This window comes from Trichosurus vulpecula, chromosome 4, assembly GCF_011100635.1.
Source record: "Trichosurus vulpecula isolate mTriVul1 chromosome 4, mTriVul1.pri, whole genome shotgun sequence".
Classification (NCBI taxonomy): Eukaryota; Metazoa; Chordata; class Mammalia; order Diprotodontia; family Phalangeridae; genus Trichosurus; species Trichosurus vulpecula.
Window position 1 is genome coordinate 58,085,650 of NC_050576.1, and position 72,089 is coordinate 58,157,738.

Consider the following 72,089-nt stretch of genomic DNA (forward strand, 5'->3'; position numbering starts at 1 on the left):
GTGAGACCTGAAATTATTTTTAGTCTTCTGTGGAATTTTTCAAGACTGGGGAATTTTGTGTGGTGCTGTTTAGATGTGACTGGGTTGGTGGAAAGAATACTGACACACGGCTTCGTACCTTTATAAGAGGTAGAGTTGGTGGGAGAGTTTTGAAAAGGAGAGATTTTTTTGTATTGCCAAACTCTTGCGTGCTGAAGAGAGAGACAAAGAAGGAGCAACAAGCAGACAGACAGACAGACGAAGGGGCAGGGAGACAGAAACAGAGACAGAGACAGAGAGGGAGGGAGGAAGACAGAGAGAGAGAGAGAGAGAGAGAGAGAGAGAGAGAGAGAGAGACTTTGGAAGGTAGAAATCAGGTATGTGTAGGTACAGGTATCATTTCCATCCACTGAAGCTCTCACAAGTATATGGATAGGGCCTGAGTGATAGTAGAAAAAAGGCAGGAAGGAGACAACAGGTTCACATATACTGCAGTTTTGCTGCTTTACAACTCTCCTGGAAGGCTTAGCTATATTCAGCAATCACAGAACAAGGGCCTGCGGGTATGTGGGTTCCATTAGATACAACTATTCTGCTTATCAATCAATTCAATATTACAAGAAGATCAGATTAGATAGCAAAATTCAGCACGGGATAGAAAGGAGGCACTTTTCCCCTTTGCGCAGAAAAGTGGACTATCCAGGGTAAAAAGAAAGAAACAATATCCTTACAGAGTTTCACCCACCCTTAATTGTTCATTTTAATACCAAATTGTTCTTCCTTATTTACAGATCTTGTGATGTCAATCTTCTACAAAAACAAAACCCTTCAATTACCTCTCTACTGACTATTAAATAAGTTCCCAGTTTTTAATTCTGCTATTTAAGACACTCCACAGTCCTGTGCTAACCTCCCTTTTCCATTTGGATCAAACAATATTTAATCAAGGAGATTTGTTCTTTACCATCAAATTTTTAATGTTTTCCTTTCTCTGTGTTTTTGCTCTTACTGATCCCAATTCCCCAGCCCATAATATTACCCCTGGGCTCCTAAGGCTCTCCAAGTAGGGAAAAGAATTAGAAATCCCTACCCCACCCTATCTCCAGACATGCACAGTCCACTTAAAGTACTGGGCTTTCTCCTCCTCCACATCATAGTCCAGGCTTTTTTGGTTCAGGCTTTCAATTCATCCAACAACTCATTATTTTCTAGACATTACTCATTTTGCATACTGCTACTTGTGTTTGCTGCCCTCTTTGGGGCCATATATTTTGTTCTCTCCTGGGGTTATGTGATGGACGTATGTTTTTTTCCTGGAGAAGCCAGGAAGACACAGGGACATACATTCTACCTTCCAGGGAACTAGAATGTATATGTCCCTGTCAGTCTTCTTTCTGATCATCACACATCTAGGTTTCTATGTCTTACTCTAGCTTTTAAGCTTTACTTTTAAAGATTTAGTTCAAGAAAATGGCTTAAGTATATGATTCAATCATGCTCCAATGTGGTGTCAAAGAGCCAAGGAAAATTTTTGCCTTAGCGGGGAGATATCAATTCTAGAACAATGTTCTTACTTGATTAATTTTGCTAACAAGGAGTTAAAATTGACAAAGGAGTAAAACTTGTTGAGGGACTCTTACAGGAGGGCCTTACTAACCTCTACCCTGCCAAGGAGTTAATCTTGCCAAGGAAATCTCAGAGAGCCACATTCCTTTTTACTCCATTATACTCTTTAGAATCTCTTCCTGCAAAATCACAACAATCCAGTACCTCAAACCTTGCCAGAATCTTGCCAGGGCCCCTTGGGGGCCCTGGATCACCCACTGTTTGGAAACGATAGCATAAAGAAGTGGAAAGCTCCTTCCAGATTCTTCATTTAGAGAAATCTCTGGGGCATCAATCTCACCATTTCCCACCTGCCTGCACTCTTCTGACTTCATCACCTCCCTCCCATTAGGGACCCTCCTCCTCTCCTTGATAGCATAAAGAAGTGGAGAGCTCCTTCCAGATTCTTCATTTAGAGAAATCTCTGGGGCATCAATCTCACCATTTCCCACCTGCCTGCACTCTTCTGACTTCATCACCTCCCTCCCATTAGGGACCCTCCTCCTCTCCTTTTCAGCTTCTTTTAATGTGTTGTCTTTCCCCCATTAGATGTGAGCTCATTGCCATCAAGGACTGTATTTTGTGTTTCTTTGTGTTGCCAGTGACTAGCACAATCCTGGCACATAATGGGCAGTGAAGATATGTTTATTGGCTGATTAATTGGGGAAGCTCCTCAGGAACATTGGTGGGCAGCAGCCAGCAACCAGCCTAATGCCATAGTTCTCATACCAATAAACTCCAGGCCCAATGGCTCTGGAGTCCCTAATACTCCACTTTGAGATGCCCAATGAGGCACTGACTATACAACTTTCTGAACCTCAAAGAATCTGATCCTCCATCTAGGGGATGGAGGTGGTAGCGTATACTATACTAATCATTGGAGGTGGATGTCAGCATGAGAACTCCAGGGCCCCAGGGAAGCAGAGGAGGAAGATGAAGAGAAGGAGGAGAAGGAAGAGAAGGAGGAAAAGGAAGAGAAAGATGAGGAGGAGGGGGAGGAAGAGGAAGAGGAGGAGGACTACAGGAGAATAAGCGAGGTGACAAAGGAAGAAATCCAAATAAAAGAAAAGAAATAAAAAGATCTCAACTCACCGGTGGAAGAAAGTATTAATAAAGAACATGCCCATGAGAAGAGGTATTTTCTATCAGGGGAATTGGGGTCTTAGAAAGAGTATAATCTGCAGCAATTCAGTGCTCAGAAACACCACTTGCTTTAAGTGAGTTCTGTGCCTCCATGACAAAATCCTGTCTCAGGAGAAGAAAAATCACATCTCCTGGGGGCAAATGGTGTGCAGAAGGATGAGAAGGCATGGAGGCAGAGAAGATATTTCATGGCAAAAGGGAAAGAAAAAAGTTACGGGGAAGGCAGGGGTTGGAATTGAGTTATACCATCAAGGGCAGCTAAGTGATACAGTGGTCTGGAGTTAGGAAGACTCTGATCCCTGAGTTCAAATTGGGTCTCAGACAATTACTAGTTTTATGACTCTGGGCAAGTCACTTAATCCTATTTGGCTCAGTTTCCTCAACTGTAAAATGAACTGATGAAGAAAATGGCAAACCACTCTAGTATTTTTGCCAAGAAAACCCCAAATGTGGTGACAAAGAGTGGACACAAATGGAAACAACTGAACAACAATAATAAAATCAAGGACACAGGGAAATTTCTACCATGGGACAAAACTGCTAACCTCAATATGCCCTTCAGATATTGATAGATCCAAGAGTGAGGCCCCATAGGAAAAAAATGAGGAAGAGGAAAAGGGAAAATATACAAGCAATAATAGAGATTGTTTTTTATAAATATGGCACTTAAAATAGATACTTCAGAAGCTTTTATTCTATGAGGAATACAGAGATTGAAGAAGGAATAAATAGCTAAAAGGAACATAAATCAAAGAATGAAAATTGAGGATAGGCAGAAAGGGAATATAATCAATAGAGTGAGGCAAAGAAATCTTTTTTGAGAAAAAGGAATAGATGATTAAACTACCAGAGAATCTGAAGAGGAGGAGAGGAAAAGAGATTGTAATTACTTAACAGAGAGGAAAAGCAGGTAAGGAAAAAAGAAGGGAAGAATGAGATGATTAAACAAAAGGAAGTAAATAAGAATTAGGAAGTTAGGCAAAGCTACCAAGCTAGGGAAAGGAGTGACAAATGGAAATGGAGGGTTTTGAGTGGCGAGGGGGAGCCTATGAGAATAGTGTTTTTAAGTAAGATGAATTCTATTGCTTACAATTGTAAGAAGAACATCGAAAATCAAAGACATACACAGAACAAAAATTGAACAAAATTCACTATACTTCAGTTAAATCCAAAAAACAACAGTTGGAACCATACTATTAGATAAGTAAAACCAAAATATCACAGTATGCTAGAGATAAACAAGGAAATTATATTATACTAAAGGGAATCATCTACAATAAACTAATATCACTATTAAATACAATGTTCCAAAGGCCTTAGTATCTAAAAACATAAAGGAAAAATTAACTGAATCCCAAGAAGAGATAAATAGCAACACAATAATAGTAGGATACTTTAATATTTTCCTGTCAGATCTGAATAAATCCAAAAGGAAGATAAAGAAATGGGAACATATGTAATTGAACAAATTTCTGGAGAAACTACCTTTTAAAAACATAACATTTTCCAAATGAAACTAAAGAATATTCATATTTTTCAGCATTGCCTGGAACTTTTACATGAATTGACCATGAATTAGGGTAGAGGTATTGAAAACAAATGTTAAAGGTGGGGATAAAAGTCAATACATCCTTTATAGACCATATTGCAATAAAATTAGTAGTTCAGGGAGCTGAAAGAACCCAGACAAAAATAAAGACTTAACAATGAAATCTTAAAAAAAAAGTGAGTCAAATACCAAATAATAGAAACAATAACTATGTAAAATATATTTATAATCATGAAACGTTTGGAAAATTGGTATTATAATAATAATAATAGTATCTATCTCCAAGGGTTGTTGTAAGTATGAAATGAGATCAGGTTTGTGAAGTAATTTGAAAACTTTAAAACACTGTGTAAATACTAGCTATCCTTATACAAAAATTTATTGAATATAGCTAAAGCAGTTCTCAGGGGAAAATTTCTATCCCTCCAAATGTACATGAAAAGGAGGTTATTAATGACTTGAATGTCTATTTTTTAACAAATACAGGGCCAAGAAATAACTCAAAATAAGTATGAAATATTTAAGATATGAGAAATACATTGAAAATAAAAATACTAAGGAAATAATAAACAAAAGTAAAAACTGTTTTTTGATGATTAAGCAAATCTAAAAACTACATAACCCACTCTCAAAAAAGGAAATAAAATGCTATATAAAAGGAAAAAAAAAGTGGGGAAGGATCCTCATGGTCCTGGAATCACAAGTGATTTCTAACAAGGTTTAAAGAAAAATTCATACTAATACTATCCAAATTATTCCTAAAAAATCAAGAAAGAAAGCACTCTGCCAGACTCTTTTTATGAGACAAATATTGTACTAATACAAAAACCAAGGAATGATATGGCAAAAAACAGAAACTCTAGACTAATAATATTAAGTCACCATCAATTCAAAAATATTAAATAAAATAATTTCAAATTATAGCAATTCATCCAAGAAATAATTCATTATGACTATGTTGGATTTATACCAGGTGTGCAAGGATGGTTCAACATTAGGAAAACAAAATAATTAATTTTATTAAAAACAAAAATACCCCAAGCCACACAATTATCCCAATAGATGCAGAAAAAAGCCTTTGATAAGGTCCAATAGCCATTTATTTATGCAGGGGAGACAGAGACAGAGAGACAGAGACAGGGAAAGAGAGACAGAGAGACTTCTACCAGACACAGAGGTATCATTTTTACTATCATTAAAAAGAATCTAAAACCAGAAGAAAGGAAGCACTAGACATTTTGCCATTATAAACAATGGGAAAGCAAAAATGACTACTCGCCCTAATACTATCTGATACTATCAACAGCATTAAGACAAGGGAAGAAATTAAAGGTGTAAAAATGGTCAAAAAATAGAAAAAACCATCTATATTTATTGATGATTATTTTAAGTTATTTTTTATATCCTAGGTAATCAGCAAAAATATTAGTTGATATGGTCAATGGCTTTAGCAAAGTTGTGATCTACAAAATGACACGTCTAGCATTTCTGTATGACAATAACACAATCTAAGGCAACAATAGAAGTAGAAATCCTATTCAAAATAACTTTTAAAATGAATAAAATTATCTACCAATATACATGTTATATTTGTAAAGAGTGAAAAGATCTCCTGACTGTGCCACGCCAATACGATAAAAATGACAATGCTGATACTACATAAAAAGAAACTTGGTTGGGAGGGAGGGGAGCAGGGGGAAAAGGCTTCCTACAGATGACACAGGAGCTGAGTTTTGCTAAAACAAACAAACAAACAAAAAGCAAGAGTTCTGACAGACTCAGAGAAAGAGGGAGTACATTCTAAGCATGCTGGATAGCAATATAAAAGTTCATAGATGAAAGGTGGAGTGTTGTGTGTGAAAATCAGCCAGAAGCCTGGTTTGGCTAAACCAAAGAGAAAGCATAGAGGAGTAATTTTAACAGAGTTGGAAGTATGGGTTGATTCTAGGTTGTGAATGACTTTAAAAGCCAGAAGAGCCATTTGAGTTTATCGAACAAGGTAGTGACATGGTCAGACCTACATCTTGTAAAGGCACTTGAGCATTCATGTAGAAGACAGGTTAGAGTGGGGATAGACGAGGTATGGAGATCAATTCAGAACTTGTCTCAACAGTTCAGAAGAGAGGTGTTGAAGGCCTAAATTAGAGGGGTGGCTATGTAAGTAGAGACAAGGAGATAGATCTGAGAGATGCTATGGGGGAGAAATGACTTCAAGATCAAATATAAAATCCTCCATTTGGCTTTTAAAGCCCTTCATGCTCTGGCTTCTTCTCACCTTCCCAGTCTTCTTATACATCGATCTCCTTTACATGCTCTGCTCCTTGATGTTCCTCACATATCACATCTCATCTCTTGACTCTGTGCCTTTTTGTGGGCTTCCTCTCATGCCTAGGAATATGGAGGTGGCCTCCCTGAATTTGAAAGTTTGAAAGGGTTTCAAAGAAAGCCTAATGGGTTCTATTTTGGACATATTGGATTTGAGATGACTATGGGTATTTAAAATTTCTAATAGGGAGTTGAAGGAACTGAGTTGGAACACAGGAGAGTGATTAGGGCTAGATGTGAGAGCCATCTGCATAGAGATGAAAATTACATTCATGGAAACTGATGAGATGAATTAATGAGACGATTTAAAGAGAGAGACAAAGTGGACAAATAGAGCTTTGGAGTATGTTCCCAATCAGACAGCATGGCATGGATGATAAACCAGCAAAAAAGACCAAGAAGGAAATTAAGGGAACAAGTGTTTATTTAACTACCACAATGTGTCAGACCCTGCCCTAAGCACTTTGTACATATGGTCTCATTTGATTTTATTCTCTCAATAGCCAGGTAAATTAGGTGCTATTAACTGCTCTTATTATCCCAGTTTTGCGGTTGAATAAACTAAGGTAGATATAGGCTCGGCCAGGGTCACACAGCTAGATTTGAACTCAGATCTTCGTGTTTCCAAGACCACAGTGCCATCACCTATGAGGAGAGGATAGTCAACATTGTCAAACACTGCAGAGAAGTAGAGGAGAGCCAAGGTAAGGTCATCAGATTTGTCAATTAAGAGACCATTGGAAATGTTGGCGAGAGCAGTTTCAGTTGAGTAGAGTTTAGAAGCCAGATTGCAAAGAGTTGACAAATGACCGAGAAAAGGGGAAGTGAAAGCAAGAGAGTTTGGCTTTGACAGAGAAGAGAGATATTGAATGAGAACTTCAGGGGATGGTAGGATCTAGTGATATTCTTCTGGTTTGTTTTTGTTTTAGGATGGAATATGCTTGAAGGGAGTAGGGAAGGAACTGATAGATAAGGTGAGTTTTGAGATTAGAAAGAAAGAATGGATGATTTTGGAGACAATATAAATAATAAATTAACATTTTCTATGGCATATTGTATTTTTATTTGTTGTGTTAAGCATCTCCCAATTAAATTTTAATCTGTTTTGGCTCTCATTAGAGAATTTTGCAGGCCTTGAGTCCGATAGCTTTGTTCTAGGCATTCAGGTATATCTGCATTGTGTAAAGGGTTATACCGTTTGTTGTATAGTATGTAGCATCACCAACTGAGGAAACATTCTTCAGGAATGGTAGTCCCAAACACCAGGATTTGTTCTATGTTAAAATACATGCAATGGATAGAAGGCAGAAACAAGTAGGTAGTAGTGTCAAAAAGAATTAAAGCTCAGAATGAAACAAAATTTATAATGAATTCCTAGGAAAATAAAAGGGGGCTTTTTAAAGTGATTTTTGGGGAAAGGCTGTTTGCTGCTCTAGGTTGAAGAAAGAATGAAAAAGGACAGTAGTGAGAAGGCAAATTCTTTATTTTTGGTTTATATACTGAGAGTAGTTAAACTGGAAAGTCTAGAATAAAAATATCAAACGTAGCCTTGGAACTCAAGATAAGTGATTTTTCTTTGTAAAAGTGCACCTATCTTTTTATCAGACTTATAAAGAATTAGTGGATACAACATTTGAGCCACTGTCCATGGTTTTTGGGAAATAGCGGAACACAGGCAAATTTTTATGGGACTGGAGAAAGGCAAATTTCATCCTCCAAAAAAGGGAAGCTTGTAGAGGTTTTAATATGTAATTAATTTTAGATATGATTCCTAAGGGGGAAATTTAAAAATGTTTATTAATAGGGTAATATGTAAATATCTAGGAATGGAAATGATGATCACCAGAAGCCATCATGGGTTCATCAGATCAGATCATAGCAGAATAGCCTTATTTGCCTGTCTGGCAAGTTAATTAGATTGGCATTTACTCAGAATGCCAAAGACAGAGTGTTCTTAGATAAGAGAAAATCATTGAACAGATTTAGCCTATCTTTGTGGACAAGATGGAGAAATGGGTATAGGCGAGGGCACAATGATGCACTTTTGGAATTTGTTGAATGGATAGAACCAAAGTGGCCAACTTTTTTTGGTCTCAGAACCCTGTTACATTCTATAAAAATTTGAAAACTCCAAAGAGCTCTTTTTAAAGGTGTGGATTATACCTATAGACATTTATAATGTTAGAAATTAAAATATTAATAGTATTATAAAAATGGTTTTGGCCTTGTAGATAACTTGAAATGGTTTCAGGGAGTACTTGAGGACCCCAGACTACACTTTGAGAACTGCTGATTCTATCCAACCCCCTAACCTAACTTATGAAGGAACTGAAAGTGAAACAAGAGAAGTGATGAGACAATAACCACAAAGCAAGTAAGTGGCCAGGTTGGGAGTTAAATTTAGGTTTTATGTCTTTAATTTCTATCCTTAGATTTTCTCACTAAATATTAAGGTTTGTCCCATGTTAAAGTAACTTCAACATCAATGAAAAGGCAAATGAATGTGTGTGTGTGTGTGTGTGTGTGTGTGTGTGTGTGTGTGTAGGAGAGTGTTTGGACTTTCTTGAACACTAAAAATAACTGTACCAGGTAGCTGACTACTTAGTAAGTTAAGTGCCTACTAGGCACTGTGTTAAATGCTAAGAATGTAAGGAAAGACAAAAAAAGTTCCTGCCCTCAAGTTGCTCACAGTCTACTGGGGGGAGACAACATGTAAGCACCTGGGAACAAGACATATGCAAGATAAATTGGAGATGACCAACAGATGGAAGGCACTAGAATTAAGAAAGACTAGGAAAGGCTTTCCTAGCAGAGACTTGAAGGAAGTCAGAGATGCATGGAAGTAGAGAAGAGGAAGAAAAGCATCCCAGTGTGGGTACAGCCAGTGAAAATGCTTGGAGTCAGGAGATGAGTGTTTTGTGTGAGGAACAGCAAAGAAACCAGTGAAACCAGGGTGACTGGACCCAAGAGTATTGAAGAGGAAATACTGGAAAGAAGCCTGGAAGCGTAGAAGGGCTGAAAGTTAGGAAAGGCTTTCAAAGGCAAAGGATTTTATATTTGATCCTCAAGGTGTTGGGGGAGCCAGCTCAGACTTGGAGCTTATAAAGTTGATTTTAAAACCTGAGCACAGCAGGTGGCGCTCTCTGACCTTATTTGCCCCTGAAACTGCCCATAAATTAAGGGAGGCTATGTCAATAAGAGTCTTAACCCAATGAGTTGTGTGCATCAGTGGACAGGCTTGTGCATGAGTGTGTGTATGTGTGTGTGTGTGTGTGTATATGTGTGTGTGTGTGTATGTGTGTGTGTGTGTGTGTGTGTGTGTGTGTGTGTGTGTGGTGAGTGGGGAGAGGGTGTGTGGGAGATGATTATTCTGACCACTAAAGCTGGATTTCTACATATTGGCAGAGTCAGACACCCATGACCAACAGTAATAAAGAGGGACCAGCTGGTGCCCCATTAATAACCACTGACTCCTGAGACTTCTCCCAACAGATGAGGGCAAACAGTGTAGACAATCATTACACTATCCCTGGAACACCCTCCCATAACCCTGAAGCCCCAAATTCACGTCACTCACCTTTCAACCTGATTCTCTTTAACACCAAGGTCCTGGGATATTTATTTTCTGACCCCAAATGTTCTGGACATCAGCCATCTCATAAAGCCAATGTCATCCCGTCACCTCAGAGTAGCCCTTAATACACTATGGGGGCTTAATGGATGCTAATTTTCATTATAGATGATCATTGACACAATGAAAGAAGGCTTTGCAAAAGGTTCTGTCTGACAGATGTGATCTGAGAAGCCTCGTCTCACCATTGCAGTGGATTCTTTAGAATGGAAATATATTTGTGTCACATAAAACCCTTTGTGTGAATGGCCAAACTATTTTATGTGAGCAATGGCAACGGAGTTTTAAAAAATAATGCCCTTTACACTATTCTAAGGATTCAGGCTAGGATAACTGCTGTAAATCAGAGTGCAGTATGAACCGAGGGAAGCGTATATTGAGAAAATTTGATAAATTGACTAGGATACTGCTCTAGTACTTTAAAATCACCATTAAAAAAAACAACAACGAAATATGGCCTAAGCTTAAAGGAGTTACCATAAAGATTCTTCATCCCAGGGAATCAGGGGAGTTTTCAAAAGGATTCTTTTAGCAGCTCCCTCCTAATAAAACTAAGATGATGGTAGAAGCTATTTTTTCCCTTAAGAGAAGAAATTAGTCTGAACTGGTGATATCCTTGGTATAGGGTATGTCCATTGAGGAAACCACTTTTTACTAATACTGATAGACAATTGCTGTGCAAATTTTATTATTCGATTTGTTTGGGGGTGGGGGCAGAAGGAAGTGAGAAGTTAAAGTAACTTGGCCAGATTCACATAGATAGTGTCAGAGTTTGACCTTGAAACTTGCTCGTTTTGGCTTTATGGCCTCTGCCTATGCACCATGCCACAGTGCCTTGAAAATGCAATCACTTGGTGAACATAGGTCCCCTATGGTGTCTTTCTCACAAGAGGACATCCATCATCTACGGGATGAGCATTGGTGCTAACCTGCCAGAGGTGACATGGGTAGTAAGTGGCAGAACTTCGGTTTCAATTCAGCTCTTCCTACATATCTTTCACAACTAATCATCCAAAATTTGCCTAAACACTCCTCCTTGCTCCAACCCTCCTCCCACTCATCTAAGGAAGCTTGATCTTCTTTTTAGCCACATCTACTTCTTACCCATCTCATACCTTACTCAAAGCTGAGATCTGCTTCCCTATGACTTATACCCATTGGTCTTAATTGCTAACATTTGCACAGAGATGGCAGGCTATGGGATCATTATTCCAGGCTGTGGTCCTCAAAATACTTCAAAATACTTCCAAGAAAAAGGCGAGGGACATATTAGCAAGAAATCTAGAAATTCAGACACTTAGTAGCTGTGTGACCCTGGACAAGTCACTTAATCCTTGTTCGCCTCATTTTCTCATCTGTAAAATGTATTAAAATTCTAAACATCTTTGAAGGACTATAACAAAATAAACATACTAGTTAATACATAATTTCTACAGAGAACGCAAGCAAAATACATAAACCTAAATAAAAGCTTAATAATGGCTTCCTGAAAATGAATGAATAACATCCTGAATAATACAAAATAAACCATAGAAACCAAAGAGAATTATAACAATGAGATAAAATGTCAATATGGGAAGGGGGGAAGAGAGCCAAAGGAAAATGTATACCTTTGAAAATATACATTTCCAAAGTAGAATAATAAGAGCTTTTTGCATACTCAATCAATCAACAAACATTTATTAAGACTTACTATATACCAGGTTCTGTGCTAATTTCTGGGATACAAAAAAGTATCAAAAGACAGTCCTAGACCTTAAGGAGTCCACAAGCTAATATGCTGATTTCTTCAGCCTCTCATCTGAATTTTTCCAGGGAATTTCCTTGTGAGAATTTCATGCAGCTTGCTCTCTCTCTCTCTCTCTCTCTCTCTCTCTCTCTCTCTCTCTCTCTCTCTTTCTCTCTCTCTCTCTCCCTCCCCCCTTTCTCTGTCTTTCTGTCTGTGTATGTGTGGGTGTCTCTCTCATTGTTATTTCACTATGTTTGCTGCATTCCTTGGTTTATGGGGTTATGAGAGACAATGAAGTATAGTGAAAATAGCATGTTACTTGAAGACAAGATGAACCCGAGATTTGAATCTTCCCTTCAATGCTTACTAGCTGTATAACCACAGGCATCAGTTTTTCATCTAAAAACAGGTGTAATAATAGTGCCTTACTCGTGGGGCTGTTGCAATGATCAAATGAAATAATATATGGAAAGCACTCAGCAATGTAAACCACTATGTAAATGTCTAAGATGACCATCACAGAGAGCTGTGCTTAGATTTAAACTCTCAGCCATCTTGTTTGGAGTCCCTGACTCACTTTGAAGGATGCATTATAAAGAGTATCATAAAATTCTTAGTGCACTAAGAATTTTGTGGCACGTTGTATACAAATATGTATGCGTGATGTGTGAGAAATCCAATGTATCTTTGTATTTGCATATATATTTGTGTGTGAATGTGTGTATACAGATGAATATATTTGTGCATGTGCATGCATATGTCTATACATATGCATATGTGGAAGTAGATGTGGTCATGTGTATGTATATTGTGTGGTTTGTATGTTTTTTATGGGATTTTTGTATTGTCTACAAGACTTTCCTGTTTTATTCTTTGATCCTGACCAATGTATTCCAACATTTATTCTCCATCCTCTTCTATGCCCAATATTGTGCTGAAATCACTTAATATTATGAGAAGAATCATCTTCAAAAGCACAGAGGAACAGTAGAAGAGGGAAGCAGTTTAAAGAAAACTTGTCAAAATAAATGAAAACAAAGTCATCTGTAAGGTATTCAAGAATGAAAATAGGACTACAAATGGAAGAAAAATGGAAAAGATTTGCAAAAAAAAAGCATTTTGACAAACCGTTGTTTCCATCAAGTATAGTAGAACTATTGAGTTGGACCCTACTAAAATCAGAAGTCCAAATGTGCTAATAGAGAAGGTAAAGCTCACTAAAGACAAAAATAATAAATAATAAGAAAAGCCACTGAGTTGGACCAAGAATATATAGAGATCTGTGTTAGGGGTGATAAAAGACATTAAAGGACTAATATACAAGGTATTTAAAGGAGAGAAATAAATAAAAGTGTGAAGAAAATCTAGGACCTTATTAATCTTGAAAAAAGTGACCAAGAAAACATTAATGTACCTCATCTCCCATTTATTCAAAATCCTCATGAAAGCCAGTCAAGGTCATCTTCAATGACAATAATCTTAAGGAAGAAGCATACTTCTGCAAGCCATATTCAACAATGAATCACGTCTCCACCATTTCAAAAGTTCCCGAATGAACCAGAAGTAGAGGGGGCCATGACATTGAAGTCCAAAGAAGGTGAGGAACAAAGCCAGGCGGGCAATGCCAGGAGTTGTGTTTCACTGGTATAGGCTTTAAGTCAGCTTCATGCTAGCAAGAAGGATTAAAGTAAGAGTTCAGTGAAAGAGCCATTCAAAATGTCTGAATATGTGATAGGGATAGTGGCTGTGAGGCTAGGGACAGCACCTGGAATGTCTTTGGTATTGAGAACTTCCAAACCTGCTCTACTGATGCAGATTGGCACCTTTTCTGCATCTTATAGTTTCAGAGAGTTGCTTAGCTTAAGCCCTCAACCCCCTTTTGACTGACAGATTAAGCAATTTGACCTGGATCACACAGTCATTGTGTATTCCAGATAGTACTTGAACCTAGGTTTTCCCAGCTTGGAGGACAATCCTCTATCCACTACAATGTGGGTGGGTCCACTCTCTGTCCACTACCATCAGGTGTTACTGACTCCTATGGTAGTCAGGTGAAACTTACGGATTCCTTTTCAGAATAATGTCTTTAAATGTGCAATGGAAAATATATAGGATAACAAAGGAAGCCAATTATATTGCCATATAATTAATAAAACATTGGCCAAACAAGTTCATGGACTAGAGGTTAAGAAGCCTTGCTGGACCATTCTGCTTTTATATCATAACAATCGATCAATAAAAATTTATTAAGTGGCTATTTGCCTGCCACTGTGCTAAGTTCTAGGGATACAAAAAGAGGCAAAAGACAGTCCCTGCCCTCAAGGAGCTTACAGTGACATACTACATAATATATAATCCACCAAAGTCCCACTTTTGTATCTCTGCATCCCATGATATGGAGATGATCCTGAGTCACAAAAGGCTATCCTAGTGGATTTCATGTTCTAACAGTTTCAGGTATGGACCAAGGGATGAATAAATAGCATGCCTATCATCTGAGGACCAAGGTGTTGTTGTTCATTCTTTCACTCGTGTCCTACTCTTTGACACCATTAGGGGCTTTACTGGCGAAGGTACTAGAATGGTTTGCCATTTCCTTCTCCAGGTCATTTGACAGATGAGGAAACTGAGACAAAGAGTTGAATGACCTACCTAGAGTCACACAGGTTAGTCTATGAGGTTGGATTTGAACTCAGCTCTTCCTGACTCCAGGCCGGATGCTCTATCCACTGTGCCACCTAAAGGACCAGCCTAGTAAATGCAAAAAGGGCCAATACCAGGTAGGCTATAGGAGGAGGAATTTTGGAGACAGAACAACTCTAGAAGACCATCCACTGAGTTGTGGATAGATTGCAGTATGTATTGGAGGAGGCAGAAGTTGCACACTGACTAAATCAAAACCCCTGCAGTGTATGTATGTTTGTGGATATATACGCATGTGTGTGTATGTTTGTGTGTTATGGGGAGATGGCATCTAGGATGTATGTTTTCAGTCTGAAGTTTGTCCAAGGAGGTGTGAGCTGCTGGGGCATCCCCACACACGCCATTCACTTTCCACATTGCCCCCGGTTTTCACTTAGCTGCCCCGTCCCCAGTGGCTGGGAGATAATAGAAGTAAGAAGCCTGAGCTCCATGAGAGTCAGCCCTCCCCCGGCCCCCTGTGCTATGCATGGCATTCTCCTATCTTCGCCAATCCATCCAAGCTGCTGCTGAGCCGAGATTCACCTGTGCAAAGCAGACAGTGAGGGATTGTTCGGAGCCAAACACTGTGCAATCACATGGAGATAACTGAGTCACAGGGGTCAGGTGGGCTGCCCGGGGCATCTTTCATCTTTGACTTATATTGGTGGGGTGTAAAGTGTGGCATCGGCTGGCCGGCCTGATGTTCAATGACTGCCTTGTTCTCCCCCCTTTCTTATCTGCCATCTCTCTGATGTCACAGGTTTCATTTGGGTAGCTGACTTCAAAAGGGCTTTTCAGATTTTTTTTTAAATTTTTCTATTTCAGGGATAATAGCCCAGCTTTTCAAAAGCATTTTGCTTTGCAATAAAATCAAATATTCTTAAATGGGTGAGGCCAACTTAACCCGGGCCAAGTGCAGCGGCTCCCAAAGGGGAGCCAAGCGCTTGGTGCCAGGGCTTACAGACAGACAAAGGGCTACAGTGCTGTCCCTCGCCGAAACCTGTGCTTTTGTTGAGGCTTTGAAACATTTGACCTCATCATCCCCTATTCCCCATGAAAATGAACTCAAGTGAATGACATTTCACCTTTGTCTAAAACAGACCGACAGGCTCTTGTGAAGTGACTGAGGAAGACAAGCTGAGTTGACTGGTTGTTCTGGCTTCGTGTAGACACAGACTTCATTTCATAGGGTTGTAAGCATGATGGGCTCTTAAAAATCATCCCTTCTATTTAATTGACCACCAAAACTACCATTTTGTAGTTAATTGTTTTCATTTGCACATATTAATAGTTAATCATTGCAGAGTAGGTAACTTTCTCATGTGATCATCTACTTTAGATTCTACTAAATAGAGCAGTCATGTGAGGACTTGCCTTCAGAAAGACTTGAATTTGAACCCTTACTGTGAAACCAGAAGGCAAGATAGTGTTCTGAGAAATGTGCTGAGGTACTTAGAGTCAGGAATCACCAGGTCTGGTCCCTCCCCATGTGACCCTGGGCAAATGACTTAACCTCTCTATGTCTCAGTCTCTTCACCTGTAAAAAGGGGGTTGTATGGCTGTGCATGGCTTCCAAGTCATTTTCTAGCTGTAAATCAATTATTTGAACATTACTTATTAGATAATTGGCAATATACAGATCACTCAATCTCTCTTGGCCTCCAGCCTCTAAGATCATTGGTTCAAAAGATCTGCCTCGGTGAAGGGAGCTCAAACATTGAAAGTTCCCACGTCAGTGAAATCATAGGACATTGGTGTATGAGCAATTCACATTTACATTCCTCTTTTAAGTTGACAAAAAGCCTTTATTATAACAGTTCTGGGAGGTGGGTATTACTGACCTCATTGTAGAGACAGAGAAATTGAGACCGGGAGATGTTAAGACATTTGCCCATGGTCACATAGCTATTAATACATCAGAGTTCTGACTTGAAAGTCTTTAGATTCCAAGTCTGGGTCTCTTTCTATTATACCACTTGTCAAATCATGAACATGTTTTCAGTGAACAACAACCCACTTCTCCTAAGGACTCAATAAGCAATCATTAACCCTTTAATGTACAAAATCATTCACAGCTGTGGACAGTAGCTTTTCTACAAAGATACTATCCAAGTTGTTTAGAAGACTGATTTGGGAGACGGTTACTTGGTGAGGACTCCTCTTCCCATATTTTGGATATTTGTTGTTCAGGCATTTCAGTCTTATCCGACTCTTTGTGATCCCATTTGGGATTTTCTTTGGAAAAGATACTGGAGTGGTTTGCCATTTCCTTCTCCAGCTCATTTTACAGATGAGGAAACTGAGGCAAACAAGGTTAAGTGACTTGCCCAGGGTCACACAGTTAGGAAGTATCTAAACTGGGGTTTAAATTCAGGTCATCCTCATGCCAGGTCCAGTGTCTTTTCACCTACCTGCCTATCATGGGCCAGGGAATATGGTAAGGGCTGGGAATGTGAAGACAAAATCAAAACGATACCTGCCCTCAAGAAGTTTACATTCTAGAGGAGGAGAAAACTTGCACACATGTAAGTATTGGGGGAGGAAGGAGAGAGAGAGAGAAAGAGAGAGAGAATATGTTAGTGAGTTAGTTTGGAAAAGGAGGGCATTAGCAGTTGGGTAGTAGAGAGTGGGGATTAAGTAATATTGGCCTTGAGCTGATTTTTAAAGGAAACCAGTGATTCCGAGAAGCAGAGTTGAAGAAGAAGTACTTTTCAGGGATGGGAGACAGCCAGTTCAAAGGCCTGAAGACCAGTCATAGAGTACTGTGTGAGGAATGATCTGGCCAGTATGACCAGACTATAGAGGAAGTGATCTGGAAATGGGATCTGGAAAGGTAGGAAGGGGCTGGGTTGAAAAGAAGTTTAAAAAGGGGCCAAATAGAGGAGTTTGTATCTGATCCTACAGGTAAAAGGGAATAATGTGGTCAGAACTGAGCTTTAGGAAAATCCCTTTGGCAGCTATGTCTCCAAATAATTAAAGTGGGGAGACATTTTAGGTGAGGAGATTGGCTAATTAGGGGGGCATTACAATAGTTCAGATGTGATAAGGGCCTGAACACTACAGTGTCTGTGTGAGTGGAGATAAAGAGATCCTATGAAGAGAGAAACTATAAGAATTGGCTACGGCATGACATGGGGGATGAGGGAAAGGGAGAAGTGAGGGCGACACTGAGGTTAAGAACCTGGGTGACTAGAAGGATGGTGGTCCCCTCAAGTGTAGTGAGGGAAAGAGAAAAGTAGAGTGCTCAGGAATGAACCTGGGGGACACTCATGGTTAGTGAGAGTGACATGGATAATGATCCACCAAAGGAGGCTTAGAAGAGAAGTCACACAAAAAGTAAGGGAAAAAAGGGCAGCGTTGAAAAAAAATGAACTTAGAAAATCTCAGAGTGAAAGGAAAGAAAGAAGCCATGTAGTCCAATCCATACTTGACAAAGAGTCCCATATACATCATACACAAAAAGGCAAGCTGTCCAGGCTTACTTGAAAATCTCCAGTGAGGGGGGACCCAGGAGGCCCTGAGGATAATTACTAGGAAATTTTTCTTTACATAAAGTTTAAATATGTCTCTTTCCTATTTCTACCTGATATTTCTCTATCTGCTCTTTGTTTTTAAGGAGAACAAGTCTAATGCCTCTTCTGGGGGACACTTCAAATTATCTTCAGACAGTTATCATGCCTTTACCCCAAAAAACTCTCCTCCTAAGAAATTAACCCCAGTTCTGGTGGGGGCAAGAAGGCATCAGGCTCAAGTGTGGAGAGTATAAGGTTTTCTTCCACATTGTGATAGTTGATATAAGCAGAAGGAAGGAGGGCTTTCCATGTAGGTGTCTGGAAACTAGCCTTCACCCCTGTCACTCTGCAGAGTATCCTAGTACCTTGGACTAGGGACAGTGGAGACCAAATGGCTCTGCGCTGTCTGTGGAGTAAGGGAAGCCTTCTATCCTCCCCTTTGTGTCTGTGAGGCTATTCTCCCTGTATTGTCAGTGTTACTTCTGGGGTGGGAAGAAAATCTTCCATATATCCTGGGTTGTGTTTTTAAGGAATATCCAGGAGATTTGGTGGTAATGAATCCATAATAAGGTGAATTTAATCTGATTGCTTGGTAATATCTTCCATCTTATTTGGAGCTTTGCTATGTCAGAGGTCATAAGACCCTGGTACTGTAGGCTTTCAGTTGTTTACTGCTTCTCACACCTCAAGCAGAGATGGACGTAAGATCATATTGTTCAGGAGTTCAACAACTTCCTCCAGACAGGCAAGGTTCTCCTAACCCTGGGACCTCTAGTATCAAAGCCAGCCCTGGCAAAATTTTGAAGTAGATTATCTCCAGTGTTCTCACAGACTTCCCTTTATGAATTCTTCATTTCTTTCTTCCCCGTATTCTGAGGAGGCACTTTACACCTCCCCTCAGTTGCTCAGTGCCTTCCTTTTCTCTAGCAATACCAGATTCAAGGAAGTCTCTCATCTCAGTCATTAGCACCTAATGGGGAATTTTCTAAGACCATAAGATCATAGAGATACAGCTAGAAAATCCCTTAGAGGTCATTAAGTGGGTCCCACCACAGCCCCTACTTATAGATGGGAAACCTGAGACATAGAAAGGTTAAGTGTCTTGGTCAAAGTCACCCAGGTAGTTAATGACAAAAGCAGGATTCAAACCCAGTTCTTCTGGCTCCAAATCCAGTTCTACGGTATCATCTGTTGCTCTGTCACCTCCCCCAGAGAAGTTTGAACACTTATCACTTTGGCATAAAAGGACTTTCAGGCATCAATAAGCAGTCAGGGAAGGTATCTGGGGGGCAAGAAAGCCTATCACTCCACATGAGCAGATGACTAATCTGATTCAGGTAAGGCTGACCCTGGGTATCATCTCTCATTTGTGGACAAAGGAGTAAAGGAAAACTAACATCTCAAATAGTACAGCATATACATATACAGACACACATATATGCACAGGCTACAAGTGCACACGTGATGATATACGAACATATTGCCCAACTACTTTTACATGAATATGTACATACCAGTGGGTGTTCTGCATACAACATTATTCACAGACATACATATAGATCAAAGAAAAAAAATAAGGGATGAATTGACAAAGCCAGTAAAAAGAAGCGAAAGGGTGAGACCTTAAAAGGGTGTTGGTCAAACCTGCCACCCACCTCCCCCCAAATTTGGTGCCTTGACCAGGTGCAAATACTTTTTTTGATTGAATCAAACAGTCAGAAATTAGTGTGAAAAGGGCCTGCAAAGCTCCTTGAGCAGTCAAAACCATTGTGTGAGGGACTGGGCAACCCCTAAGCACTTTGTATAAAAGGGAGAAACTTTTATTTTAAAAAATCAGGTTAGAAACCAAACAAAGTATTTTTTATCCCAGTAGTTGAATGGGGTTTAAGTCCACTTGCGCTAGCTTTGCCTTCATTACTTTGTTATAGGAATGCAGTGACTTGTACAAACTAGGAGACAAAGCATTTTGAAATTTGATTTGAGAAGAGACTAGTATACGATTAAGAATTTCCAGTAAGACCACATCTAAGGTTCATTAACTGTCTCCTTGTTTATGGGAATTTTGTATTTTCATGTGACATAGTGATCTGCAAAGAAACTTAGGCATCCTATTGAGGTTATTGTTTACCACTGGGGTGTGAATAAAACCTAGTATTTTCAGGGAAAAAAATCGGGCTAGAAATATCTGGATTCAAAGAGTTTGGAATAAGTATGTAGCAAAGAGAGGAAGAAGCTGCATCAGAGAAAGGACATGTTAGGGAGATTCCTTGGTTTTATAGGTGTGAGAAGGAGGATCAAGGCTGATAGAAGTCCCAAGGAAAGGTCAGTTCTTTTCTCTTTTTCTTTTCCTGAAGGCTGCCTAGCCAAACACTATAATGGAATCAGCTGTTGTATTACCCTAATATTTCCAGTAGACAGAATTTCCTCTTAGCCACAAAGGGGCTAGGAGTTAACTCCATGTCTACGTCTATGTCTACGTCTATGTCTATGTCCATGTTTGTGTCTGTGTCTATATCCACATTTGCCTTTCTCTCTCTCTCTCTCTCTCTCTCTCTCTCTCTCTCTCTCTCTCTCTCTGTGTGTGAATCTCTCTGTCTCTCTCTCTGTCTCTGTCTCTCTCTCTCTCTCTCCCCCATAGTTATAGCACATTAGGCCTAGAGTCAGGAAGACATTACTTCAAATCCAGTCTTAGACATTTGCCAATTCTGTGACCCTAAGCAAGTCACTTCTGTCTGCCTCAGTTTTTTAATCTATAAAATTGGACTAATATTATCACCTCTTTCACAGAATTTTGGTGAGGATAAAATGAGATAATATTTACAAAGAGCTTTGCAAACTTTGAAGCACTATAAAATGCTAGTTATTATATACATGTACACTGTAATATACATATAATATATTATATATCATATATACTCTACATATATGTAATATGTTACACATATTCTTTAAACATATTGATACCTGTTTATTTATAATAAGTTTAGGTAGAAAATTCAAACTCTGCCCAGGTGTTAAGAAATCTTCCTAGGGGTTCAGAGCAATTATAACTAGAACTTTTCATCTAAAATAAACTACCTAAAGCTTAGAGAGTAGAAAGGGATCTCAGGAGCCACTACATTACCTCTATACTTAAAATGAGATACTTGTTCTAACAGAGAAAACAAAAGAAGAATCTGCAACAATATTGTGGAAAAGCATGCTATTTAAGGCTTCAAATCCCATGCTTTCACTCACTTTGTGGCTTTGAGCAAATTGATTAACTTTTCTAGGCCTTAAGTTACATATCTGTAAAAGATGATTCCTAGGGCCCCTTCTCTTCTGAAATTAATGATCCTAAGTGAGGAGGTGGTTGAGGGACAAGCTCTTACAAGTTTAGAGCTAGTAGGGATCTCAGAGATCATCTAGTACAACCTCCCCATTTTACAGATTAGGAAAATGAAGAGAAGAGAGAGCAAGTGACTCGAAAGCACCTACCTCCCAGAACTGTTAAGATAATAAAATTAAGTAATGTTTGTAAAGCTCTTTGCAATCCTTAATGTGCTGTATAAATGCTATCATCATCATCATCATCACTATCTTTTCCTCCTCCTCTTCATTCTCCTTCTCCTTCTCCTTCTCCTCCTTCTCCTTCTCCTTCTCCTTCTCCTTCTCCTTCTCCTTCTTCTTCTTCTTCTTCCTCTTCTTCTTCTTCTTCTTCTTCTTCTTCTTCTTCTTCTTCTTCTTCTTCTTCTTCTTCGTCTTCCTCTTCCTCTTCTTCTTCTTCTTCTTCTTCTTCTTCTTCTTCTTCTTCTTCTTCTTCTTCTTCTTCTTCTTCTTCTTCTTCTTCTTCTTCGTCTCCTTCTTCTTCCTTGGTAGCATATATAGTAGACAACGGACATGAGTCCCAGGCTCTCACTCCAAAGCTAGTGCTCTTTCCTTTACATCAGGCCATTTCTTTGCCTTCAGGAGTAGTAACAGGCAAGGAAAAGCACCCCCTTAATTCTAGTGCCTTTGCTCTGTTTATTATTTTCAGTTTATCCTGTATATCTCTTGTTTGCACATAGTCCTTTGCATGTTGTCTCCCGCATTCAACTGTGAACTCCATGACAGCAATGGCTGTGTTTTTCTTTATATCTTTCTTCTCTTTTGCCTTTGAAGACGCTGGGTACTGAAGTGGGTAAAGGGCTGGGCCTGGACTTAGGAAGACCTAAGACAGAATCCAGCCTCAGATTCTTACTGTGTGACATTGGGCAAGTCACATATCCCTGTTTGCCTCAGTCTCCCCGACTGTAAAATGAGAGTAACAATAACACTTACCTGCCAGGGTTGTTGGGAGGTTCAAATGAAATAGTATTTGTAAAACACTATCACGATGATTGACACATAGTAGGAACAATAAGTATTTATCTAATGACTTATTGGGGTGACGTAAATAGAAGATGTTTCTTCTAAAAGATCTTAAAAACCCTTCTTGACCTAAGGACCTCATTCTGAAGCTGAAATCTGGTGATACAAAATTTTTGAAGGAGATAAAGATTGTCCCTTTTCTAAGGGAACAGATTCCCCAGACAGAAGAGATTATAGAAGAACATCTCCATGGTTACAAAATCAGAGTATCAGAGGTGTAAGGGACCTCAAAGGCCCTCTAGTCTAACCCCTAGAAGAACAAAATCTCTTCTCCTTTATCTCTGCCATGTGGCCATCCAGCCTTCATATGAAAATCTTGGAAGATGCGGAGAGCCCATGACCTTCAAACTCAGCCCATTTGACTTCTTGGATAGGTCTGATGGTGGGAAGCTTTTCCTTACGATTATTTGAAATCTAACTTGTAATCTGCCCACTGCTCCTAGTTCTGCCCTGTAGTATCAAGCAAAATAATCTCTTTTTAATAGTACAGCCCTACAGTTATTTGAATACAGCTGCAATGCCTGCTTCCCCCTAAAACTTCCTATCTCATAGCTAACCATGCCCAATTACCTCCAATGGTCTTCAAATGCCCTGATCTTCAATCTCTCACCATCCTAATTACCTGCTTCTGGACATTCTCCAACTTGTCAATGTCCTTCCTATAATGTGATGCCTAGAATAGAAAGCACTAATTTCACATGATACTCTCAGTTGTGAACTAAAAAGGACAGAGTATACTATGATTCTCATCCATAGGTTGGCTGTCAATCCATCAAATATTTATTATGTACCAGGCATAAATACTAAAAGAGGCAAAAGACAGCCCCCATGGAGCTCACAATCTAATGGAAGTGCCTCATAATGCAACTTAAGGTCACGATAGCATCGTTGGCCTCCAAGTTATATTAAGATTTATTTTGAGTTTGCATTTCATTAAAATTCCCAAATCCTTTTTTCACACACAATAGTTTTTAACCATGCCTCCCTATTTTGTACTTATGAAGGTGATTTTTTTAAATCCAGGTGTCAAATTTTACATTTATTCCTTCTATATTTCATCTTCTTTGACTCAGTTTACCATTCTAGCCTATTGAGATCTTTTAAAATTCTGATTGCCATCAGATGACTATCTGAGTCAAGTTATTTACACATTTAATAAGCATGATTTCTATAAGTTCACCTAAGTCATTTATTGAAAAAACAAAAGGACAGATGACCAGGGCACTCTAAAATAGATCTCCCTTCAAGCATATGACTATTAATTCTTTGACTATAGGAATTTGCCATCAAATAGTCCATATTTCTCCATGTTTTCTATAAAAATAGCATTAGAAACTTCATTGGGGGCATAATATTTACAGTGCAGCTAGGTAGCACAGTGAATAGAGTTCTGGGCCTGCAGTTAGAAAGACTTATCTTCTTGAGTTTAAATCTGGTCTCAGACACTATCTGTGTGACCCTGGGCAAATCATTTAACTCTGTTTGCCTCAGTCCATCATCTGTAAAATGAGATGGAAAAGGAAATGGCAAACCACTCCAGTATCTTTGCCAAGAAAACTCCAAATGGGGTCATGAAGAGTCAGATACAACTGAAATGACTAAACAACATATGTATATGTATGTGTGTGCATATATATACACACACCTGTATTTATATATATAATATATATGATAAATTGGTGATAATTAATAGAAGAATGGATATGATAATCCTTTGAATTTTTTAATGTGACTGTCTTGTCCATCTTAAACCTTCTCTTCTTCAGGCTAAATATTCCGATTTATTGATTCAGTTCTCATAAGAGATGATCTCAAAGTCATTTTCCAACCTAGCTGCCCTCCTCAGGATGTTCTCCTACATATCAATGCCCTTCCTAAGATATGCTGGCCAGAATGGAACTCAAGATTCCTGATGTGGTTTTATAGGGGCAGGGAACAGTGAAGTTGACACCTCCTCAGTACTGGATACCATGTAACTTAAGTTCACATTCAATTTTTTTGGTTGCTTTTCATTTGTTTGTTTGTTTGTGGTGAGGGGCTACTATGTTAAATTGATATATATGATACATTTAAAATGTAGGCTTTTTCCCAGATGATTTCCTATATAGCTCTGCTGTATAGACATTGATTATACCTTGCCTTTGTTATGATGATGAATTTGCTATTTCTTCTCATCAAACTTTGTTTCCTGGATTGCTTACCCCATTCTCTTAAATTTCCCAGGTTTTATTGATTGACCTTTTAGCTCAGATAGTCTGCTTTCTACAGATGGTGGAAACTGAGGCCCAGATAATTGAAATAGCTCACCCAAGAGCATATAATTAGAAAGTGGCAGATTCAGGTTTTGAACCCATGGTTCCTAACTCTCGATCTAGTACCACTTGTTTTCTTACAAAGAATACTGTGGAATGGAACTAGTCTATGACCCCACTACCACCCCCTCCCCAATTCTACCCTGCATGCTGCACTGAATTAAAATAACTTTCAGTCACTTGTACTAATCTTCCCTTCAATTTTCATGATGTCAATCAGTTTCTACTTATTAGCACGAAGGGTCTCCAGCATCTCTCTTCTGCTGGTTGGATTCCGGATCACCAATTTTGCCTGTGTAATTTGGGAGTCTCTTTGATTATGTATATGAATAGGTGCACTTGTTTCCTCAGCAGATGTCTGGTTAAAGTTCCCTCCCCACGATTATGGTATTCTGTGGTCTAAAAGGGAGTAATGTGAGAACACCGGGACCGGAATGGAGAACAGGAGAGCAGCTACGAGATGCATTTTTGACCTCTCCAGCCTGCATTTTTGATTATTGAAGCTCTTAGCCAACCTCGTCATTAAACATAATTACGAACCCCAGGAATGAGTCATTGGCCTCTAGCACAGAACTGAGGTCACTACTGTAGGTCCCATGAGTAGAAACATTATTTTTTCAAGGTGAAGTTAGCTATCTCAATAAACAGAGGGGTGATGAGAGAGAGGGAGGTCAGTGGCCAGAGGTCGGAAAGCCGTCTGAGGACCCTGAGGAATTCAAAATATTCATTACAAGGACCAAAAACAAGATGCTCAGGTCCAGATTTCAAATGCAAGGTGTGATTCATACAATAAAGGCAGCTTATATGATAAGATCATAGATTTAAAGCTGGAAGGAATCCTCACCCCAACCCTCTCATTGAGGAAAATGAGGCCCAAGAGTTTAGCTGATATTCTTAGGAGCACCCAAGTAGTAAGTAGAAGAGTCAGGATTTGAATCCAGGGTCTTTGACTCTACTTCCAATACTGTTTCCATTGTATCATATTTGCATAATGCCTCTTGAAATGTTCAAAAGGCAAATGACGGAAACAGAGTTATAGATTGTTTGAGGTACAAGGGAATTTGCAGGTAATCTAACCCAACTACTTTATTTTATATCAATCACTTAAAAAAACCTCTTCCCTTCATAGACCCCTCCCTTGTAACAGTTAATTAAAACAAATTAACATAGAAATCACAAGCCAACACATGTACCATTTATTCTCACTAAAGCAGGATGCTTCTCTTGAAGACCTCCACTTAGGAGGAAGCCACAATTTCCACAGGAAGTTCTTCTCACTTTTGCTCAGTGCTAATTGTTAGGAAAGTCTTTTTTAGTAGAAGCCTAAATATTTCTCTCTACAGCTTCTACACCTTATTTTAAGCTCTCCTCTGTGAGGTAGAACAGGAGAAATCTAATCCTTTTTTGAAGTTATATCCCAACATTTTTTTAAAGACAGCCATCGCATCTCCCTTAATTCTTCTCTTCTCTAGGCTAAACATTCACCACTTCTTCGACTAATCTTCATGTGGCATGATCTGTATTTCTCTGACCATTCTCATTGTCCTTTCCTGGGTAGCCCACAACTCCTCTACAACCCGCCTAAGACATATCACCAAGATCTCAGCACAAGACTCTGGATGTGGAATGACCACAGGATAGTACAATAGCCCTACTGCCTCCTTGGTGTTTTGGACACTATGTGCCTACCATGTCATCAACATTTTTTGGCAACAAATACCACACTGTTGCCTTGTTTTGTGAGGTTTCAGTCCACCAAGTCCCCTTCTTCCAGATCTTTTATTCAATATTTATAACATTTCCATATTATCGAGCAATACCTTCCTCATCCTGAACTTGTTGAGATTGATTTTTTAACTCAGATGAAGGATATTATGTTTGTTCTCACTCCCATTAAATTTCAATCTATTTATTGAAGATACTTATCATGTTATTCAACATGTTGGATATTTTTCCCACCTTTAATCCCTTGAAATTTTGACAAGCTTACTTACTATGACTTCATCAGAGTCATTGATAAAAATATCAAACAAGCAGGTCAATCATAGATCTCTGGAGCACTTCATTGGAGGCCTCTTTTTAAGTGGACATAGACCTATTAATGACCTTCACTTTGTGTCCAACCATTCCACAAGTTCCGAATTTAGAAAACTATACCATATCTTCTAGCCCATAGCTCTGCCTTATCCACAATGATAGCATGAGAGAGTTTAGCAAATCGACCTTGGTTGTTGGGCTCTGCATTTATTCTTCTCTATTTGGCATGACAATAATAGAGGCTCCATGATCTTTTGAGTTACTGAAGTCTAGGTCTTCTATATTTACAAGATTCTTCAATCTATTAATTTAGTTATCCTTTCAAAGAAGGAAATAAGATCAAGGCTGCCATGACTTTTAAAAATTATTTATTCATGTATTTATCAATTTATTCATTCTTGCATTCATTTATTTATTCATTTGTTCACTCATTCTGCATTTTATTTATTGATTTTTTACTTGTTTGTTTGTTGGTAGGCTGGTTTCTCTAACTTGCTCAGGCTGGAAGTATTGCTGCCATTTGTGGACCCAATCCCACTACTGATAGGTATGGTTGATTTGACTTGTGTGGTTTCAAACCCAAGCCAATTTACTCTTTCTTGGGCAGTGGGGAGGTATTCTTTCATGTACAGATTGGAATAAGATCTTTATCATGTCCCATCCTCTTCTGAAATTCTGTGTTATAATAAGATCTAATGGCTCAGAGTCAGGAATCAGACACTTACTAGCTATATGACCCTGGCCAAGTCACTTAACCCTGTTTGCTTCAGTTGCCTTATCTGTAAAATGAGCTGGAGAATACCATTCCAGTATTTCTGCCAAAAAACCCAAATAGGATCAGGAAGGATTGGACATGACCTAAAGAAATATTATTTCATTTGATCTTCAGAAAAATCTTGAGAGGTAGGTGCTATTATGATTCTCATTGTAGAATGGAGGAATTTGAGGCAGACATGGATTAAGTGACTTGGCCAGGGTCACACAGCTAGGTAGTGTCTGAAGCTAGATTTGAACTTAGATATTCCTGACCCCAGGCCTAAAAATCTATCCATTGTGGCATCTGAATGTGAATTCTAAATATAATTGGTGTGCATACTGCTTAATTCTAGACAGGTGTTCAGAGAACAAAAGTCTATATGAGCATTAGGGGGCATCCTCTTTTTCCCTCTTTTTTCTGAGAATGTGTTCCTTCCTGGCCCGCTCTTCCAAACACCCCTTCCCACCCTCAGACAGACATGTATAGGCCATTTTTAGTGACTTCCCAGCTGGGAGGCTTCTGATCATAGTCCATTAGCAATTAAGATGAATAAAGAATAGGGATACGAGCTTGACAGATTAATTAACTTACTTCATATAACAAAAGCTAAATCAATGTATCATTCCACCAAAATAATCAAAGACAACAATAAAAAGTATACCATTAATCTTGGATATCTCTATGTCTCCTCTCATCATCTAAATCATAGACTGGATCAAGATATCCTGGATCACAGAAGCTTAGAATTTTAATGCTTGGAGGGACCTTTAAGGTCATCTAATGTAATTCATGTAATACTGCTTTGTAGCTCCATGGTACTTTCAGTATTATACATAAAACCTACCCCAAAAACTTACTGAAGATTATCTGTAGAGAAAGCATGTTTTGGCTCACTCAGAGCCATATTGCTACATCTGGGGATCTAGTGTTCTCTGAGGGGTTTATAGGGTTTTTCTTCACTACTGCCATCAGTTGGAGCCTCTATCAGCTATATTTTTTTCCCAAATTCCCATTGTTAAATTTCTGTGAATAATGTCCCAGTTCCATTTATCTATTGACATTGGGTAGCTTTCACAAAGGGATCTCTAACTTTAAAGATACTGTAAGAATGAAGTGTAAATATTTAGCCCATTATCTCGGGGACATGCTCTCCTCTATACCATCTCCAACTTTAGGGAGAGTAGATTCAACTTGGCTCACATCTAACACAGCATTGGTCCCACCAAGTTCATGTCCAAAGGTGCCTTTGCTTCCAGATGAGTCCTTATCTCAGCTACTGCTGGACTGTGGTCCCAGAATTCATTCCTGAAGGTCATTCATTGCTTCTTGAAGCTCTGATGGTCCATCAGCTCTCCCAAACTCTGAAATGTCTGGGTACTAAAGTACCTTCTGTCCTCTGGAATGCCAGGGTGCTAAGGCATCCTCTGGACCTTTTGAAACTCATTGAATCATGGAGGTCTCAACAGCTTCAGCTACAATAGAAAACAACACATCCAAAAGCCAAAGACTGAGACTCATTTCTCATGGAACATGACATTATAGAGGAAAAGGTCCCAAGGCCTATCTCTCTACTATCCTCACTACAAGTTGGTCACTCACTCAACACTGTGGACAAAGGAACCACACTAAGAAAACAGCAGAAAGGAAAGATCTGAGACAAGAGAGTGATGGTTCAAGCCAGCTAAGCATCTTAAATGCCTCTACAGCCAATCCAGGAGCCTCTCTTTCATTATGTGGCTAGACAACTTAAACTAGTTACAGAACATCACTACTCATGGCCCAGCCTCTCCAAGGCACTTGCCTAGACTCTATCACTACTATCCCGAAGGTAGCCTCTCCACTTGCAGAGACTTCATTCAGGCTCCAGATTCCCATTGCCAATGAATTCATGAATGAAATGGAAGAAATAATAATAACAGAATGATTCACCCATTTATTTCATCTAAAAAACAGTAAGTCAATATCTCATTCAATCCAAATGGCCAAAGACAGCAAGGTAGAATTGTCATTATTATTACTAGATATTATAATCAGTACAATTCTTATCATTTTATTGTTTTGCCCCATCTAGGCCCTTCTTAGTTTGAGGTAAGCTCACAATCCGCAGACCCATATACCACCTGTATTTTGGTCTATCTTTAATCAATACATCATTTTAATAAGCTTTTATGAATGCTTCCTGTGTGTTGGCACTGGGGGCAGGAGGTAGACAGAAAGGTAAGAAATGGGTCTTGCTTTCCAGTGTTCCATAGTCTTTTTGAAGATAAAGGATCCCCTCCAATAATTACAACATTGGTCACTGTTTGCTAAGAGACAAATGAGAATCAGACAAAATAAATGCTTTAGGAGGTTCAAAGAAGATATAGCTGTGGATGAGAAAGAGCAGCATTCAAATCCCCCCTTAGACATTTACTGAGTCTAAGTAACCCCAAGCAAGTCATGTAATATATGTGAGCTTCAGTTTCTTCAATCTATAAAATGGGAGAATTGGACTCAATGGTCTCTGAGGTAGCCTGTAGTTCTAAATCAGCCATATCATTATGACCTAAAAGTTTGATGAGTTGGTAAGCCACAAGGATATTCATTCCCCATGGATACTAATGCTTGGAGTCCTAGCCATATGTTTAGCATGGATCTAGTTGATAGAAATCATAGAAGAGACCACGGGTGTCTGTTTCTAAGTGGACTTCGGACAAGATTAGGAAGTAGGCTCCCCAAACTTTAGGAACCAATGACTTGAATCACATACTGTGCAATCATTATTGGAATCTATTTCATCTTTTCTTACTCCTTGTTTTCAAGGTTGCTGTGCCCTTTTCCACCTCCCCCTGTTCCTCTCAGTGCTAGATATAAAATTAAACTTCCGAGCTTAAGCTTCAGCTTTTTCAACTCTTTGAAGGAAAGAAGCTATGTAAATATTAAAAAGGAATACGTAAATAAGCTACAGGCGCTATCTATATTGACTTAGAAACCACAGCTAAAAATTAAGGTTGAAATTCAGAGGAATGGGACCTGGATTTGCCTGTTGTACACAGCACTGAGGACATTATTATTATTAATATTATTATCATTATTTGTATTAGTCATGGGCTGTAACTTCATTGGTGTGGGAACTCATGGTCAGTGTGCCAGGCACTGTGCAAAGCAGTGGTGATACAAAGAAGGCAAAAAAACAGTCCCTGCTCTGAAGGAATTCACAGTCTAATGGGATATGAAAATGACTATGTACAAATAAGGTAAATATAGGATAAATTGGGAATAGTCACAGAAGGAATGCATTAAGAGTAAGGCAGACTGGGGAAGGCTTCTTACAGAAGGTGGGACTTTGAGACTTGAAGAAAGCTGGAGAAGCCAGGAGGTGGAAGGAGATGAGGAGGGAGAGAGCTCTAAGCATAGGAGACAGCCAGTGAAAGTGCCCTAAATCAGAAGATTGGAGGAAGAGCAAGGAGGCCAGTGCCACTGCATCACAGAGTATGTGGAATGGAGTGAGCTATCAAAGATTGAAAAGCTAAGAAGGGGCCAGGTTTCAAAGGGCTTTGAATGCCAGACAGAAGATTTCGTATCTGCTATTGGAAAGTGGTAGTGAGCCACTTGGATTTATTGAGTAGGTGGATACATAGTCAGATCTTCATTTTAGAGAAATTAATTTGCCAGTTGAGTTGAGAATAGATTAGAGTGGGGAGAGACTTGAGGCAGGGAAGCCAACCAATAGGCTGTTGGAATGGTCTAGGCTTGATGACAAGGAAGGGGATTGCAGGATCAGTGTCAGTACCTCCAATGATGCAGATGTCTAACTTAGCTGCCATTTATGCAGAGGTGTCAATCTTGGAGCCAGTGGGACACAAGTAAATTAAGGCATAAAACTTCTGAGTGGGGGCTGAACCAAATTAAAATTTCACTGGAAAATGTCTAACAAAATAGATAAAAAAACATAATACAACATGTTGTTGTTTAGTCGTGTCTGACTGTCTGTGACCCCATTTGAGGTTTTCTTGGCAAAGATACTGGGGTGGTTTGCCATTTCCTTTTCAAGCTCATTTTACAGATGAGGAAACAGAGGCAAACAGGATTAAGTGACTTTCCCAGGTCCACACAGCTAGTAAGTGTCTGAGGCTGGATTTGAACTCAGGAAAACGAGTCTTCCTGAATTCAGGCCCAGCATCAAGCCACTACTACCTTTAATACAATATAGATAACACTCGTTTGTGGTTTTCAAAGTCAATTTGTGGTGACAAGGATCAGTTTCTATTTGAGTTTGACCCTATTGAAGCAATAGAATTACTTGAAGCCCTAAGAGCTAAAGGGCTTGCCCAGGATCTCTTAGCCATTATATATCCAGTCCGGGCTTGAATCCAGGTCTTCCTGCCCCTGGCCCTCCATCCATTAGAGTAGTGGTGTCAAACCCAGTGGAGGAAATGGGGGCCACTAAACAATATAAAAGAATCCCAGCTTGGGTGGCATAGACTTAGAAAACCACTTATTGGGGCAGCTAGGTGGCGCAGTGAGTAGAGTACCGGCCCTGGAGTCAGGAGGACCTGAATTCAAACCTGGCCTCAGACGCTTGACACACTTACTAGCTGTGTGACCTTGGTCAAGTCGCTTAACCCCAACTGCCCTGCCTTCCCTTCCAAGAAAAAAAAGAAAACCACGTATTCACATTATCTATGTTCCATTGTATTTTTACTTATTTTGTTAGCTACTCCTCAGTTACCTTTTAATCTGGTTTTGGCCCAAGGAATGTTTGACATCTCATCAGCATCTCCTCCAGTATCATCATTAGCATCATGTAGGAACACATCTTAAAAGCCTCTTTTCTCATAACACAGAATCACCAAGTTGGAAGAGACCTTGGAGACCATTGAATCAAAACCTCACCTGAACAAGGATCTCCTTCCACAACATCACTCCCTTTCCCCCCATAAGGGCCATCAAGCCTTTTCTTGAAGATGTCAAGTGAGGAAAAACTCACTTCCTCCTGAGTCATTCTAGCTGATTTTTGTATGTATAGTTCCAATTGTTACCAAGGTTTTTCCTTATACTGTGGGACTGAGGCTCAAATCCTTCCCGAGCGCTACTTAGGTGACCCTGAGCAAACTCCCTTTCCTTTTCTGGGACTAAATTTCCTCTTCTATAAGGAACTGGGCTAGATGATCCCTTAGTTTCCTTCCAACTCAAAATCCTATGCTTTTCAAACATTCTTACTTTTCTATTTTAATATTCAAAGATGAAATAGGCACACATATATGAAATGAGCTTAGGGCACGATGAAGTTGTAACTCGGAATATAATGGGCATTTTATTTTGGCAACCACACAGGGAGGAAGGGCAGATGGTGGGCAGATGTTGCTGTTGTGCTTGGTCCAGGCTCATAGAGTGGGCACACCTGGCAAATGGGAAAGCTGCTTACCTGTGCCCCAAACTGGTCTGATTAGGTTGCCTTGCCACTGATTCGAGGGATCCTGCAGGGGTCAGCAAGAGACCCAGAGCCAGATTTCTGGTCAGCAGGGTTAGATATTATGAGTTCACTTAAGCCTGAGCACAGATCCATCAACTGACTGCTAATCCTTCTTGACAGACACCCCAGAAGAAGCTCGATGTGTTAAATAGTTCTAGAGTTTGAGCAGTGTGGAAGCCAAGATTTATTATTTTTTCTTTTTAAACTGGAATTACAGTGGTCTTCCCTCAGCATTAGGCTGCTTCAGAAAAATTACCCAAAAGAAAACTACTAGGCTTAGTTATCCCAGTATTTTTTTTTTCTTTTTAAAAAAAAACTCAGAGCTTCTTAAGGTTCCTCATTTTCCTCACCATCACTCTGGGCTTAGGAGGCCAAGGAACCCCATGCCCCAAGTCCTTCTTAAGATGCATTTGATATGTCACTGCATACAGGATTACAATAGCAGGTCTGTCTGAGGCCCTGTCCGTGGGGCTCCTTGGTACTGCAGGTGAAGGGAAAGGATGGAGCCTCTACCTGAGTGCACCTGTGCTCACCTGGGTCGAGTCAGGAATGCGAACAATCCATGTATTCAGCAGTGAGAAAAATCAGCTGTGATGACTGAGAGATGCTGGATGCACTTTCCTCTCAGGGGTTTTTCTTCTTTATCTTCATTGCTTTTCTTGGCACTGCTACTGAGTCATCATTGGATGTCAAGCAGGGTGCATCAAATGACTGGGTTTTCCTTAAGCTGCTTGTCAGATCTACAGGGATGGAGGGTTTATCTGTAATTCTGTACAGCCAGGAGTAACTATAAGCCTGCTTCTCGCCAAGCACCACAGAACACGTGTCTGTCCTCTAATGCAGAGATATGGGGGTGGGGTGCTGAAAGGAGGTTTGCTTCTCCTCACTCCCCTCTATCCCCAGTCTCCAGGTCCTCTCCTTGAGTTCATCAGAAAGCCTATGTGTCTGAGTTCTATCACCCCTCTGTACAGCCCTGATAGATACACAGAGGCATAGCCTGGTAGGTCAACCTAATCCCCTTGGACAATTTCTGGAGGGCCACACAGAGTCTATGAAACTTAGGAATCACGGGAATAGAATGGCCACAAAAGGAAAGCAAATAAATTATTTTGTCTATCATAAATACTCAAGTTAACTATAAGGGGCATGTGAAGAAAGATGGTATCTGCATCCAGAGAAAGAACTGATAAGTAGAAATATGTATAGAATAATTTTATATGTGTGTGTGTGTGTGTGTGTGTGTGTGTGTATTCTAATGGTAGCCATGGGGGGGGGAGTAGGAAAAAAAGGAAAAAAAGAAATTTACATGATAAATTTGTTGTATATTTGAAAGGAATAGCAAGTTGTGCATAGTAGATTTGCAGTTTCATATACAATCACCTTTTTATTGTACTATGTTATGGAAATGCTTGTTTTATTACATACATTTCAAAAAATTAAAAGCAAAATTCTTTCCTATATTCTCCCAACATAACCTGCTTCTCTCCACCTCCTACTCCTGACCATTTCCCCAGGCTTCGCTCTCCATCCTAACAAGAGTCTACTGTCTATCTCCATAGGACTGATCATGCACGATGAATTTGGATTTCTTTAGTCCTATCGACTTCTTCGGCACCTTCCTATTCTACTCTGCTCTGCTCTGTGTGCACGACTTATTCAGCATTTGAAATTGAAAGCGAGTTAAGGACTGTGACCAGATTTTACTTTCTAATCTTCTCAGCACATTGCACATCATCATCATCATAATACTAATTCACAATTACTGAGGATAAGCAAATTGTTTCTCAAAACAACCTTCAGAGATAGGTTGGTAATACAAGTCTCATTTTCCTAAGACCGCAGTTAGAAGAGACCTTGGAGATTTCTTGTCCAATCCATACCAGAATGAGCATAATCCTCTGACAATGTCTCTGTATTACCACCTCTCTAAAGAGAACCTTGTACCCAGTAGACATTTAATAATTACTTTTTACTTGAATGATATATGTACGGGTTAAAAGAGACAGAGAAATGAGGTGGAAAGAACACTAGACTGGGAGTAAGGAGACCTGTGATCTAGTCCCTCAAGTAATTTTCTGCTCTGGACCTCAGGTGACTCAGTTCAAATTCTAGTGCTTCCAGCTGCTAGTACCTTTTCTGCTTTCATGTACTCTGTGGATATCTGGTATATAACTAATTACTTACATTTTATGTCTGCGATTATGATATGAGGTCCTCAAGTGTAGGAACTACTTTTTTCTTTCTTTGTATTCCCAGTACTTATTAAGGTACCTAGTATACAGTAAGTATTTAATACATGTTTTCTGACTCACTGGCTAAAATGATGGGGGTGAAGAAAATAATCTGGACCATCTCTTCCAGTATTAAAAACCACATGATTCCACTGAACACAATTGGCATCTCATCACCAGAGAACCTCAATAGGCCAGGAAGCATGAAGGTGACCCAGAAAGGGTTTTAACCAGTCCTCACCTTCCATAGCATAATGACTAGCATTCATTTACCCACCCACAAGCAGGCAGAGGCAAACTCTAGTGAGAATACTGAAGAGGGACAGCAGCCACAATTAGCACAGGCTAAGGCAGAATCTCACTAAAGAAGTAGGGAAGAAGAGAAAAATCAATCCATCTGTAAGCTTTTAGTGGGAACCTGAAATTGGGAGGAAGGGAGAACCGACTCATAGAAATTATACCCCTTCCCCATACACATACCACACATTGGAAAAGAAAGAAGAGGATATCATCGGAGCATTTTTAAAATTCAGGGGGAAAGAAAACAGAAGGAAGTTCAGAGGAAGTTACAGATAAGGAGGACAGCATTTAAACAAACACGTCGAATGTATTATATACTTTAAAAAAAAACTAGAATCACATAATAGAGATGTGGTTTCACATGCAATTTTAGTTTCCTACTCTTTGGAAATGGAAATTTATGTTTGTTGGTGTTTGTCAAGTTCAGAATAAGAAAAAACCTTAAAATTTTAAGAAAAGAAAAGAAAATTGACATGTTTAATGTATCTTACAGGGGACAGAATAGGTGGCTTCAAATGTCAGAGGCAATATGGCACAGAAAATATAGTATTGGACACAGAATCAGGAGGATCTGAATTCAAATCCAATATATTTCATAGATAAGGAAACTGGCATCCTGAGAAACTAGGTTATTTACCTTGCGTCAAAAGCCTTATAAATGAATGATAATTTTACCTAAATTACTTTACTTATGCAGTGTCATACCGATCAAACTGTGTACAAAAATTATTTTATGGAGCTAGAAAAAATAATAACAAATTCATCTGGAAGAACAAAAGCTCAAGAGTATTATGGGAATCAATGAAAAAAAATGTGAGGGAATGTGGCCTAGCCACACCAGAATTCAAGTTGTATTATAAAGTGGTAATCAACAAAACAGTCTGGTACTGATTAAGAAATAGAGTGATGGACCAGAGGAATAGATTAGGTAGGCAAGACACTGATAAGACTATGGTAATTCATTGTTGGATAAACTCAAAGATTCAAGCCTTTGAGACAAAAACTTAATATCTGACAAAAACTGCTGGGATAACGAGAAAGCAGTTTGGCAGAAATTAGGTATAGATAGACCAACATTTCACATCGTATACCAAGAAAAGTTCAAAATGGTACATGATTTAGACATAAAGGTTGATACTATAAACAAATTAGGAGAGCGTGGAATATTTTACCTGTCAAATCTATGAATAAGGGAAGAATTTAGTCCAAAAAAGAGGCAGAAAGCATTGTGGGATGTAAAATGGATCATTTAAAAGTTTTTGCACAGGCAAGCCAAGGTAGACAAGATTAGATGGCTGAACAAGTTGTACCCTATGATTGTGATAGAATACTATTATGCTATAAGAAACCATGAGCAGGATGCTTTCAGAAAAAGCTGGAAAGACTTACATGAAGTTACGTGAAGTTAGGAGAATATCGTACACAGTAACAGCAGTATTGCATGATGGTCAACTGTGAATGACTTAGCTATTCAATGAATGCAAGACAATTCCAAAGGACTTATAATCAAAGATGCTACCCACCTCCAGAGAAAGAACTGATAGAATCTGAATTCAGATCAAAGCATACTTTTTTTCAACAGAGATTTTCCAGAATACATTTATGTCTAGATTTCTCTACATTGGTCACAGGGTTCCCAACTCCTGTAAAACACTCAAGGTAACAAATGCTTATCAGATAGAGGGTAATCTTTATTTCATAGAAGTATTCAGGAACCAATAAACAGAAATAGCAGGCATAAATGACTCAGAGTAACCTGTAAGTTCCCCTAGGAATGGAACTAAAGTCAAGATTACCAACATTACTCTAACATTGCAATGAAATCCCATTCTGCTCCCACAGTTCTACAGAATCCTTCCAAAAGAGGAATGACTGCTTTATGGTTGGGGTTGCCCCTGAAAGGCAAAAAAAATGTCTTCGCTTGGATCTTCACTGTCTGTAATAACATTGGAAGTCAAGGTCCTGATCTCTTGATTTTCCCTTTCCCCTCCCCACTACCCCGTGTCATAGTTTTAGTGTCCCACCCCCAACTCCAGTTTTAGATAATACTCTTCTTTCTCTAATACTCATATTTCTCAAAAAACTACTCTTGTCTCTACAAGATCAGATCTATGGACTCTTCAATTAGAAGTTTCTCTTATGTCATTCACCAAGGGGTCACTTCCCAAGAGATTTCCCTCTTCTACTAAGAGGTTAGATTCCAGGATCACAATTCCTAAGAAATTCCCTTCTCTTTTTGACTCTGAAGTGAGACTAAGAGGCTGTGAGGTAAGGTCTGGAGTTGGAAATATCTGAGTCTCAATCTCATCTCCAACACTTGTGTAAAATTGATGATAATAAAAGCACCAATCTCATAGGTTTATTAAAAAACCTTAATTCTCAATATTCAAATGGATCTGTAACCTTATTACTTTGGAAATTTAGGTCATACTCTACCAATGCAGATTGCAGCCCATTTTGGGTGACTTTTATCCCCTATGTTCTCATAAGTTGACCAGAGGCAATGCATCCAATATAGGCCTGATAGTGCTGGTGGAGCAATCTGGCTCTCCACCTGTCATCACTCATCCTCATTATATGACCTACCCCTCTTCTCTTCCTATTGCACATTTCTCATGACATCCTTCACTCTTGTTCTTCTTCATAGTTACTCCTTGGTTATGTTCCACAACCCTTCTGTTCTTTGTTTCCTAAGTTGCCATGGCTAAAGAATCCATCACCAAATGGTCAGTGTTCTGGTCTTCAGAAAACAGACCTAGTCTCTTCCTGGAGTGATACTTAAAGCAAACCTTAAAATGTCATAAAAATCTGAGATATTATTATACCACTCTGTCTCTGAATGCATTATTCTTTACATACCTACCTATTGCCACATTCCACTTTACTCATGTAACCCAGGTTTACAGCTTAACCTGGAGAATTTTTCATGAGGCTCTCCAAATTGGTGGCAAGTGCTATGTGAGTGATGGTGATTGTGTGAAAGTTTTTGAGAGAAGAGACATTCTTCCTAACTTCTATTAGAGAGACACATAGTTCCAGACTCTATTTGGGACCAACTCCATGGAGAAAAAAAAACTTTCTTTCGAACACATATGGGAAGCTGGAGTCACAGCATGTTCCTGGTTTCTAACCTACCCGCTTAGAGACTCAGAGGAATTTCTTCTCGGGTCAAAGTGAGGCCCAAGAGTTTTGGGACACCCTGTACATAACAAGTTTTAATAAATGATTATCAAATTGAATTATTAAATAACTGATATCTATGTAGCCCCTCACATATGTTATCTCAATTGAGCCTCACAAGAGCCCTGTGATACCACATGTAGTATCACCCCCATTTTTCAAATGAGGAAACTAAGGCTGAGAGGTGAAGCAACCTGTCTTTGATCAAACAGCTGAACCCAGGTCTCCTAATTCTAAGTCCTGAAGCCTCTGATACACTGGGCTCCCTTTGGTTGAAATGGAATTTACCCAAGCAGGCTTACTCATACCCAGATGTGTGAGTAATCAAGACTAGCATCTTGGTCTACATGGCTCAATTATGTTAGCCTAAACATGAACAATATGTTTTTTGCCCATCATTCTGTCTGCAAAAGAAATGGACTAGCACCATAGAGTGTCAGAACTGGGATCCCTCCTCATCTGAGGAGTCTGGATCTATAGAGAGCTAGTAGGCTGAGGCCCAAAGGTTAGTGACAGATCTAGGTCAAGGGATCATCATTTTACAGATGAGAAACATAAGGCTAGAGAAGCTTCTTCTTGGCAAAGCTTGGACTAGGAATTAATGTCTCCTAATTGGTAATCCAGTGCTATTTCTATTAAACCTCAATGATATCCATTAACAGCTCATGAGCATAAGGATCAGTAACTCCTTCAATTTTCCCTTCCAGAAGTTAAAACATTCCAACACTTTGGGCCTTTTGTCAAAGAACAATTTCCAATCAGTTAATAACTGGGCCTTATCTGTTGTGATTCTTTTATCTTCAACTTCTGAAGCCCAAGTAAGAAGTAGTTTCATATCAGGAGTAATCCTTGGATGAGAAAAAGAAAAAAAAAGCAAAACAAAGACACATCTGCCTGTGGGCAGCTGGGATGAGGTAAAAGGCAAGGGATGATAGATCCAACTGCCAGTGGGAAGCAGTTCTTTGTGGCGCCCATTTCCTCCCAGCTCATCTGTCCTACTAAGGATCAATAGATACACAGAGTGGGTGAGGAGGAGTATGAGAAAAATGAAATCTGCCTTTGTAAAGAACTTTGAGGAAGGATGCAGCTTTGAAAAGTGTGATCCTTGCAAAGATAAAGGGGACATGAGTGAGGAATTTAATAAATTAAGTAATCTAGCAACTACCATGAACACGTGATTATTCTGTATCAACCGCCCCCAACATAGCCCCTTTAATTCTTACAAATGCACACATATGCCCTTAAAATGCATACATTTTCTCATACACACATTCATCCATATTCATGTCTATTCACACATTTATACAGACATACCTACTTGTACAGAAAGGCACTCATGCACACATTTATATACAAAAATACACAAACTCATATAGACGCACTCATACTTCGCATCAGAAAATTAGAATTTCAGTAGGAAAGGTACCCAGAAACAGTCTAACCCAAACTAAACATGAAAAACAATTCTCACTGCAATAAACTTTCCTAACAAAGTGATTAGGGTTGATCCAAAGTGAAATAGGTTGGTTATGGAGGTAATAAGTTCCATACCCTTGTCCATGGGTCTTCAAGCAAAGGAGGCATGACCATCTGTCAAATATGTTACATTGGGTATTTCTTTGGGGTATAGATTGAATTAGATGCCCACTGAGGTTCACTGCCACCTCTCAGATTTTGTAATTCTGTCACATTCATTCAACCCCTGTTCAAAGATCTCTAATTTGGTGGGAGGAGAGGGAAGGAGAGCTCACTACCTCCCAAAGCATCTCATTTTACTTTTGGACAGTTCTAATAAGAAACTAGCATTTATATAGTAGTTTAATATTTGTAAAATGCTTTACAAATATTATCTCATGTTATCTTTATAGCAATCCTGGGAAGTAGGTGCCCCCTCTGCGCCAGAGGCAGACAGTGGTTAAGTGATTTGGTTAGGGTCACACAGCCAGTAATTATCTGAAGGGGCATTTGAACTCAGTACTTCCTGATTCCACATCCGGTATACTATCCATTGTGCCACATAGCTGCCTCAGTTCTAAGGAGGAAATTTTATTCTGTTTTGTTTTGTTTTTCTACATCAAACCTAAATTTTACCCTTTTCAATTTCTACCCAGAGTTCCTGGCTCTGCAGTCTGGGGCCATGCAGAATAAATCTAATTCTTCTTTCAAATTAGAGTTCTTCAACTTCTTGAAGACAAACTCATCCCCTGAGGCTTCTCTTCTCCAGGTGAAGCATTGTCAACGCCCTCAACGGATCCCCATACAACACCACTTCGAGATCTTTAAACAACCTGGCCATCCTCTTTTGGATGCTCTCCAGGTTATCAACGTCCTTGTTATGACGGGCTTCCCATGGCTGAATGCAATGGTTCAGCTGTGGTGTAATTTAGTTAATGCAAAGTAGGCTGAAAAGCCTTAAATTGTGTAGGACCAAAGATAAGTGGGTCTTTGCCTTATTCTATGCCACAACTAGTTTACTCAGGAAAACTTTGAATACAAATGGCTTGTCTGCAATATATGTCTAAGAAGAACTCTAAAAATGGCTCATAGAGATGTCCGGCTCTGCCATTCCATCCTAGCTCCATAAGGCATGCCAACACATCCTCTAAGAGGATGTGGAAGAGGAAGAGGAAACTCTCCATTTGCCACTTGCATTATGGGGGAGGGAGGGCAGCAGGGATAGGGACTTCATTAATGTAAAGAGTGTCCTAACTCCCCAGTGAGTAAGCTCCCTCTACCAATATAGGTTGCTAGTTTCTCCACAACTGATAGCCTTAAAGGGTTGCCAAGAGCACTGAAAGGTCATGTAAGCTGCCCAGGTTCACACAGCCAATATGGGTCAAAGTTGGGACTTGAACCCAGATCTTCTTGGTTTAGAGGCCACTTCTTTATCCACTAGACCACACTGCCAAAGTTTCCCACCTCTGTGCAGCCTTACTTTGTGGCCTCACAGGGGCTACTCTGTCATAGGCAGAGTGGGGCAGCTAGCCCTTGATGTTTCATGAGAGACAAGGAAAGAAAGTCCTTCTTATCTGTTCCAATGCCTAAAACTACTACTATCATAAATCATCTTTTGGGCAAAGTCCCTTTTAAAAACAGTATGTTGGGGGGAGGAGGGGGAGGAATGTGTGCGGGTGGGGAGAGTAGTTGGTGGCAATAACTTTATAAGCCATCAGCACCTTGGCAAAAACCAGTTTGTAAAGTTAGCTCCTATCACTTATCAGCTCTCTGAGAGAATGTGGCACAGATAGGCAAGTTTCCATAGTGGGAAGGAGAAAGGGAAAGGTCTGAGGCATTGAGCTGAAGGGGATATACCTAAATGGAGCACCTTGGCAAGGTGTAAGATGGATGGGAGTCTTGTAGAGTCAGGGAGGAAGAGAAGGGGCGCTCATCAGGAAGAAGTGTGGTGGAAATAAACTCTGTGAAGTTCTGAGTTTTGTCGTGGATCAGTTCAGGTGTCCCTGGGAGGCTTTGTGTGACTTGAGCTTCAAATCCGTCTGTGGCTCAGAGAACTGGACATATTCCCAGGAAAGATTCAGTCTATCCGTCCTCATAGAAGGAGCTGATGAGACCCGGTTTCCTCAAAAGAGACTAGCGCTTAGGGGCAGAGAGGAAAGAGGCTTATTAAAAGTGCACTCCCGCTGAAACCCTCCGAAGGGAGAGCTGAGGGAACTGTCTTATGTGCACACTAAGGCTATTTCTGTGCCATAGGGTTCTAGAGAGGAAATACCAAGTGACAGCAACTGTTTGGGAAGAACGGGAGGCTAGACTCTGCCACAGAGCAAATGCTTGGGGGAATAGGAAGAAGTGTCTGGGCTAGCAATCTGGCCCACCTCCAACTGTTCATAGTACACACACACACACACACACACACACACACACGCATACACACATGCATGTGGATGTATAAGCACATTGTTCCAAATTCCTTTTGTTTACCAAACTGGATTCCAGAAATCAGGGAGTCTGATTGGGAAATGCCTTCAGGAAGAAGGGCAGAAAGTCTGCTACAGGATTTCCAAAATGCTCCCCATGAATGCTGGTTTTTACTTAGTCATTCCCTTATTCTTGGCCTTCTGCACTCAAGCCTGTCCTAGGTAATTGGATCCCTAAATGTACACAATGTTCCCACTATGCCTGAAGTGATGTTATCAGGCTAGGCCTGGCGTACTGCACGAGGTGAGACAGTAGCTAAGCCAGGGTGGCCAGGACTGATAGACTGAAATAAGACTCTTGTGCTCCAGGGGAAGGACAGAGTGGTCTCTTTGTAAGGGACAAATCAGACTTAGGTTCATTCCTTATTAGCATGGCATTCAACGTTGAAGTTTCCTTCTTGGCTTCCAGAACCCAAAGCTGGATCAGCCTCTATATGTTATAAAGGAATGTGGATGGTAGCAAAGAAGAGCTTCTATCCTGAGTGCTTCCCTGGAACAAAGCAGCAAGTGTTTTAGAAGAAATGCTGTAGATCAAACCCAGAACATGATGGGTGAAAGTTTAAAAGAGGAAGATGGAGGTTTGACAGGAGCAAAAACTCCTGAAAATCAGAACTGTTCACAAGAGGAATAGGTGGTTCCCTTGGAAGGGAGCGGGTCAACCCCTAAATAGAGTTAAGTCTTTGGGTGTCTTTACTGTAGGGACTGTTATCTGAGAACAAATCGGACTAGACAACACCTGATGTCCTTTCCAGCACTGAAATTCCGTGGCTCTGTGATACATGAAGCCTGGTTATGCAACACTCGCTCTTCACTTCTTCCTCGGAGAGGAATCCTTTTTAGGGGAAGCTAGCTGGTGCAGCAGATCACTTACCAGCCCTGGAGTCAGGAGGACCTAAATTCAAATCCGGACTCATATACTGTCATGATCCTGGGCAAGTCACTTAACCCCAACTGTCTTGCGAGAAAAAAGAGGCATCAAGATGTGATTTAGATAGCATCATCTATAGGAAATGGTTCTTCATCTTCTCCCCTCAACTGTTAGCACCCTCCTTCTCTTTAGCCATCTTTTAAGCAAAACTCATATCCATTCTTTGAGCCACCTCTTTTTGCTTTCAATGAAAATAAAGAAGCAAAAACCAAACTTTTTGTTGTCTTTGACTTTTCCTTAGAAAAATGAAACAATCTTCTCTTTTCTACTGGAATGTGCATTCCCTTGGTAGACTCCCCTCAGAAAATTATTATCTTGTGACTGGATTATACAGTAAATAGAATGTTACACTTGTAATCCAGAAGACCTGAGCTCAAACCCTGCCTTAGACATTTACTAGCTATGTGACCCTGAATGAGTCAATTAGCCTCAATTCGCCTCAGTTTCCTCATCTGCAAAATGGAGATAGCAATAACACATACCTCCCAGGACTGTTATGAGGATAAAATGAGATGATATTTGCCAAATGCTTTACAAACCTTAAAATGCTGTACAAGTTCTAGCTATTACTGTTGCTGTCACTGTTTGGTGTTGTTACTATTGCTAGATATCTTGCCCTGGTAATACCTGCTCCAAGAAAAGCATCTAATAAATTAATTCACATTACGATATACATAATTACAGATTTTTTGTTGTGTGTAAGGAGGAGCATGGAAGGATGAGAATCTAGGCTAAAGTGATAAATCCTTAATTGAGGGATTTCAGGTATAGATAAGTAGATGGAAGAGGAACTGGGGATAGGGGTGGGAGAGGAGGTTAGGAGGGGGATTTCTGTTGCTCTGTTGTCAGGATTATGTAGGCCTTCTCTGCCTATGAGTCAGGTTGGCCCTGTTTGACAGTACACATGCATACTATAATTCTAAGGCTGGGTCTGCCTCCCCACAGGACAAAGTGTTGTTAAGAACTGACAATTTTCTACTGAATGTGGTTAGTATAGACACAAGTCTAGAGGCAACAGTTTTAAAAATACATGAGGGATCTGGATTGGTCATCTGTACCAATTCTGCAGGCCTCCACTTTGCTCTGTACTAGCTAGGTCTGGCCATTGCAGTGAAGTGTGACTGGTGGTTGCTGGTGAATGGTCTTCTCCCATGGAACCATGTTTCTTTCATCCCCTTTGCACTCTTTCCTTCTAGAGGTGGCAGAGGGTTAAATGTCCTTCTGGGTCAGAGAAACATCAGTGCTGGTCACTGAAATAATACTACTGCTGCCTACAGCCACTCTGTGTCCTTTAATGTCTCGGCATCTGTTTCTGAAGCAATCAATAAGGGTTATTTTATCAGGGGGATAGTTTTCCTCAGCTTCTACAAGGTTTCTTTATTTAGCCCTGAAACTCCTACAAATCTCAGAGTGCTAGGGTCACTGACTCAAACAAATGCTTTGGGGATTTCGGGTTCCTTAAAGAATTACACCCCAGAAGCCACTAAATGACCATGTCACCTGATAGGAGAAAGTTTGCTTTGCTATTGAGTGGGGGCCATCAGCTATGATAAATCAGGGATGAGTTTTTACCTTATCCATTATTCTGACTGATAATTCTGCAAATGTAAAGGCTAGTTCACAGTGTCCTTTAGCCTAATTCTCCCCTTCTATAATTGGCATAACCATAGTTCTGTGGGATTCCATGAGGCATGACTATACACTGGTGTCTTTCAATTCCATGCATATAAATATTTGCTGTTCAGTCGTTTTGGTCATGTCTGAGTCTCCATGACCCCATTTGGGGTTTTCTTGGCAAAGATACTGGAGGATTTTGCCATTTCCTTCTCCAGCTCATTTTATGGGTAAGGAAACTGAGACAAACAAGGTTAAGTGATTTGTCTAGAGTCACATAGTTAGTGAGTATCAGACCAGATTTGAGTTCACAAAGATGGGTCTTTCTAACTCCAATCTCAGCACTCTATCCACTGTGCCACCTAGCTGCCCCAGGCCTTCAAATAAAAGGAGAATCTCTACTACAGTAATTTTTGTTATAACTTTAGGTAAGCCACTTAACCCTGTTTGTCTCAGTTTCCTCATCTGTAAAATAAGCCGGAGAAGGAAATGGCAAACCATTCCAGTATCTTTTGCCAAGAAAACCCCAAATGTAGTCATGAAGAGTTGGACATAATTGAAACAACTGAACAATGACAACAAATGTATGGGCCTTCAAAAGATGGGAGAATCTATAATATAGTAGAAGTTTTAAATAAGGGCTGATAGGAACCAGGAATTGTTCATATATACTAAAGTCAAAATGTTCAGAGAAATGTCTCTAGATCCTTGTTTTGTGTGGGTGAGGCATTGTAAGGCCCCATGCAATGGGAGACTGCCTCTGCAACTTTTTTTTCTTCTAATCCATTAAGGACTTCAAGGCTAGAAATTTCTGGAAATAAAGAAAGTAAATATTATTGAAAGTGGGTGATCTTGAGAGCAGCTATGGTTTTGTGGAGCTCCTCTGATCCCAACGTGTGGGCAACTACCTTTGACTACATACAACCACTCTGGGAAGTAAAAAGTCAAATGTCTTCCCCAACTCCTTGTTGCTGGTCTTTGAGGCAGATATGAGGAAAATAAGACTAAATAAGATTACTAGAAATGTTAGCAAGAGTAATAATACAAAACAAAAAAACTGAATGTATAAAGTTAGGCAATTAGGAAATAAAACTATCCCTATTTGCTAATGACATGACATTTAAAAATTCTAGGGCATCAGCAAAGACAATAACTAAAATAATTAATAGCTTCAGTGAAGTTGCAGGGTACAAAATAAACCCACAAATTTCAATAGCATTTCATATAATAATAAAATCCAAGAATCAATAATAGAAAGGGAAATCTCATCTAAAATAACTACAAAATGAATCAAATTTATAGAGGGCTATCTACCTAAGTACACAAAAACTTGCATAGTTTCAATTACAAAGTGTTCCTTAAAAATAAAGAACAACTTAAATTACTGGAGGAATAATCAGTGAACATGGTGGGGAGGGGCTTACTAATATAATAAATAACAAAATTAACAAAGTTAATATACATTTTAATGTTATTTCAATCAAACTATCAAAGAAATATTTTACAGAAATTATAACAAAATTCATTGGAAAAAATATTTAGAATGTCCAAGGAGATGATTTAAAAGGAGGAACAAAAGGGAGCCTCAAACTATATTATGCAAGAGAGTCACCAAAATCATTTGGCTTTGGTTAAAAAAAAAATGGAAAAGCAGATCAACAGAAGAGAACAGACAAGGGCAAATAAGAAATGATGGAGCTTAATATCAGTTTTTGAGAAATATAAATTACTTGGGAAAGAACTTCTTATTTGATAAGAACTGTTAATAAAACTGGAAAGCAGTCTGGCAGAAATTAGGCTTAGAACAACATCTTACACCATAAACCACAACAAATTCAAAATGGATACAAGAGTTGAATATTACAGCTTATGCCATCTGAAATTAGAAGAGGAGCAGATAATAGACCTCTCACAGCTAGGAGGAGTAAATATGTTCTTAACTAAACAAAAGATAGAGCCAGTTACCAAAGTTAAAATAATTATTTTAATATATAAAATTGAAAAATTTGTGCAAATTAAATTAAAACCTCTAAATAAGAAGAGAAACAGTTGAATGACAAAAAAAAAATCTTCATATCAAATTTCTCAGATAAGGGTTTGAAATCCAAGATATACAGACAAATAACCTATATATATGTTATTGTATATATGCATATTAACACGTGTATATAAATGCATATGTGTTTATATGTATATGTGTGTATGTATGTATAAATATGCATGTATGTATAGACATAACAATAATAATAGCTCCTTCTCCATTAAGTCATCACCAGCAACACTAGCATAGAATGGACTAAGCCTTCTGATCTGTACTACCAATTTTACGTCTAGTCTTATGCTAAGGTAATTCAACCAGTTTGTAGATCTATAAGGTCCTTGGACCACATCTTTTACTTCTTTGTATCATCTTCTGTTCCTATAATAGTATTTTTACATACAGTAGGTACTTGATAAATGTTTGCTAAATAGGTGAGGGAGTAAATGAATGAAACACCCAGTGATTGGTGATGGGTCAAAGGATGGGATTGGGAGGGCCCAGTGGAAAATGATGAAGGTCAAAGAAAATCAGGACTATGAAAAAAGGTCTTGTGTCTGTTAATTCTAGGAGATAAATGTATTAACATCAGATCATGGGATAATGGATTTTGAACTAGAAGGAACTTCAGAGGCCATCTAATCTACCCCTTCATTTTACAAGTAAGGAAATACAGGCTAAAAGAGGTTAGATAACTTTCCCATTATCACAGATAAAAAGCAGAGCCAGGATTTGAATCCAGGTCTTTGAATTCCAAATCTAGTGCTCTTTCCAGTACATTAGTGTGCTTCATTGGGACATCTCAACTTGTGAATTAGTTGATATAAGGAAATCTTAGATGAGCAAATCCCTTCTACCAATCAGGTTGGCATCTTCTCTGCAACTTACAATCTTAAAGAGTCTTGCCTAGGGGAACAAGAATTTAAATAACTTACCTAGGATCACACACCCAGTATGTGTCAGAAACAACACTTGAACCCAGATCTTCTGAGGTTGAAGGCCAGCTCTTTCTCCATTGTACTTGTCTCCCACAATACACCTCATTTACTTTTCCCTAGTCCATCCAAATCTCCAGTTTATCTGAATCATTCTGCTGTATAATTTGTACAAGAGAAATTCTCCCCAGGAGAAAGGGAAAGATAGAATGGGGTAAATTATCTCACATAAAAGAGGCAAGATAAAGCTATTACAATGGACAGGAAGAGGGAGGAGGTGAAAGAGAATAAGAGAACTTTACTCTCATCGGATTTGGCTTAAGGAGGGAATAACAGACACACTCAATTGGGTATCTTACCCTACAGGAAAGTAGGGGGAAAGGGATTAGGGGGCAGAAATATAGAAGGGAGGGCAGATTGGGTGAGAGGGTAGTCAGAAGCAAACACTCTTGAAAAGGGGCAGGGTCAAAAGAAAAAACAGAATAAATGGGAGGCGTGGGATAGGATGGAGGGAAATATAGTTAGTCTTTCACAATATGACTATTATGGAAGTGTTTTACATAACTACACATGTATGATCTATATTGAATTGCTTGTCTTCTCAATGAGGGTGGATAGGGAGGGAAGAAGGGAGAGAATTTGGAACTCAAAGTTTTAAAAACGGATGTTAAAAATTGTTTGTACATACAACTGGGGAATAATATATACAGGTAATGGGGTATAGAAATCTATCTTGCCCTACAAAAAGTAAAGGGTAAGGGGATAAGGGGTGTGTGTGATAGAATGGAAGGCAGACTGGGGAAAGGGGTAATCAGAATGCATGCCATCTTAGTGTGAGGGGGAGGGGGAAAGTGGGGAGAAAATTTGGGACTCAAAATCCTGTGGAAATGAATGTTGAAAACTAAAAATAAATAAATTTTTAAAAAGAGAGAAATTCTCCTCATCTCTACTAGAGATAAGTACCTATCTCCTTAGAAAGTCAGGTTAGAAAAATCTGTGTACCAAATTAAATACTAATATATCTCTCCTTCCTCTGGAAATTTTCTAGTTCCTTACCAAAATGTTAGAAATGTCCAGTGCCATATCTTTGAAAGCTCTTTCATATGAATGAGTTATGCCTGGTTCTGATTAATACAGGTTTATTGGATTGCGTGGTATTAGGGATTTTCTTCTTTCCTTGGAGGCTCACATATCAAAACATAGGGCACAGGATTTTGGAACTGGAAAGCCTCTTACAGATGACCAAATCCAACATGAGTTGTGCAAGGTACATTTTTAGTAAGCTAGATTGTACCAGTGCTTTCCACTAGCTTTGCCTCATGAAATCCCACAGGGCTGTGGTTGTGCTGGCTACAGACAGGGACAATGAGGCTAAATAGGGCATTGGGAACTGGCTTTTAATTTAGCCAAGGAGTTATGAGACTAAACAATGAATAGGACAAAAACTCAACCCAGATTTATCATCAAGTTGTTGGCCTTCACTCAAGAGCAAAGCAAACTTTCTCCTGTCAGGTGACAGTGGCTCCCCAGGGCCAGGTGATTCCTCCAGGGACCTGAAATCTGCAAGCCATTTGCTTGAGTCACTGACCCTAGGACCCTGAGGTTTGTAGGATATCTAGGGCTGAATAAAGAAACCTTGTAGAGGCCGAGGAAAACTGTTTCACCAGATAACATAGCCCTCATTGATTGCTTCAGAAGCGAGTGCTGAGATATGAAAGGGCATAGAAGTGGCTGTAAGCAGAGCTACATTGTTTCAGTGGCCAGCCCTGAGGCTCCTCACAACTGGAAGATCCCTCTAGCTGTCAGCTGTATTTTAAAAGGAAAGAGTGAAATGGAGGATAAAAGAACACGGTTCAGTGATCAGGCAAAGATAATTTGCCACCAGCCACCCATGCTCTAGCCACAGAACCTCAGTAACCCAATCTGTGTATAAAGTAGAATAGACTACTGGTAGGTGTAGTTGATCAGTTTGGGTATCCTACATCTCCTGGAAACCTGCAAAATCTGGCTCTTCTTGGCTCAAATTGGTCATTTGAAAAAGGAGTAGTCTTAGGAATGGATAGCAACATATGATGGAAAGAATGCTACTCTGCAGAGCTAGACTGACTCCTCACAAGTAGAGTAGGCAGCTCCCTATGTGCTGTAATTTCAGGGGCAATGGGAATTTTCCCTCTTCTTCTCCCCTCTCCATCAATACTATGCCTCTTACTCGTACCTGAACTTCCCCAGAGAAAAATGCTCAAAATCCTGGGAGAGCCATGCATTAAACCTTGCCATTTGTGTATACCTTAGGATGAGTTAACTAAATGCTCTAGAGACATCAGGTTTTACCAGGGGCATTGGTCATTTGAGAGGAGAAGAGAAGGGGTACCAGTCTCTAGATAAAAGGAAGACTGGGGACCCCACACTAAACCTGACTAACTTTCTGGTGAAGATTTATTTCCTTGTTTTCGTCTCTATTTTTCTGCCTTTTCTGCTTTAATTTTCCTTTCCTTCCTATTTCCCTATCTTCCTGTTTCTCTGCTTCTTCTTCAACTCTCTGAACCTCACCTTCCTCATCTGTAATGTGAAGTTAGGCTATATCTCTTGATGGTTCTTTCTATCTCAAACATCTGATTATTGAGCATAAGTTAAATTAATACAGTGTGAGGTACCTGTTGGGAACCTCATGAATTTAATGAAAAATATAAAACATTTATTAAGCCCTTGCTAAGAACTGCATAAAACAAAGACAGCCTCTGACCTCAAGGAGCTTACATTTGAATGAAACTGGGGAAGGGGACAACAATTTGATGAGTAGTGACCAGACGGGAATTTCTATTTGGAAACTTATAGGGATTGTGAGAGGCCTTTTTGGGGAACAGGTCAGTGTACCCTTTCCAGGAGTAATGACACAGTAGATTGGGTATGGTAAGGGGAAGGGGAAAAGGAAGGGATGTTTGCATAGTGGTGTCATGGCAGTTAGTGAGGACATTTGGATCAAGGAGAAGAAAAGACAGGGTTAGTCTAGTGAAACATCATGAAAAAGTAAATGTGGAGCTGGCCCATAAAATCACTGTTGGATTTGGACCAATAGATAGGCCGAGGGAAGGGCTTTCCAAGTGAGATAGCCAGAGGCATGGAATTGGGGAAACAAAGGTGCAGAGGTTGGGAATGAACACAGTCTGTGGATAGCTGAAGCAGAGAGCAGATCTGAATTGGAGATCATCTTTGATCATGAGATCCTGACAAGTAACATGACACAAAAGCAGAATTGACTCTGTGAAGCAACAAAGATCGGTGAAATGCAATGTGGGGCTGGGGGTTGTGCCTCATGGACACAGTAGAGTGAAACTGTCCATCATAAGGGTGGTGCATAGTCTACTTAGATAAAAAGGATTCAGGACCCTAATAGAAAAGGAGAGAACTGATATGAACCAAGCCTGACATCAAATTCCTATCAGCTGATACTTGACTTGGTGTAGCTGCCAAGTGTAACATAAAGTTTGTTCATGATAATAAACTAGCCATTTTTTAGTCTCTTGGTTTGATTGATGCCCTCTGGTGGAGGGAAAATTGAAATCCATCAACATTCAGTTGCCCAGGACTCTCCACAATCCTTTTAGCTCAGAAATAAGGCAACTCATTAAAAAGAGGGTGGAAAGTAGGCAATTGATTAAAATTTTTATGTACACAGTCACAAATCATTTTGACTCAATTTATAATCAAATTGTTGGATTTTGTTGTGGTTGGTACGTATATAGACGCTTAAGCAGATAATAGCAGTGGAAACCATCTACCTAAGAAAGTTAAGCCTGAAACGGATGCTGGGTTAAGTCCCACTGTCTTAGTGACTTTTGTCAAGCCATTTAAAAATGTTTTATTGTTGCTTTAAAAAAACTCACGCAACCTTCACTTCCTAGTAGGTTCTATCCCATACACAATAGAACCCACTTGTATAACGAACAGAAACGTGAGCAAAACAATTTGATGCCTTGACTGTGTAATATACATATACATTGTCCATCACCTATCAACTGAGAGAAAGGAAGTGGGCTTCACTAACAGTTCTCTGGAGCCAAGATTAGACAGTGTACAGAATAGGTATTCTAAGATCATTGGATGTCATCTTAATTTATGTTATTAATGTCACTATCTGCCTTGTTCTTCTAATTCTGTGACTTAAATTAGCAGCATTTCATCAGCTGATAGCCGTCTTCTCATGTTTTTTTTTCCTTCTGAATTCCTCATGAGTGTTCTTTTATTCAACGATAAGATTCTATTATTTTCATACACAACAGTTTTTCAGCCATTCTCCATTTGAACCTTATCTACTCTGCACCCAACTTTTTGCTGTTAGAAAAAGTACTGCTATGATTTATTAGTACCTCCATGAAATATGTAGAAGATCAGGGATCTCATTGGCTCAAAAGTGTTTTCCAATGGTACAGATCACAAAGCCCAGCAACACAAATGAATAACTGTCCATCTGTCAAAACACAGTCCCCAAGAGGTACAGTGGTATCATAGATAGGGTATCATAAGGTCTGGGTTCAAATCCCACCTAAAGAAAATTTTTAAAAATCTCTATAACCCTGGGTAAGTCATTTAACTGATCTTTGCCTTAGTTTTTCTCATCCATAAAATGACTAATCTGGATCCAATGCCCCATTCCAGCAACAATAATAATTATGATGATGATAGCTAACATTTTTATAGTTTCTGCTGTGTGCCAAGCACTTTACAAGTATTATATCATTTGATCCTAAAAGCAACCCTGGGGTAGATGCCATTTTTAATACCCATTTAGAGCCAAGATGGCGGCTGGTAAGCATGGACTAGAGTGAGCTCCGTACCCGAGTCCCTCCAAAAACCTATAAAAATGGCTCTGAACCAATTCTAGAACGGCAGAACCCACAGAACAGCAGAGGGAAGCAGGGCTCCAGCCCAGGACAGCCCGGATAGTCTCTGGGTGAGCTCTATTCCACACGGAGCTGGGAGCTGGGAGCTGGGAGCTGGGAGCTGGGAGCTGGGAGCTGGGAACGGAGTGGAGCAGAGCCCAGCCTGAGCGGCGTGGACGATCCAGTCCAGAAGCCGGGCGGAGGGGGCCCTAGCGCCCTGAATACGTGAGCAGATACCAGACCCCTCGACCCACAAACACCAAAGACTGCGGAGAAGGTTAGTGGGAAAAGCTGCGGGAGTGGAAGGAGTTCGCGGTTCGGCTTCCAGCCCCGGGGGCAGCGGAGGTGGGGCAGCTACAGCTGTTGTTACTTCCGGCTCCAGGCCCACCTGGTGGGGGGAATTAAGTGGCGGATCACAGCAGGGGTGCACAGCCTGCCGAAGATCTGAGCCCAGTCTGGACTGGGGGTCCTTGGGGAAGGAGGAGTGCGGCTCTGACAGAGCTGGCACCTCCCCCCCAAACGTAGAACATAGAACTCTGTAATCTACAAGCAGTCATACCCCACTGAAAAACTCAAGGGTCAAGTTAGTTGGCTGGGAATATGGCCAGGACGCGAAAACGCGCCCAGATTCAGTCTCAGACTTTGGATTCTTTCTTTGGTGACAAAGAAGACCAAAACATACAGCCTAAAGAAGACAGCAAAGTCATAGAGCCTACAACCAAAGCCTCCAAGAAAAACATGAACTGGCCCCAGACCATAGAAGAACTCAAAAAGGATTTGGAAAAGCAAGTTAGAGAAGTAGAGGAAAAATTGGGAAGAGAAATAAGAAGGATGCGAGAAAACCATGAAAAACAAGTCAATGACTTGCTAAAGGAGACCCAAAAAAATACTGAAAAATACACTGAAGAAAACAACACCTTACAAAATAGACTAACTCAAATGGCAAAAGAGCTCCAAAAAGCCAATGAGGAGAAGAATTCCTTGAAAGGCAGAATTAGCCAAATGGAAAAGGAGGTCCAAAAGACCACTGAAGAAAGTACTACTTTAAAAATTAGATTGGAGCAAGTGGAAGCTAGTGACTTTATGAGAAATCAGGATATTATAAAACAGAACCAGAGGAATGAAAAAATGGAAGACAATGTGAAATATCTCCTTGGAAAAACCACTGACCTGGAAAATAGATCCAGGAGAGATAATTTAAAAATTATTGGACTACCTGAAAGCCATGATCAAAAAAAGAGCCTAGATACCATCTTTCAGGAAATTATCAAGGAGAACTGCCCTGATATTCTAGAGCCACAGGGCAAAATAGAAATTGAAAGAATCCATCGATCACCTCCGCAAATAGATCCCAAAAAGAAATCTCCTAGGAATATTGTTGCCAAATTCCAGAGCTCCCAAATCAAGGAGAAAATACTGCAAGCAGCCAGAAAGAAACAATTTGAATATTGTGGAAACCCAATCAGAATAACCCAAGACCTGGCAGCTTCTACATTAAGAGATCGAAGGGCTTGGAATGCGATATTCCGGAGGTCAATGGAGCTAGGATTAAAACCTAGAATCACCTACCCAGCAAAACTAAGTATCATGTTCCAAGGCAAAATATGGACTTTCAATAAAATGGAGGACTTTCAAGCTTTCTCAGTGAAAAGACCAGAACTGAATAGAAAATTTGACTTCCAAACACAAGAATCAAGAGAAGCATGAAAAGGTAATCAAGAAACGGAAATTGCAAGGGACTTACTAAAGTTGAACTGTTTTGTTTACATTCCTACATGGAAAGATGATGAGTATGATTCATGAGACCTCAGTATTAGGGTAGTTGAAGGGAATATGCATATATATATATGCATATATATGTTTATGTATATATATAAGTGAATGTGTATGTATGCATGTATCTATGTGTATATGTATGTATGTGTATGTATGTGTATATATATATATATATGTAAAAGAGAGAGAGCAGACACAGGGTGAGTTGAGGATGAAGGGAAGATAGCTAAAAGAAATAAAATGAAATTAAGGGATGAGAGAGTAACTTACTGAGAGAGGGAGATAGGGAGAGATAGAATGGGGTGGATTATCTCCCATAAAGGTGGCAAGAGGAAGCAGTTCTAGGAGAGGAGGGGAGTGGGCAGGTGAGGGGGGAATGAGTGAACCTTGCTCTCATCAGATTTGGCCTGAGGGGGAATACCATACATACTCAGTTGGGTATCTTACCCCACAGGAAAGAAGAGGGAGGAAGATAAAAAAAAAAAATAAAAGGCAGGGGGATGATGGAGTGGAGGGCAGATGGGGGTGGAGGTAATCAAAACAAACACTTTGGAAAGGGGACAGGGTCAAGGAAGAAAATTCAATAAAGCGGGATGGGTTGGGAAGGAGCAAAATGTAGTTAGCCTTTCACAACATGAATATTGTGGAAGGGTCATACATAACAATACATATGTGGCCTAGGTTGAATTGCTCAACTTCTTAGGGAGGGTGGGTGGGAAGGGAAGAGGGAAGGGAATTTGGAACTCAAAGTTTTAAAATCAGATGTTCAAAAACAAAAAAACTTTTTGTATGCAACTAAAAAATAAGATACACAGGCAATGGGGCATAGAAATTTATCTTGCCCTACAAGAAAGGAAGGGAAAAGGGGATGAGAGGGGAGGGGGGTGATAGAGGGGAGGGCTGACTGGGGAACAGGGCAACCAGAATATACGCCATCTTGGAGTGGGGGGGGAGGGCAGAAATGGGGAGAAAATTTGTAATCCAAACTGTTGTGAAAATCAATGCTGAAAACCAAGTATGTTAAATAAATAAATTGCATTAAAAAAAAATAAAAAAAATTAAAAAAAAATAATACCCATTTACACATGATGAAACTGTGGAAAATAGAGATGAAGCGACTTCAAGTCCAGCACTCTATCCACTATACCACATAGCTTCCCCAGTGAATCTCATTAACTTCTGAACCTATAATCCATCCATTCTTTTCCATCCTGTAGGAATCTTATCCATGTTCTCCCAAAAGTTCACTACTAGAAATCAATCCAAGGATGTTAGTGCCTTCTCTGAGATTACCATTTACACACACATACATATATATATATATATATACACACACCTATATATATATACACACATATATATACACACCTATATATATATATATATGTATATATACGTAAACACATCTATAGCTATATAGCAGATATACATAGTTATCACATGTATCTTTCTTCCTATTCTTAACACTTAGCCAAGTACTTGGAACATAACAAATGCTTAATAAATGCTTTTTTTAAGGGCCACCTAAGTGGTGCAGTGGATAGACCACCAGCCATGGAATCAGGAGGACCTGAGCTCAAATCTGACCTCAGGCTGTATGACCCTGGGCAAGACATTTAACCCCAATTGCCTCCCTCCCCCCCTAATAATAATAAATAAATGTTTTTTAACTAACATGATGTAGGATTTTCTTGCTTTCTTTCAATAGCAAGAGGGTACCAGTGGATTATTCTAGTTGTCTACTTGCAATGCCTCACTCATGCTGTATGACCCCTCATTTTCTCTTCCTGCCATACAGTACCATGATGGTGTCCTTTACTCCGTTTTGCAGAATTCTTATGGGTTATATGTTTCAGCTTGCTCAGCCATATCATGAGACTTTCCATTGCCCTCTGTGTGAAACCAACCTTTGATTCTCTGAAGGAAGTGATATTTCACATCTCACTGCCAAATAGTAGCAACAGTAAAATTTTACTATTGGCAATACAAGCCTTCGATATCATGAGAAGCTTGGAGTAAATAAAAAGAACTTTGTAATTTCCCTGAAGTACTCTAGCCCACTTCCATCCTCCTTTACAATTCTTATAGCTCATTGTCCATCTGTTCTGTCTGTCCAAGATTGACATACCATTGGGTAAACTCCACCCAAAATGCATATTTAAATCTGGGTAAAAGCCATTTTTCATTTACTTGGGCTATTCCATATGGATGGACAGATCATGCTCTTTTGAGTTTGATCTGATTACATATCCCTTCCAAAAAGCCTTACAGTATCTTAGGGTTTGATGTAATAAGTACAATATCGTGTACAAACAGGCATATTTGGAGGAACTTTCCCTTCCTAGAAAATCTCTCATCCCAGTGGCAAATACTTTGGCAATCATCTATCTCCCTATTTTATGCCTGATGTCTATCAGAAGAGGGTCACTGAACAGGGTTTTTTTTCTGTTGTTACATCTTCCAAAGAATCCCAAATGATCTTGATGAATGGACAGGAGACACCTTGCTGTAAACACTTTTCTAATGGTGACATTTTGGTCTACTGAATCAAATGTTCATTTGTAATCAACAGCCAATAAGCACAATGGATCTTGTACCCTCTGCATCTTTCAGTCAACTGTGAATTGGTAAGAATGTGGTCCATTATTGAATTTAGCTTACAAAAGCTCACTTGTTTCCCACTGATGTCCTTATAAAGAGAACCCTGGATTCATGTATAGATGGTGCTCATAAGGATTTTGTAAAGATAAGAAAGTAAGCCTGTATACATCAGTAGTGATTGATCTTCTCTCCTTCTCCTTTCTTCAGTACTAATAATGTCCAAGATTTCCCCGCACACTTTTGGTATATTTCTCTCTTTCAAATGTGTATTGGTCCCTCAATGTCCTTACAACTGTATCATTTCTAGAACCTAGCTCTTTCTGCATAGTTTTCCCAATCAGTCTTGTTAGTGCTGTTTCTACCTCCTACATAAGCACACCTGGCACTGAAATGTTACAGTCCAAATCTGGTGGTTCTACTATCCTAATGGAGAACAGTCTCTTGAAATGTTTTTGTTTTGTTTTATTTTTGGCAGTTCTTCTCTGTTTTTCTTCCCGTTGTAGTCCCCTACTGCTTTATGAAATAACACTGCTCATAATTACCCATCAAATTTTGCCATCAGTTTTTACAAACCAGTTTACATGCTAACCATCTTTGAAAGATCTCTCTCTATTTGGCAAGTTAGCCAGATATTTGCTGACCAGGACACTTTCTGGCCTCATTCAGCCTCCATATTATGATAATTAGTTTACATTAGTTAATCTTAGGACAAAATTAACATTTTTTCTGTCATGTTTCTTGTATATATCTAATAGTGGATCACTAGGTGAAAGGTAATGAACAACTTAGTAACATTTAAAATACTTTATTTTTATTACTTCATTTCTGAATAAATCTCTCTCCCCTTCCTTAACCAGTAAGATGTATAACAAAGGTTTAAAAAGGTAAAGTTTAATAATTAGCAAAATAATCAATATATCAATTGTGTCTGTCTGTGTGTGCAAGAAAACACATCCATAATGCCTTATCTTTTCAAAGAGAGTAGGAAATAGCATTTTCTCAGCTCTACTATACAGCTGAGTTTGGTTATTATGCAACATTTAGTTTGTTTCTTTGATATCCTTTGTTTTTGAATTGTTATTGCCATTTTTGTAGTTATTTTTCTTAAATAATTACAAATTTATTTTCAGTGTCACTAGACCAACAGCGAATAAGGGTGTCCATCTGCCCACAGTTCCTCCAACTTTGGCAACATCAGCTATTTCCATCATTTATCATCTTTGTCAATTTCCTTGGAGTGAGCTAAAAACTCAGTTATTTTAATTAGCATTCCTATTACATTTAGTGAAACATTCCTTCATATGAATATTGAAAGCTTGACTGACTTCCATTGCACTGACTGAATGTTTTAGATACATCTAGAGATGTAAATTTTCAATTTAAATTCATGAGTCAACCCAAAGAATACACCTTTGCATTCTTCTCTTCCGTTCCCTTACTTTCCCTTCCCCTCCCCTATCTTCCCTCTCTTTCCTATTCCTACCTTTGCCATTCTTTATTTGGTATCTTCTCAACTAATTGACTTAATTGCTCTAATCACTTCTTTAGCCATTACATAGACACAGCCAAAATTATTTGGATCGGTAGGAGAACCACCACATGTGAACTAACTGAATTCCATGTCCCAAATTCGTTGCTTAATGACTGATCCTTTTTACTTTGACTACAAAGACCTAACCAAAAGGCATTGCTGTTTTCATTGGATGCCAAGCCTACTTACATAAAGAGGTTAGAAAACAGTTTTTCTTCTTTGGGGAAACAAAAGTCCGATAAATCTACTGTGCAAGAAGTCCCTCATAAGAACAACTTGTCACAGCCCTGCAGGGGAAAGCAACTCCTTCCCAGAGCTATGTGTGCATCTGAGGTCAAAGAGCAAACCCTGTAGTCATTTACAGAAAATCAATCCTTCCCTTTTCTTCAAGGGTAGGAGATCTAAGGAGCAACATGATCTCTTCTTCTTAATCTGCCCAAAGAGACAAAACCCAAAGTGTCTGTGATATTCTAGGCTCAGAGAAGCACTGGTATTTGACCACTGGGACTGTCATGTTAAGGCTTTCATTTCTAGACAACAATTCCCCCTTTTTAAAAGTTTTATTGATGCCTCTTGATTTTAACACCACAGTCATTTAACACTACACACCACCATTCCACCGCTGTTGACATAGACCTCCACTTATGACAATTAGGGAAAACCAACCAACAGGGAACATGGCTCACACTATGCAAGTAAGTATACAATATTCTTTATCCATATTCACTCATTTCTCTGTGAATGGGTGAAAATGTATGTCATCATCTGTTCTCTGGGATAAAGATTGGTCATTGCAATTGTTCTGAGTCCAACTGTCTTCCTGTGTTCTTTTATATTATCATGCTCATTGTGTATTTTGTTCTTGGTCTACAACAGCCCATACAAGTGTTCCCATGTTTCTCTAGATTCCTCATAGTCATAGTTTTTATGGTACAATATATTGCATTACATGTATATATCATAATTTGTTTAGCTATCCCCTAATCATTGGGAAAGCAGTTTGTTTCTGCTTTGTTTGCTTTGCTATCATACAGACAAAAAGCAATCTACTCCTTGAAAATGGGTATTTGCCAATCTGGGGAAGCCAGTAAGTTGATGATCAGAGCCCATAATGTAATATTTTTGCCTTTTGGGTCCCTAAGGTTCAAACGTGGCATCTGAATACCCTGGTTCCTTGCATTGGGGAGTTGCATACCTTGCATGTTACTACTTGCTAGAGACTGTGTTTATTTTTTCCCTGGCACATAGGATATGCTTGATCATATAATTAATACCTATATGCTATGGGCAGTAGAATTTTTTACATTAAACACCTGTGTTTAAAAGGGAAATTTTAAAGCATCCTCCTCACCCCCCCACCCCGTGTGGCTTCCTTTGACTAGGCATAATCAGAATTAAACTGTAGCCACTAGAAGATGCTGGGCCCTTACTAGAGTAGCAGTTTGGGAAAGAGGGAAAGATAGTTGGATCTGGCATCAGAGTACTTGAGATCATAGTTTTTTTCTGCTTACTACTTCTCTTACCTGGGAGTTGCTTCTTTATTTCTTGGGCCCCATTTTCTCATTTATAAGCATAAATCTTTTGAACTAAATGACCTCTAAAGTTCCTTCCAATTCTAAACCTTGGAATTTATGAATAAAACATAACTTTTCTTCTCATCTTAATTTAGGACTCTGCTGCCTGCCTACCCACTAGGGATGTTCCTCTCTTAAATTTCCTTCCAAAAAGTGATCTGTATTTTTTATTCCATTAATACAACTATGAAACCAACTTGAAGAAATTTTGGATACTTTCATCAGTGGACTACCATTAGATTCTAAAAGAAGTTATTTGAAATTTGTCTATACCAAATGAATACAAGTTCTCTAATTGCCCAATTTCCTTTTCTTTTGCCACGTGGACTCTATAATGGGGACCAAGAATTTAACCAACATTATGTAAGTGGTGAGGCACAGAACAGGAATTCAAACCCAGTCCTTTTGATCCTATATTCCCTGCTCTTTTCACTACACTACCTGTTCTACTTTATTCTAAACTATTCGTGATAGAGGAAAAATCAATCAAAAAGCAATTATCAAACTATTTTTCAATGAAAAACTAGAGCAGGCCTCTTGCCATTTGCACTCACGGAACATTCAGTCAGCCAGTCAACAAACATTTATTTTATGAGAAAGAATTGTATAAGCTATAAAGCACAATAAAAATGTATGGTATTATTCTTATTAATGTATGACTTGGCTTACTCTATATAGTTGACTCAGTCAAAGAACCAGTGAGGCACGGCGGTTGAAAAGATTTGTGTGTGTGGACACAGGCTTAACATAGGTTAATATAAAGGCAGCAAACCTTTTCAAAAGAAAAATACCAGTGGGAATGTGCAGGAAAGGGGGACAAAAACTGAAAGAAAAATGTCTCTGGAAATCTTCTTATTAAGACTGGTTCTAGTTTTGTATTTACTACCTAAAAGGCTTTGAGGAACTCAAAGGTTCTCTTTTCCTCAGTTTCCTCAACTGTAAAATTAGAGGACAGAACTAGATATTAATGCATGTTTCAGCCCTAATACTATGATAGTTCACCTCTAAGAGAAGAAAGCAAACCTCCATTGTGGTTGGTTTAATGCTTTTCATTCATCTATTCATTCATTTATTCATTTACTTGCTTGCCTGTTTATTTGGCTCAGAGCTATGATTTTGTCAGTGTAGGTAATTTCTTTTATGGAAGCTCCTTCTATCGATAAACATTTTCATTTATTCCACAGTAGAGAACCTCAGAGAGTTGCCTGGGTCACAGAGAGTTTAACTGATTTGCCCACGACTTCTCAAGGTGGCCCATTGAACCACAGAATGGATAGCTCTTATTTCCACTAAGTTTTTTTCATGATTAAGAGTTTAAATTTGTTACCTTTGAGATTTCAGTCATTTCTCCTATTTCAGCTCTTGGAGACAAAAAAGAATAAGGCTAATCTTTCTTCCATGTGACCAGCTCTTGAAAGCAGCTATCATGTATGTCCTTCCCTAATCCCAGCCCCTTATCAGGTCTTTTCTGGGCTAAACATTCCCAGTTCCTCCAATGGATCTTTACATGGTAAGGATTTGGGGCTTTTTAATATTGTACTCATTTCCTTTGGACATTTCTATTGATTTTCTTATTAATGTCCTTCCTAAACTATACGGCCAAGAACTGAACATAATACTCCATACGTAGCCTAACCAGAACATAGGACATATGCACACCTCTCAATGTAATACAAGATCACGTTAGATTTTTTTAGCTGATGTGTCAACCTATTGACTAATATTGAACTTGAAATCCACTAAAACCTCAGGTCTTTTTTGGACAGATTTGCTTAATCATATTTTCCCCATGTTACACTTATAGGCCTAGCGTTTGTACCCAAGTATATGACTTTACAGTTACCTCTATGGTATTTCATCTTGTCATATTCAGCTCAATGTTCTAACTTGTTGATATCTTTAAAGATCCTGAACCTGTCATTGATTGTGTTAGCTCACTCTCCCCAGATGGTATCCTCTGCAAATTTGGTAAGCATGCCATCTATGTCTTTATCCAAGTCATTGATGAAAATGTTGAGTAGTACGGCTCCAAGTGCAAATCTCTGGTATACAACACTAGACATCTTATAAAAAGGCTTTCAAGCCATTAATGGGTACTCTTTGAGTACAGCTTTCAATTAGTTCAAAACACATTTACTTGTATAAACATCTGGCCCACATCTCTTCTTTTTTCATGAAAATAGCACGAAATATTTTAGCAAAATCTTTCTGATTTTCAGTGAATTAGTCTTATAGCGTTCTTCTGATTTACCAATTTAATGATCCTATCAAATAAAATTAACATAGCAAGATTTGTTCTTCCTAAAGCCATGATGATTATTGATGATCACCACTTCCTTTCTGGGTATTCACTAATCCTTTCCTTAATATTGTATTTTAGAGATTTGTCAAGGATTGGAAAATCAAGCTCTTTGGAACAGAAGTTGTAGACTCTGCTTCCCTTTTTGGAAAATTAGAAACACACTTGCCCTCCTCCAGCTCTATGGGATCCCTCCCATTCCCCCCAAGTTTTCAAATATCCCTAGCAATGGCTCAGCACTCACAATCTCCAGTCCTTTCAGTAGCTGAAGATGTAGTTTCTCTTGGCCAAGTGACTTTAATTCATCAGGAGTACCTACATGCTTTTTTACTTTCTGCTTTCTTATAGTGAGTATCAACTCCCCATTGGCCATTTTTGTTCTACACTTTGAAGCTTAAAGATATTAAATGACTTACTTAGAGTCATATGGTTAGGAAGTTGCGGTACTTAAGCTGAAACTCAGGACTGAGATGCCAACAATTTCAAAAGTGTTTGAAAGTCACGAGCTCCATTTCTTGAATTCCTATAAGACTTCTCACTTGTGTCCCTTACTGGGACATTTAATCATATATTCATTTTGTTACTTTAATGCTTCATAAATATGGCTCTTATCTTCCCACCTTGATATAAAGTAAGACTGACGCTAGTTGTTCTGGTTTTCTTTTTCCCCCACCACAACTATGTCCACTGTTGGTGCTCAACTTCAATTAAAACATTTTATTATTAATACTTTTTTCATTAAATCTGAACCACAGAATCAGACCTGGGAAGACAGTAAGAGATCCTCCTGCCCTCCTCCCAGAGGTGAAATATTGCATACACTTTTAGATGAGAACACTATATTATTAGTTTTAGTTAACTATATTACTCTGTTACAAGAGCCCTCTAGAGAGAATAATCTATAGATGTAATTTAAAAACAAAATACATCAATGAAATGAGAAAAATATAAGTATCCAAGCAAGATTAAACTAAAAAAAATGAATAATTGACCTGCCTGTGACTGAACATTTCATCTCAGAAAATACTTTCTGAGATATTTACTGGGTTAGGTTGCTTTTATTATTTGGAAATAATGCCCTTAACTGAACAAATGGGGGACTGTAGTGGGGACAAATCTAGACCATTAGAAGAGCTTCTAGATTGAATCGGAGGTATGAACAAGGTATGAATAAGGCTAAGACACTTCTATTCAATCTATCAATAGTCAAAGTCCTTGGACTAGATGCTAGTAACCTGTTTATTCAAGTGGGGAAGGAGTGGAACTAGTTGAGCCATTGGATGAAATAGAGTGATGTTACATAGGAAATGTATCGAGATTGGCTGAGGAAACTGAGTCACACCTTATTGGTTTTAGATAAAATAACAAACTAGAATAAAATAAAAATCAGAACATGGCATTCAAGTGTCTGAAAGCACAGAAGAAAAAATGCATTTCTAGCCAAGCCCCTGATTACTTGATTTGGAGTGGAGGGGATAGGAATGGGGAAGAAAGGATCCTCTGTGTTTTCCCCATCCTTAATCAGAGAAGGACCTTGTAGATTTATAAAGGTCAGGAGATTTGGATTCCTCGTTAGCACCCTTGGCAGTGTCCATGAAATAGCAGGAGTCTAGAGGTGGTATGTATTCTGGAAGTTAGGACAAACTAGACAACTATGGAGAAGGACCCTATAAAGGCCCCATCAACGGAAAGAAAGGACTTCCAGCTAAAGAATATTAAGGAAATGTGAATTGTTCCTTTAGCAAATGTACTCTAAATTTGTGCCCATTTTCTTGGACTCTGTTTTTATGAGAGACTGTGCCCCCAATTTGGTAGGAGGTATTTTGAATTGATTGTTTGACTAAACTACCTCGGCAAATACCTGTTTCTAAATGTGAATTAAGTCTGGCTGGCTAATTGTTATCAATAGAAAATAATTTGGGGCTCATGAGCAATAGGTTTAGATAAACCACCCCCAGGCTGTCAAAGTCCCTTGAAATCCTAAGGGGAAAAATAGCAGCCAAACTCTAGAGACCTTCTCTTCTAATTAGAGTACTATATTAGACAGTGAGGCCAGACCTATATATACTACAGCAGTAAAAGTAAGACATTTCATATTCATATTTTTCAGGACTGTTCTACACAACTATGCCAAAGGGCAGAGATTCAGAATACTAAATCCATACTTACTAGCTGTGTGACCTTGAGTAAGTCACTTAAACCTGTTTGCCTCAGTTTCTTCATCTATAAAATGAACTGGAGAACTAAATGGAAACCACTCCAGTATCTTTGCCATGAAAACTTCAAATGGGGTCACAAAGTCAGGCACAAGTGAACTATAAAAATACAATAGTTAGATGACCAAACATCTTGCCCTCCATCATGCCCCACATAGCATGGAGTAGGAGAAATAAATAGGACAAATATTATATCCTAGTTCAATCTGTCCACAATGGCATAGAGTCCACCTTAGAGCAAATCCAGCAGCACAAATTGGAGAGTTCCTAAGTATTTAACAAATTTGGGCAGTGTAGATAGCCATCCTAGCTAATTCACGAGTTTTGGTTTGGGTTGACTGTCTACATGATCCTAAATCACTGAAAGATTGCTCACCCTTTTGACTTCTGGGTGTCCAGAAATTGTCCCTCTCTTGTCATTTTTTCTATCATATACCCAGAAATGAGGGTGAGAACAAGAGCAAAGGGGTGAAAGGGAGTGAAAGGATTATGAAGAACCTTGAAAAATGGTAGCTTCTGACATCTCTAAGGAGTAAACTGAGGTTGAACTTCGGGGGAGATCCTTCAAGTCTCTAGGCTTTAGTTTCCTTAATTGTTAAATAAGGGGGTTTAACTAGATGACCTCTAAGGTCCTTTCCAGCTCTAAATCTATGATTCTATAAAAAAATGAAACTATGAAGCTATCTTTTTTCACTACTCTCCCATTTCCCCCAAAACACCTTTTGCTTCAATGTACATGTTTGAGTTTGAGGTTTTATTTTTTTTTTTGCTTAATAAAAAAGTCATGTAGATTCCTCCACTCTCTGTTTAAGAGTTTGTGCAGAACCTGGGGCTCTTAATGAGTCATCCTGCCCCTACAGCTGACTTTGAGGAAACCTCCACCATTTAACTCCCTGTTAATAGACTCACATGTGTATTTGTCCTAGAAGGGCCAGTTAATTAACATAAGATCACTCAGAGCAAACTCGTTCCCTCCTCCTGATAGTATCTAATCGAGCTCCTCCATTGAAAGGTAATCTCCCAGCAGATCTCATGTTGGCCATGGGGCAAAAATCTCAGGACAATAGAGGGGTTGTTTATGGAATGTTCCAACCCTAGCAGAAAGGTCAATCCCTCAATCAAACCTCAAACCCTCCTCCTTCCAAAAGCCTTCTTGTGACCTGACTGTTTTTTAGAAACTCGTATACTAGAGCCCTCCCTCTGATCTTCTCCAGGCTGGTTTGCCTATCACCCCTGAGCCCTAAACAACTAGCCATCTTCATAGACAGAGACATGTAGAATGTTGGTAAATGGGTCAAGGTTCACAGGGGTGCCTCAAGCAAAAAGTACAAAAATATCCTTCAATTCAGCTTTTAGAGATTAATTGAATTGGACAGGAGAGTAAGGGAAGAGAAAGGTCCTACGATGCCAATTCCTGTGGTTAAATACCCACCAGAGACACCTCAAGGCCAATGCTGGGGACACCACAAATTGGTGGCTTCCATTTTTAACTGTTCTTGCTAAGTACTAAACTCAGTTGTTTCCATGCTACTGAAAGGAATACTGAAAGGCAAGTGCTCTCAGTACCTTCTAAATTTCAGTGCCCTGGGAATAAGTCTTGGTTTTCACACCCTAGTTATGGTGTTGTTCACAGGAACTAGGCTAACACAATGTTTGTGAAACCACGATGATTCTTGACCACTTTTACTATATCTTGAGGTCACTGGATCAAGTTCAGCTCATTGTCATGTTACTGTTGTTTTTTAAATCTCTTAAAGGCAGTATGATTAGCTCAAGAAAAGCCCAAACACAGGATTATATATTTAGAGCGGCCATCATATCGCATCCACTAATTTTATGTTTGAGGAAACTGAGGCCCAGAGGCACAAAGTACCTTGCCCTAAAGTAATGAAAGTATTAAGAAGCAGAGCAAGAATATGAACCTAGGTCCTGTGATATAGATCTCATGTTCTTTACACTAAAATACACTGACCCTAATAGTTTAGGGAACTATCCACTGCGTCTGGGAAAGATGGATGGCCAAACTGGATAAAAACCAGGTTCAAATACATTGTCCTTGTGATTCTGGATAATTCAGGTGGAAGCTCTTTATTGGGATTAAATTATCCAGTTTAATGCCTCTGCCTCTGAGTAACTCGGGAATGTAAAACAATTAGGGAAGAAAGGAAGTTTTCTTCATTTTATTTCTTTTTCTTTTTTAAAATTTATTTATTTATTTTTAGCTTACAACATTTTTAGTTTACAACATTCAGTTCCACAAGCTTTTGAGTTCCAAATTTTCTCCCCTTCCCGTCCCTCTTCATTTTCCATTTTACATTTGTGCCTGCTTGAGCCATTAACAAATAGAACACCAGAAACAAAAGTCAAAAAGCCAATCTGTCATCCAGACATTCCAAGTGTCTAGTTGTTCAAAGCCAAGCATGTATTAAAGAAAAAAGATAGGATGATTTAGATTGAATGTTTTATGTTTCACTGTTTCCCCCTAACCCTACTGAAGCTGGCCAGAGGTACGTGGGAAATGCGGTGGCGAGTGAAATGAGGACTGCTAAAACCTACATATTACCTTCGACTCTGTTCTTATTCCCGCATTCCCTACATCCAATAAGTAGCCAAAGACTATCGATTCTACTTCCAGTCAATAAGTCAATAAATATTTATTAAGCACCTACTATGCGCCAGACAATGCACTAAGTGCTAGGGGTATAAAAAAGGGCAAAATACAATTTTTACTTTCAAGGAGCTCACAATCTAATGGAGGAGACAGCGTGCAAACATAAGCAAGCTATACACACCCACAGAAATAATAGATAGGGGAAGGCACTAGAATTAAGAGGAATGGGAAAGGTTTTCTCCAAAATATCTCCGAGAACCCATCTCTGTCATGTGTTACCAACTCTGGTTCCATCCTTTATTGTCTCTTGCCTAGGCCATTGTAATAGCTTCCCAGCTGGTCTCCCTGCTTCCAATATCTTCACTCTCCTGGTCATCTTTTATTTGACTGCCAGGATAATATTCCCATACATGCCACAAAGGACCACATTACTCCCCTTTTCAAAAACCTTCAGTGGCTCCCTATTGCCCATGGAAGCAAACTTCAAACTCCTAATCATGGACTCACAGAAACACAGAATTTAAGAGTTGGAAAGAGCCCTATAATCCAGCCTATACATCAAAGGAATCTCCACTGGAATGTATCACTAAGCAGTCATCAATCTCTGCTCAAAAGCTTCCAAGGAAGAGAAACCCCACTATCTCTCAAAGCAACCATCTTCATTTCTCTACAGGTTGTACCCCAGACTCCTCTTCTGTGCCCCCCAATCCTTTTTCAGCTTTCTTTATGTGTTCTCTCCCCCATCAAATGTCAGCTTCTTGAGGTCAAGACCTGCCTTTCTTTTTCTTGTATCTGTATTCCTGGCATCTAGTACAGGGCCTGGCACAGAAGATTAGCCCATTTCACTTTTGAACAGCTCAAATTGTATGGAAATTTATTTTTTGTTTTGTTTTGTTCTTTCCCCCGATATCAAATTTAAATTTGCCACTTTGCAGCTTCCACCCATTACTACTGATTCTGCCTCCTTGGGCCAGATAAAAAAGTCTGTGCCCCCCTCATCATCAGAGTGATTCAGATACTTGAAGATGGCTATCAGCCCCCTCCCCTTTTTCCAAAGGCTTCTATTCTCCAGGACAAACGTGTCCAGTTCCTTTATCTACTCTTTATACGACATGGATTCAAGGTACTTCGTGATCTTGATCACTCTCTTCTGGGCATTCTTCAGCTTATCAATATCCTTCTTATAAACCGTAGTGCCCAGAAATGAGCACAATATTCCATAGAAGGCTGGACAAGGGCAGTGGACTGTCACCTCGCCATGCCCTTCTTAATGCAGCCCAAGATCATGTTAGGTTTTTTGGCTGCTGTGTCGCATCACTGACTTTAAGTGAGCTTGCAGGCCACCAAAACCCAGGGATATTTTCCAGAATAACAGCTGTCTAGCCACACTTCCATCCATCTTAAACTGATAAGGCTGTTATTGTGTACTCAAGAGCAAGACTTTGCATATATCCCTATTAAATTCCATTTTATTAGATTCAGCTCAATGTTCTAGCCCTGTCAAGATCCTTTTGGATTCCAAATGTCACCCATTGTGTTAGTAACCCCATCTAGCTTTGTGTCATCTGAAAATTTTATGAACATGAAAGTTGTGCTTTTATCTGTCCTTAATAAAAGTTTTAAACAGTACAGGACCAAACACAGATCCATGGTATGTTCAACTGGAGAGCATCTGCTGTGTTGACAATGAACCATTAACAATCACTTTGAATCCAATCACTTACCTAGTAAGTATGTTAAAGGTAGAATTTTGATCCAGGAACTCTGACTCCAGAGAAAGTGTTTTTTTTTCCTACTGTGCAACAGTGCCTCCATAACCAACCCCTCAAAGTAAGACAGAGAAACTCCTCTGTCTGTCTCCTCTGTCCTGATTGGGTTAAATCAATGTCTGCCCCACTGTGAGTGATCAAGAACAAATCCATCTAGTTCATCATGCCTAGCCAGTCCTTGGCCCCAGACCAGATAATTAGGACATGCCCACGTCCAATTCAGACATCAACCCTTGCCATCCCCACATGCTGCATTCCTTCCAGTTGTTCATCTCTATCAATTTGCCATCTGTCCAGGCACCACAGACCTGTCCCCCCCACAAGAATAGCATGAGATGCTTCCTTAAAAATTTCGCTACAGATATCTACATCATTTGTCCCACCCACTAGTAAAGCTGACCAAAAAAGAAAATGAGGTTAGTCTGCCGTGACCTCTTCTTGATGAAGCCATGTTAATTCTTTGTAATCACTGCTTCTTTTTTCTAGATATTCATTAATAATCTCCTTAATGATTCTTTCTAGAACATTCCCAAGAATCAAAGTCAACATCACTAGCCTCTACTTGTAGAATCTTTCTTCTCTTTTTTGAAAATTGGGGTGGCATCCGCCCTTTTCCAATACTTAATACCTCTTCCATTTTCTATGATGTTTCAAATATTACTGACAATGACATCTACCAAGTCTTCCTATTAGAGCCTGAGGATCTAATGTCTTTGAGTCAGGCTCCTTAAATTCACCAATGGTAGCTAGGTGCTCAGTTATTATCTCCCTACTTATCCTGGATATTAATTACCAGTTAGCCATTTTTGTTCTGTCATTTCCAATTGCATTGTAATTCCAATGTAATTTCATTCTCCTGAGGAGCTTTGGTCTGAGGGCATCACAGGAGTGGTGAGATGATTTACAGAGAAATAGATCGACATGTTCTTTCAATACAAAACCAATAATGGTCATATTGTCTTAATTACTGTGCTTAAGGAAGAGGTGGAGTAGGAGATTGGAGGTGTGGGAGCATATCTATGGTGATAGGAAAGACAACAATTTGACTGGATTGGACACCTGGAAGGGATGAGGAACGTGAAGGTGGCTGGGGACAGTGTCTGCATAGGATGTGAAGTATGGTCTGGTGGTCTGGCCTGGTGCCAAGGGCTGGCTAAATATGACAAACTAGATGGTTTTGTCCTTAGTCACTCACCATGTAAGGCAGTTTGGTCCTAAAGCTGGAGTTCCAAATCTGAGTCGATTAACTTCCCAAGGAGTAAGAGGGCTATATTTGGAGGTTTGCTCCAAGTGGTGATAGGAAGAGTTTCTCTGTCTTACTTTGAGGGGTTGCTTATGGAGGCATTGTTGCATAGTGGAAAAAAAACACTGACTCTGGAGTCAGAGTTCCTGGATCAAAATTCCACCTTTAACAATTTTCTCAGTGGGTGACATTGTGCTCAATGTCCCTCAGTTGCCTCATCTGTAAAATGAATTGTGATTTATGAAGTCCCTTCTGCTCTAGATAACATGATAATGATTTCACTCTAGGGTTGTTTCCACATGTAAGCAATCATGTAGTTCGAAGGTCTACTGGTATGAGTTTTACTTTAGACATTAGCATTATGGGGATTGAAGCCTAGATGGACCCTGTTAATTTTTCTTCCTCTCCTTCCCCCACTCAAAGTCTTTAAGCAAAGGCTGAATAACACTCTCATTAGGAATGTTGAAGAGGAGATTTTTGTTCAGATATGGGTTGAACTGCATGGCTTCTGATGCCCTCTCCCAATACCAAGGGTGCATGTGTGTGGGGTAGATGTCAAAAGGGTTCAGCCAAAAAAATCCCACCCCCAAAAGATTGCCATTTATGATAAAGAAGATTCTCCTTGGCTTTAATTTTCTACGTTTTATGATATCCTAAAGTCACCAACTCATTTGATTCTCCATTTGACCTTGTCTGCATAGATATAGATTACACAGGGCCAGTCTGTGCCTGAGTAATATGAGGAAAGACAAATAGTTTAGCTAGAGACTTCTTTTTCTTCATGGCCCAAGCAATTATGAATAGGCTGCCTATGAAACGTGATTTGAGGGTTAATCTTTAAGGCCCCCTCACCAAAAAAATGAGTTCCCTGTCAGTCTATATAGGCAGAAATCCTGCCATTGGCAAAATCTTCAGGCAGAAAAGCCAATTCCCTTTCTATTGAGTATAACTTGGCGATTCCCACCTTTATGTCTTTGCATCTTCTGCTAGCTCCAAATGCCCACCAGCCTCCTTTCCACTAATCCAAATTTTATCCATCCTTCAAGGCCTAACTCTTATTTCAATTTCAATTTCATGAAATCTTCCTTAAATTCTCTAGACCACAGTGTTCTTTTCCAATGATAATAACAATTGGCATTTACATAGCGCTTTAAGGTTTGCAAAATGCTTTACAAATATTTCATTTTATCCTCACAATAACCCTGGGAATTAGGTGCTATCATTATGACCCCCATTTTACAGATGAAGACACCGAGACAGGAAGAGGTTAGGTGATTTTCTTGAGTCACAGAGCTAGTAAGTATCTGAGGTTGGATCAGAACTTAG